Source organism: Lithobates pipiens, unplaced genomic scaffold (genome assembly GCF_037356315.1).
Source record: "Lithobates pipiens isolate NorthernLeopardFrog02 unplaced genomic scaffold, aLitPip1_a1.2 Scaffold_18, whole genome shotgun sequence".
Taxonomy (NCBI): domain Eukaryota; kingdom Metazoa; phylum Chordata; class Amphibia; order Anura; family Ranidae; genus Lithobates; species Lithobates pipiens.
The window spans coordinates 291,479,378-291,551,466 of NW_027507758.1; the positions used below are offsets into that span (position 1 = coordinate 291,479,378).

The 72,089-nt window shown below is 43.8% G+C and overlaps 1 protein-coding gene across 1 annotated transcript; it reads right to left on the reverse strand.

Moving 5' to 3' along the window:
* Positions 1-13,300: 13,300 nt before the first annotated feature.
* Positions 13,301-52,273, reverse strand: RPF2 (ribosome production factor 2 homolog). Its single transcript, XM_077487110.1, has 10 exons — positions 52,141-52,273; positions 45,889-46,021; positions 44,191-44,228; positions 35,672-35,711; positions 34,630-34,711; positions 29,193-29,269; positions 26,079-26,178; positions 25,768-25,870; positions 21,496-21,640; positions 13,301-15,512 (listed from the first exon to the last, which is right to left on the reverse strand). The coding sequence occupies exons 1-10, from the start codon at positions 52,161-52,163 to the stop codon at positions 15,330-15,332; spliced, it is 924 nt and encodes a 307-aa protein (XP_077343236.1). The 5' UTR covers positions 52,164-52,273; the 3' UTR covers positions 13,301-15,329.
* Between the last annotated feature and the right edge of the window lie 19,816 nt (positions 52,274-72,089).

A 72,089-nucleotide genomic window follows, 5' to 3' on the forward strand; every position in this document is an offset into this window, starting at 1 on the left:
TACTGTTAGCCCATTTTAGCGTCTTACCAACATCAATAACCAAATAGTTGATTTGTATGTGATGATAGTATTAATTGAAACTTTCAACACAATGGGTGATCCTAGAGATTGGTCAGTGTGTGCAACATCCACCAAACAAAATCTTCACCGTGTGAGGAACACTTCCCCTAAGCATTCAACTCACCAGAGCCTAGATAAACACAAGCCTTTAAAAGAAATCCTTATATTGCTTGGGAACATGGTCATCTGTATTAGAGGCGGTTTTGGGAACTATAGTTTCAGTTTTCGAAGCTGGTATACACAAGTGGCCACTGTCATTGGGACTGAAAGGGAGGGAAAATCTTCCAATGGTAACACTTGTTACCTATTTCCAGTTGTCAGCAGACCAATACATTTCCAGTGTGACAAGAATGGTGGAATGATGTTCGTAAGGTACTTTGATTGGGGAGGAAGGTGTAGGTGGGTAGAAGAAAGGTGGAGGTTGGTTGGAGTTGCTGTAGCCTGGGAGGGTTAGGTGGGTGACAGGGAGGCACAGGGATTAGAAGGGAGTAGAGAAAGGTGCTATGACTAGAGAAGGTGAGGTGGTGGTGGGAAGACACTTTTACAGGTGCATCCACCAGCAGGATCTCTGAGTCCTTCAGTGCCATTGTTCAGCCTAGAAAGTCTTTGCACTCAGAGCTTCTCCAGTGTCCCATCTTCCTTCCCACAGTGATATCATTATCTGCACAGTGTCTGTTGCTGAAGTAGGAGTGGAGTATTTAGTGTTTGAATCTGTGTAGCTAGTTGCTGGTGCCAAACACACTATGCCAGTATCTGCTAGCTATATGAACAGAAATATGCAGACACAATTACACAGCTGTCAGCACACGTCTGTGCATGGAGCCTGTAAGCAGTGGCCCAGTGTTACTGGCTTCAGCAATTAAACAGTGTTGGGAACAAGGAGATCCTATACAGCATATCAATAGCACAGAAGAAGCACACTGCAAAGCAGGGCACAATTTCAGTGCATAGACACTCCAGGCGGACTAGTGCAAAAAGTGAGGAAGATACAGGCAGAGGTAAAATGCACAATGGCTGTCAGAGCTGCTGCCAGCTGGGACTACAGAAGAAGTGTCGGGTAAATGCGCCCACCTCACTAGGTGAAATGCACAATGGCTGTCAGGGCTGTTGCCAGCCAGGACTACAGAAGAAATGCCGGGTAAATGCGCCCACCTGCCTACTCCACAGCCAGCACCTTGGCAGTCCAGATGAAAATCGTTGGAGGCACTGGAATGTAGTTCCGCCAGAAAAAAAACACACATTGGAAAACCCAGTGTGGCTTTTATTATATACAGCAGTATACTATTAGGATGTTGCAGCAAATTTTGGAGATCTGTAGAGACTGATGGTACATAGTTATGATCTGAACAATGTTAAAGTGCAGGGATTGAAATCTGAATGACCATAAAATACCTCTATGCTTTGTGTCCAACATTCTCTGAAGTTCACTCTGATGGACACAAAGGAACTCATGCCTGCAGGTTTCATTAGAGGAAGACGAGAAGGTGCTTAAAACTGCTGAGATTGATAGTGCAGTATGGAATGTGTTACTTTTGGGACACTTGGCCTTGTAGTTCCTTATTATTTTTGCTGCTTTCCAGACACTGGAATTCTTCTTTTCCCCACTTTGTAGGTCCTTTTTTTTTTTGCAGGAACCATGTGCTGACAAAACCTGTGGGGGACCAAGACTGTGGTGTGCCGAGAAGCCTCCAAGATTGCCTTGCCTGTCTCCTCTGCTGTGTGCCCAGGACAGTTTGACTCCCACAGTATGAGTCTAGAAGCCTTCTGTCCCTTATTTCTCCTTGCTGTGCTATATTTCTACCATGTGTACTATCACCCCATTGCTATGCCCTGCTGCCATTCCCTGGGCTGTTAAAGTGCTTGTAAAAGATCATTTAAAAAATATATATATTTATACTTACCGTACTTGCTCTGTGCAATGGTTTTGCACATAGCATTCTCGTCTCGGTCTCCCATAAATGGAAGGCGCTTCCTACGGAGGCACACCTACTAGCTTGATCCCAGGCCACTCTGCCTGTATCCATAGACACAGACAGCAACAGCTCGGCCCTGTCCCCTACTCCCTCATCACAGCATTTGATTGACAGCAGTAGGAGCCAATGGCTTATGCTACTATTAATCTGCCCTGTGAGGATGGAGAGAGGAGAGAACTGATGTTCTCGGACATTACTGCTCACAGAAGGTTTTTTATTTTAGTGTAATGAATGCATTAACCACTTAAGCCCCGGACCAATTGTCAGCCTAAGGAGTAGAGGTCTTTTTACAATTTCGCACTGCACTGCTTTAACTGGTAATTGCGTGGTATTGTAATGTTGTACACAAATAAAATGTGCGTCATTTTCTTCCCACAAATAGAGCTTTCTTTTGATGGTATTTGATTGCCTCTGCGATTTTTATTTTTTACAATATCAATGGAAAAAGACCGAAATTTTTTGAAAAAAAAGATATTTTCTACTTTTTGTTATAAGAAAAATCGAATAAACTCAATTTTAGTCATACATTTAGGCTAAAATATATTCAGCCACGTCTTTAGTAAAAAAAATGTCAATAAGCGTATATTTATTGGTTTGCGCAAAAAGTTATAGCGTCTACAAACTAGAGTACTATTTCTGGAATCTACACAGCTTTTAATTTATGACTGCCTATCTAATTTCTTGAGGTGCTAAAATGGCAGGGCAGTACAAACCCCCCAAATTACCCCATTTTGGAAAGTAGACACCCCAAGGAAATTGCTGAGAGGCATGTTGAGCCCATTGAATATTTATTTTTTGTCCCAAGTGATTGAATGACAAAAAAAAAAAAAGTTTACAAAAAGTTGTCACTAAATGATATATTGCTCACACATGCCATAATTATATGTGGAATTGCACCCCAAAATATATTCTGCTGCTTCTCCTGAGTACGGGGATACCACATGTGTGGGACTTTTTGGGAGCCTAGCCGCGTACGACACCCTGAAAACCAATCACTTTTTTATTTCACTCCTCACTACCTATCACAGTTTCAAAGGCCATAAAATGCCAAAACAGCACAAAAGCGGTTTGCTGAGAGGCATGTTGAGTCCATGGAATATTTTATATTTTGCCACAAGTTGCAGGAATATTACAAACTTTTTTTGCACAAAGTTGTCACTAAATTATATAAATGATATATTGCTCACACATGTTATAGGCATATGTGAAATTATACCCCAAAATACATTCTGCTGCTTCTCCTGAGTACGGGGATCCCACATGAGGGAGACTTTTTGGGAGCCTAGCTGCGTATGGGCCCCCGGAAAACCAAGCACCGCCTTCAGGATTTCTAAGGGCATTAATTTTTTATTTCACTGAGCCTGAATCTGACAGATGAGTGACTTCCTCTTCACTCTCTGTTATGCTCAGAAACGTGTAGGTCTCTTCACTAGTGTACCTTCGCTTTGCCATTTTGGGCTCTAAATTTAGTGGTACACTAGTGAGATTCACAGGTAAAAAAAAAAGCACCTGGGCTGTCAGCGACTGTATAAAACGCTACCAAAAAAACCTGATAGCGATCGCAGTGATCAGGCCTGACTCTGTGAACGCTGCAGTTATGTGTTTTGTAAGTGACAGTGATCGATCGATACTGCACTTGGGTGGGCTGGGCAGAGGGGCAAAACGCAGGTGCTAGCAGTTATCTGGGCTGATCCCGCTTACAATGCATTTTTTGGAACCCTAAACTGCTGGGAATGCTAGTATAGATCTGATCAGATCAGATATTGATCTGTTCAGATACTATACCACTACGGGAGGTGTATGCTTTGCGCATGGGTGTTAGAGGTACTGGCACTAATCTAGCGCTGCCTGGGGTGACGCAGACCCTAAAACCTAATTGATATCACCCGCTGGGTGATCAGGGGGTTAAACCTTTATTGGGTAATAAATGGCGGATGCCCTGATGCTATAAAAAGCAAACTAACCAGCGTCACCCGTAACACTTATACAGTGAAAGGGTTAACTAGGGGCAGTCAGGGGGTTAAAACCTTTATTAGGTAGTATATGGGGGGTCCCTGATGCTATATAAAAACCTTCTGGGGAACCTAAATAACTAACTGGCTAACCAGAATCACCAGTGACACTTATACGGTGATCACTGGTGAAAGGGTTAACTCTAGGGGCAATCAGGGGGTTAAAACCTTTCTTAGGATGTATATGGGGGTACCTAACGCTATAAAAACCTGGCGGTGAACCTAAAAAATAACTAGCTACCTAGCGGCACCAGTTACACTAGTGCAGCGATCAGAAAAACAATCGCTTAGTGACACTGGCAAAAGGGGGTGAAAGGGTTACCTGGGGGGCAATCAAGGGGTTAAACCTTTATTAGGGGGGGTAGGGGGCTACCCTGGACCTAACACTAACTGCCCTGACACTTGTTACAGTCACAACTGACACTAAATGCAATGATCAGTAAATAAATGATCACTGCAATCAGTGACACTGTGACTGGGGCGGTGATCAGGGGTGAAAGTGTGCCTGTGTGTCAGTGTAGTGTTGGTGCACTTACTATGATGTCTTCTCTCTTCGCCGTCCGGTCAAAAAGACCGCCACGAGGAGAGTGACATCCCTTCCTCCTGCCTGTGTTTACACTACACAGGCAGGGGAAGCTTCTCATTCGCCAGGAGCCATCGCGAGGGGATGGCCAGAAACTAACGGCCGTCCACTCATCCTGCTCCTGAACCGAAATGGACCGCTGCACCCAGTGGGAGGGGGTCCGATCGGAACCCCCACTTGCTGCAAGGCAGGCACGTAGGGGTACGTGCTTGTGCCTGTCCATGCCATTGTGCCAATGTATTATTACATGCGGCAGTCCTTAACTGGTTAAGTGTAAACCCTTACAAACCACTTTGACCTACAGGTAAGCCTAGATTAAGGCTTACCTGTAGGTCCAAGAAATATCTCCTAAACCTACACGGTTTAGGAGATATTTGCCGAAAGACAGGCATCGCTGTCTACCACGCATGCACCGTAGATAGCGGCGCGCAGGCGCACTGAGCGCGCTGCTGTCAACGGCGATATGGCACGAGTGGCGGCTCCCATGCGCATGCGTGGGAGCGACGTCATTGCGGCTTCGTCGAATGACAGTGGTGGAGCAGCGAGACCCACCGAGAAGATGGATGCTCCGGACTACAGGGGACAGAGGTGACTTCGCTGGCTCCTGTGTCAGGTAAGTGACACAAAATGGACTACTATGCGATGCATAGTAGTCCATTATGGTTTACCTTTGCAGGGAATCGAAGAGGAAGTAAACTCATCAGGGTTTACTTCCTCTTTAAGGTAAAAAAAACCCTTCTGCCTTTACTATATATTTTTTTGAGTACTAGTGCTTTACTTGATGCGGAGTCTATATATTTAGTATCGTCATGTATTCTGATGGAGTGCTATTGTTTTTAGTATAGCTGGTCTGTGTTTCATTTTTTTGTGTATGGGTGTATTTTTTTTTTTTAGCTTTTTTCTTATCATCACTTGCCTTTTTTCCATAGTGTGGAAGGATAAATATTATTATTAGGGATGCAGGCTCCTTTGTGTGCATAGGATAGGCCAAATGGTATTGCGACAATTTGGAAGTGCTTTTTTCCTACTGTGAAGCACAAAAACTCTGATGGGATAAGAAAATGCAATTATGGAGGTAGGCATCTTGAATGCAAAAATATTAAAATGTAACTCTCCCCGCTGCTCCTTTGGCTCAAATCAATATAGCAGTAAGCAAACTTATATCAACATATACAATATCATAATATGGCTTAACGACATAATATAAAGTGCTCAGTGCAAATATAAAGTGCAAAAAATATATAAACTGCAATCATATAAAGTCCATCCAATATGGTTTGCTGAATTGTAAACAGTTGTCGTGATGGTTCTCAGGTGGCTATTCGTGCTCCCCTCCTGGGTCCCCACTCGCCAAAAAAGGCTGTAAATGCGCCTGTTATTTCCAGATCAGCATCTCCTGTCAATGTTAACTGGATTGTATAAACACTGCATAGGGATAACTTCTATCTTCCCCCAGAATAGTTAACAGATATGGACATCCTGGATTCCTCCCCATCTTAGGCTGGATTCACACCTATGCAGTTTTAGTGCTTTTTGCAGATTTGCTCTACAGAACGTGTTCCATAGGAAACAATGTTAAATGGACTGTAGTGCAAATCTGCAAAATGCACTAAAACTGCATAGGTGTGAATCCAGCCTTACTCGGTGATCAGGCACCCAAAAGAGTGTGTGGCAAAGAAAAAAAAAAAAAAAAAAGAGTGTATATAGTGTCATACTGCAGGGTTTATTCATAAAATCCAAAAGCTGTTACACTTACATCGAAAACTTTAAAAACGTGCAAAGAAACACCACCTTGGCGTACAAACAATGGTCACTATGGCTCCTCAGCTTTACGCGTTTCGCCTCTCCCACTGGGTGTCATCAGAAGCTTCTGGAGCCTGTGACTGGCTGTCTTATATATATTAAGTCACACCCACTACACCCAATTACACCTCCTACTCCCATTGATGGAGCAGTAATAATTATAACCACTTCTGCTTTCCACCGGAACCGGAAGTGACGTTTTACCCGAACTTGCGGTTTAACTGGAACTGGAAGTGACGTTTCTGCCAAAATGGGAAGTTACATGATCACCATCGTCCCGTTAGATCAGTATAGAATCACTTCCTGTGTACACAGGAAGCATTCAAAACAACCTGTTAGTATTTAAAATGGGACATTATACATATACACCCATATCGAGCTTGGTTCAACACACTATTACAATATATTTTCCATATTAAAATTATGTGATAACCGGGCAATCTAGTCCACTTAACATTATAGTATCCTATTATGAAATAAATATCTCCATTGGCAACCATTCCAAAACCATTGTAAAAACATACCGTAAAGCATAATAAATTACAAAAGCTAACAAATATACATATAAAATTATATACTGAATAAAATATTGAATTTTTTTTTATTAAAATCAAATTATAAAAATTATTAAGAAAACATTTAATGTCTAAGTGCATGTTTAACCCTTTAGGCACCAAAGACTGCATTTGATATATACATTGAGTTTCATTTTGAGAAATGGCCTGTTTTAAATTGGTAACCCCCCAATGTCTCTCTGCTCAATACCACAAAAAATTTATTTGGATGGATTCCTATCATGAATTCTTCTAAAGTGGTATGACAAGCTGTGTTTTGGAAGACTTTTTGATATTATTAATGTGTTGACATAGTCTCACTTTAAATTCTCTTGTGGTCCGACCCACGTATTGGAGACCACATTCACATTCTATTAGGTATGACATGTGTAGTGCCATAAGTGATACATTTGGATATTTCATATATCTGTCCTGTAGTTTTGATTTAAAGTGTGTTATTTTTCTTTTACCTCCTTTGCATGTTCTACACGTTAGACATTTGCCACACTTAAAAAAAAAAACAATTTGATCAAGTAAAGTCACCATCTTTTTTAAGAGGGTCCGGAATGCTTTTAACAATTTTATCCTTCAATATGGGTGGGCGTCTCTAAATAAACTTGGGGCGTGTTGGTATTATGTTAGCCAATAGCGGATCGCTGAGCAAAATGGGCCAATGAGTTTTTATAATTTATTTATGTGGCCTATTGAATTCAGTACAGAAGGTGAGATCATATTTTTCATTCTTTTTTGGTTTTGGGGTGAGTAATAGTTCCCTATCCATCAATTCTACTTCTCTTTGTGTACTAATAAGCTGTGGCCATTTATTCCCCTTTTGTTTAAACCTGTCCAGCAATATATTAGATTGTATTTTATGGTCCTCTGAAAGGTCACAATTTTGTTTTACCCTCAAGAACTGGCCTTTAGGTATACCTGAAATCAATTTAGGATGATGGCTGCTACAGGTGGGAATGTAGCTATTCCGATCTGTATTTTTTTTAAAATGTGCGGGTATATATGCTATTGCATTGTTTGAATATTTCTAAATCCAAATAATTAACCTTCTCTATACTGTAACTTGCTGTAAAAGAAATATTGCATTTATTAATGTGTTGTAAGAATTATTTTAAAGTATTCTCATTGCCCTCCCAGATAAGAAAAATTTCATCAATATACCTTCTATATGTTATTAATCCTCCCACTTGCTCATAAAGGTATGAGCCACCGTGGGAGCATATTTAGCTTCCATGGTGACACCCCTGATTTGTTTATAGCATTGTTTATCATGATAGAAATAGTTGTTTTCCAAATTGTTTTGCAATTGCAATATATCCAACATAAAATCTATTTGTGAATTTTGGAAGATGTTTTTTTTTGTTTCCAGAGTCCATTTTATTGCTGAAGTGGCATCTTTTTTGCTTGATATTAATATATAGTGAGTCAACAGCTATACTTACCTGAAATGTCTGATTGTTTACCGTTTTAATTCTAATATGATTAATGAGATCCCTGCTTTTTTAATAGTCTTTTTTTGTCTAATACCACTATATCCCCCCCCCCCCCTCTTTTATCCGCTGGTCTTATGACAATGTCTTTCTTCTTTTCTAATTCCTTAAGGCCCTGTTGAATGTGCTTATTTCCTCTGATGGTATGTATTTGTATCTCTTCTATATCCTGTTCAACCATCATCTTGAAAACATCAAGACATCGGTTGCTCCTATGCCTAGGGTTAAACGTGGATCTATTTCTCAACCCACTTTGTTCATATAGTGACTCTATACTAGTGCTATCCTTGGTTTGCATAGCAAAATGCTTCTTAATATTTAATTTTCTAATAAACTTATGTAAGTTAATAAAAGTTCTGAATAAGACAGCCAATCACAGGCCCCAGAAGCTTCCGATGACGGCCAGTGGGAGGGGTGAGACCTAGTGACCATTGTTTGTACGCCAATGTCGCATTTCTCTTCACGTTTTTAATGCAAGTTTACTTGATGTGATTGTAGCCGTGGAGTACTGCTTGGACCTTGAAGAAGGGGACATACCCCAAAAGTTTGTCCTAAAAAATTGTATGTTAGTGCAAATAAAAAAAGTATCACGGACAGTACTCAATTTTATCTGATGCAAGTGTAAGTGCCCGTTCACACAGGGGCAACGCGACTTGCAGCGCGACTCACAGACGCGACCTGCACACGACTTCAGCGGCGACTTGCAAAATGACTTCTGTATAGAAGTCAATGCAAGTCGCCTGAAGTCGCCCCAAAAATAGTACAGGAACCTTTTTCTAAGTCGGAGCGACTTGAGTCGCTCCTATTAGAACGGTTCCATAGTACAGAATGGAACGCGACTTGTCAGGCGGCTAAGTCGCCGGACAAGTCGCGGTAGTGTGAACGGGCACTAAGATCTTTTGGATAATATGAATAAACCTTGCAGTATTACACTATATACACTCTTTCTTTCTTCATTGCCACACACCCTTATGGGTGCCTGATCACTGAGTAAGACATGAAGGAACCAGGATGTCCATATCTTAACTACACCAGGGGAAGATAGAAGTTATCCCTATGCAGTGTTTATACAATCCAGTTACCACTGAGGGGAGATGCTGATCTGGAAATATTAACAGGCACATTTACAGCCTTTTTTGGCGAGTGGGGACCCAGGAGAGTAGCATGAATAGTCACCTGAGAACCATCACTACAACCGTTTACATTTCAGCACACCATATTGGATGGACTTTATCTTATTGCACTTTATATTTGCACTGAGCACTTTATGTCGTTAAGCCACATTATGATATTGTATATGTTGATATAAGTTTGCTTAATACTATATTGATTTGATCCACAGGAGCAGCGCTGAGTTTAATTTCAATTTTTTGCATTTATTGGGGTCTTTCAACTTTCACTTTAGCAGTAGATCTTTTATACTATTACATATTTGTTATTTTCATAGCACAGGTTCTGTCTTTATTTTAGGCATCTTGAATATCCACTGATGTGGAGTATACCCCTGGTCTCTGAGAGGGAACTTACAGATTTTAGAGAAAACGCATGAATTCAAAATGACTTTAGGTTCAGAATTGAATGAATACCCCCCTTGGGTTTCAGTACAGTGAACAGAATCTCCTGAACTCATCCTCCAGTGGGACAAAAACAAACACTTGCTGCAAAAAAAAGATCCAGGGCAGTCTGTAAGTCTGATTTTGGTTGAGAAAAGAAAAGGATAAGGGGGTAGAGTTTGAAACTATTTTGTACCCTCTTGAATCCTCAAATTGAAACCATAGGTCTGAGACCCACAGAAATGAAATCTGTAACAGTCGCCCCCCACTCTCTTAGGAGTAAGGGTGCCACTTTATTGTGGAGAAGGATTTTGGCAGTCCTAGTGGGCTTTGTGTTCCAATTTGTGCACCGAAAGGCAGGGCTGGCATCCATCAGCCAAGTACACTGGTATGTTATGTAGAATTAAATATTATGTTTATGCAGTACACTGGGCCCCATGTCAGTGCATAGTGTAATTCCTATGCAAAATGACGACAATCTTGTGGCCTCCTATTCTTTGTACACCGTCATTACACATGGTAATGTGTTTTGAATTGGAATGTGCAGATGATTTCACTAAACGTACTTAATGACATTGTGAAAATCTGGGTATATCAGTAATTATTGTTTTGTTTAGATGATCAAATATGTGGAAAATACAGGCCTATATTAAAGCCTATGAGATGTCCAAAATATTGAGTAATTATTCTATGGCAACAGTAAATTGGATACTGGTGACCAGTTCAAACTTGTCTTGGTGCTGTCATTTCCAAAATAGAGTAAATGTTGCTCTGACTATTTGGATAACTATTTTTTTGTAGCTAAATGAGATGGGAACACATGAAAAGTCAAAATTCTATCATGCAACCAACTAAAACAGTTATCCCACGGTAACATTCTACAGAATGTAAAATCTAAATAGTAAATGCATAGCTATGCGTTACTGTTCTTGTTACTTGAAAGTACAAAGCCCGTTTTATGTAAAACTTCCTTGTGAAATATAAAAACATTCTATTTAATTATGTATAATGAACCATGTGGCAATCGTATGCTAGGAATTGGTTACCAGGACCCTTTCATTGTGTGGGGTCATCTGTAAACCACTCCCCCCTACCAAAGAACTACTATGTCAAATATCTGTTTACTTATTTCTTATACAAAATCTCTTTGGAGGTAAAAATCAATATAGTTCTGTAATGTAAAAGTTTTGTCTGCAGGCTACACACATTCTGCAGAGACAAACGAGGGAAGGATACAATAAAGGCAGCCAAAGACTATTCTGGAATAGAGGAAATGCTAATTATACTGTAGAGACTCCAAATTGAATTTACTATATTATCTATCTTGTTTTGTACCTAATCTCATCATCCATGTTCAGAAATTCGATTGCAAGCTACCCCATGACCTGAGCTAGAAAATAATCCACTTAAGTGATGATTTGATATTAACATAGAAAACTGAGGAACACACTTGCACAAACTATTTTCTCAAGAGAAGGTTGCTCAATCATCTAGCATGTTTATGAAAGATTACATCATAAAGAGGCATACAGATAGGGACCCATGTATCACAACAGGAAACATTCATATTTCATCACTATTATAGTTATTTATTGATGAGTACGCGGATAACCCTGGTAAGGGCCAAACATGGCCACCTTGACATTCTGCAATCTTACGAGTCTTCACAAGTTACAAGCAGCCATTGAATAAATCATCCATTCAGCACTTAACCATAACAACTGATTAAAGAAAAATTATTTGCTTTATTAATGAGTAAATTACACTACTAAGTGCTTTTCTGGTTATAAGCTTGTTATACAAGTTTACTTGCTAGAATGACTCAACTGAAAGCAGTTATTGGAACAAGCGGTTTCCCCCTCTCCTTGGAATGTCTTTTTCAGTGTAAAGACAAGTCTTCATAGTCTACAGGGAGGGAGCTTTGGGAAGAGGGGGGGGGGGGTCAATTGCCCCCACTCAGGTATCAGATTACACTCAGCTCTGTGGGATGGAGTGTTTGATGGCGGATCCCAGTCCTCAGCCTACTATACATATTGGCTGTGTGGTGTTTGGAAGATTCTGGAGGAGAGAGGTCTGCAGATAAAGAGGTGCAGCTTTTGTGGAAGGATTTTCTTTATGATGGTTTACCACCAGAGGCAAGCAACTTCAATAAATGTATGCAAGTGTTTATTACCATATTAACCACTTACATACCCGCCCATATTCATGACATTTGCAGGTTGGATCTCCCATCCTTGGCGGGTGTCATTTGACATCCTTGGCTTTCCGGCGGTATAGGGGGTGCGCGTGCATGCCCGCCACGTCACTTGGTAATCTTTCCCCTATTTTGTAGGCGTTATAACTTTTGCGCAAACCAATCAATATACGCTTATTGCGATTTTTTTTACCAATAATATGTAGAGTACAGATAGGCCTAAACTGAGGAAAAAATTTGTTTAAGAAAAAAAAAAGTATATTTATTATAGCAAAAGGTTAAAAAAAAAAATTGTGTTTTTTTTCAGACTTATTGCTGTTTTGTTTATAGTGCAAAAATTAAAAACTGCAGAGGTGATCAAATACCACAAAAATTGTGTGTGTGTGGGGGGGAGGATAAAAATGTCATATGGGTACAGTGTAGGATGACCGTTCAATTGTCATTCAAAATTTTACACAGCTGAAAGCTGAAAATTGGCCTGGGCAGGAAGGGGGTGCAAATGCCCTGTATTGAAATGCTTAAGTGAACGAGTTGCTATATAAAAGGTTTATACCTAGAAGGAACTGTCTAGGATTGAAGCATAACTGCTTCATGTCTGGGGCAATTTAATACTTATTTAAAAAACAGCATTTTTGCTAGAAAATTACCACCAAACAAGTATATTTTTTATGAAAACAGAGGTCGTGCAAATTTGTACAGTGCATGATATTTGCACAGGTGTATAACAAACTTATGATTTCAGGAAAAGAATATGTGCACACATAGTATAATGCTTTTTTTCTTCTTTTTTTTTTTTAACTAAAATGTGGGATTGCTTCAAGTAAAAAGATCAAAAACATGTCCTGACTCAAAATTGCATGCGCCTGTGAAATGGCAAAAAATGCTGGTACCTACAATTTAATTTTTTTATATAGATGATGCTTTTAGAGGTTATCACTCTAGGATTAACCATGAATTATGGCCCTTCTCACTAGCATAAAAGAAATGAAAAAAAGACTACCAAGCCCATGACCGAAGTTGTAGCCTTGAGCAGTGGTGGCTGGTGCCCCATTTTTTGGGGGGGGGGGGGGGGGGTTTGGGCTTCTGACAGCCAAATTGAAACATCCAACCCCCGCCCACGCGCTGTCAGTAGGTAGGTCTGTCGCAGCCTCACCCCCCTTTCGCTCAGTCGTCAGCTCATCCAGCCCCGCACTTATCCCATCTAGGTGGCGGGCAGTGCTTCCTTCTTGTTGGCATCTCTCAGCATCTCCTCCTCTGCCTGAGGGGCATCCCCTGCATCTTCTCATCCACACAGCCCAATAGGATCGCTTCTCCTCTCAGCCAATCCCCACTTCCTGATTGGCCAGGAGGAGAACCAGGAAGACAATAGGGAATATTAATTCGCTATTGTCACACAACTGGGTGGGTGCAGTGCTTTTTTTTTTAAGTCAATTAGAGCTTCTGGCTATAATCACATGCTCAAAAAAACTCCCAAAAAACCCAATTGGAATCCATGCGTCAGGCACCCTGCATGTAGATTAGGGGGGCCACATCCTTGTGCCCCATATGGAACCACTATAAGTTCTGGGCATTTTATTATGGCCTAAGGAAGGCAAGTGGTTAAAAGCCTCCTGTTTTTTACAAATGTTCGGCCCTGCCTGGTAATTGCTCAGCTTTTTAATCTCTACTTGTACTTTATCTAAATAAACTTTCAAAACGTTTTACTATGGACAGAGGTTGTTGCTCTCCTGATCACCAGAGTACTAATCTCTGTAGGGACTAATACTTTAAAGTTGAAGTACCATCAAATATACCCCCATCAATGGGAGTCTATGCCCGGAAGTGGGTTTATCTGCTCCCCCCTTACCCCCCCTCAAAGGTGCCAAATGTAACACCGGGGGTCCAAAAAGCAGAGGTTCAATTTTTGAGAACCCCCGCTTTAAGTGCACGCATAATAAGCAATGCAGGTTTACTTCTCCAAAGATCACAGTACTCCAACTTGGCAATATTGGCAATACCTTTATCTACTTTTCTCTCCAGAAATATGAAGCCATCTTTGTTTAGGCTTCATCCAGGGTCAGCATTTACTTCATGGATTAAGATGCTGGCTCAAAGATAACAATCATTTAAATCATTGTGCCTGTGTACAGCTTATCAGCGTGACCGTTGTAGAGAAATCCAAATTCCTGCCTACAGCAGATAAGTCATCTTAGCCTAGACAAAGTCACCGACTTGGAACTCATAGGTATAGTTTAAAAAAAATTCTATGTAATTGTGACATGTCAGGAATTTATTTATGCACACTAATACAGTTACTGAAAAGTCAACTTTAAATAAGCACCAGTGTTCTTGTAACTAACTGCTGATGAAATACATTTTGAGATGCATACAGTAGAGAAGGGTCTTTCTAAAAATTCAATAGTACACTGCCCTCTAGTGACTATATTTGTTAATGCATTTTGTGCCATAAATCCATCAAACAGAAATGGAATAATCAGTTTATATTGGAGAAGAAATTGTACACCAACCAGCTTCAACAGAACTGAAGCCAGCACATGCAAATAATATGGTTTACCATTACAATATGGAGCCATTAGTAACAAGTACAGGCTGACAAACACAGTAACTGCAATACAAAAAAACAATCCCTTTATGCACAAGAATCTCTTGTGAATCTGCTAGTGCTGTTTCCAGAGCACATGACAATTACCTATTCAATGGAAACGGACCACAAATATTTTACATATAAGAGTTATCTTAATATAAAACAAAATAATTTTTAATAAATCCTGTATTAGGCAATTAACTAGAAGCCCAAACTAATTCTGATAGATTTTGGTTTCTTCAAGGTAGTTCTCTATCATACAATGCTCTAGGTATTCCTTTCACACTTTTGGTGCTTTCAAATACACAATTTAATAACAGGTTCACCCACTTTTCTCAGAGGGTGAAACTTATGGTTGGCGTAAGGTTTCCGTTAGAAAAGATAACCTGTTTTCTCATTGTACAATTAAGACAAAACTGGGCATGAAAAGCTTTAGCCCATTATTTAAGTCCTGAAAAAAAGGCATGCTTAAAAAGGATAAATTGTCCTCTAGAACTAACTAAACACCTATTCAGTTGCTTTTCCTCCTTTTTGGGGTTCCATCTTCACTTGTTTTTGCAATCTTCTCTGCTGGCCTCTTTTTCAGAGCCTTAACTTTACGGGTCTGCAATTTACCCAGATCCTGTTTTTGCATGTGAATTCGGCCATATTTAGTACCAAAAGTATCATGAGAAATGTTTTTCTTCTTCTTGGCCTAAACAAAGACATGCAATGCATCAGAATAATCACATACATGACAACTCCCTTTTGACAAATCTACAATGTAAAAACATTTGGTTTGTGCACTTAGGTTATTTGTATAAACAAAGTAACCCAGAGCTATAAATTAAGTTGTGTGTGTGCTATCTTATTATATTAAAAATATAGGAGCTTTTAACCATCACAAGTTAGCTGAATCGAATTGAAAAAAAAAAAAAAATGGAAAAATATTCTACCTACCTACGTATTTATGTATGTATCTAAGGGGTGGACAATTTTCGTTCACTAGAACCTCTGTCACGTTCTCATTCATCTTCTGAATGACACACAACATTGGGTCACAGGGCAGTCTTGGGGTTTAGAGCAAAGTTTGCTGGACTTATAGTCCCGATGGTTCCTTTACATTCCTAGCTATGCTCTGAATGCTGAGAAAATGTGATTTTTGTACTCACAGTAAAATCCTTTTCTCCGAAGTTCATTGACTGACACAGCTCCTTTAATTCTTGACCTTAGGGTTAGCACGCCACTTCAGGAGAGGACAATGCAGAACATGTAACACGTGTAAAAACAGCAAGACTGCACAGCACCACCCAGGGAGCTGTCCCTCTGGCTATAACCTCTCACCCTGCTTCCTGCAGCTTAGTTCGTCAAAAAGCAGAACAAACAAATAGGAGGGGTGGGTGCTGTGTCCGTCAATGAACTTCAGAGAAAATGATTTTACGGTGAGTACAAAAATCACATTTTCTTTTTCATTCATTGATAGACACAGCTCCTTTAATTATTGACCTTAGGGACATCCCCAAGCAGTGTCAAAAAACAAGGGGTGGAAACAGTAAAACATAACTTCGCCCACAACAAAGGGAAACCCTCAATAGAGGAGTCGCCATCTTAAAGGGCCACCATTAAAACCACCAGCCAATTTATGCATCAAAAGATGCATTTACTACAAAACTAGTAACTTTAAGAAAGTATAATTGTAACTTTACACAGCCGCCTGCAAAACCTTGCGGCCAAAGAAAGCATTCGAAGATGCGCTTACGTCACCTTTGTAGAATTTAGTGAAAGTATGAACGGACGACCAAATCGCCGCCTTACACACCTGGGAGACAGACGCTTGATGTCGGAAAGCCCAAGAGGTCCCAATTGTTCTGGTGGAATGAGCCGTGATAGGAAAAGGGGGTACCTGCCTCTTTAAGGCATAGGCCTGAACCACGATCTGTCTGATCCACTGAGAAATGGTGGACGACAAGACGGGTGTCCTATCATATATGGTCCCCCATCGCATAGTGTCCGCTGTGTACTGCGCATGCGCAGTACACACCACACACAGATTCCGAAAATAGCCGAGGATGAACGGCGCCTGCACCGTGAGCCCAGGCTCTATCCCCACCATCCAAGTGGACATAGAGTAGGTATATAAAAGAGCCGAGCGCAGCGAGGCCGAGCAAGAAGCGTGGCGAGTGAAGCTCGCCGCGAGGGGCCCTCTCATTTTCACAACCCTATGTCCACTTGGATGGTGGGGCTACCACCTCCACTCACGGCGCAGGCACCATTCAGCTTCCGAGATTTTCCGAAGCTTCTTCTGTCCCATACTACGCATGCGCAGTACGGGGCGGACACTATATGATGGCAGAACACTGGCAGACCTTTTTTTTTCAGACCAGCCACCTAGACAAACAGAGTCTGACGTCCGGAAGGGAGCCATAGCAGATACACCCATAAAGCCCGGACCACGTCCAGGGAATGTAAGACAACCTCTTTTGGGTGTGTCAGCTTAGGACATAAGGAAGGTAACACAATGTCCTCATTTAGATGGAATGCCGAAACCCCATTTGGAAGAAAAGAGGGCTAGGGACGTAGCACCGCCTTATCCTTTTGGATGACCCGGTAGGGAGACTTGCATGACCAGGCCGCCAACTCAGAAACCCTCCTGGCAGATGTAATAGCCACTAGAAAAACTACATTCTAAGAGAGTGCTAACAAGGGAATCTCCCTAATGTTCTCAAACGGCCGGTTTCTGAAGCGCTGATAGCACCAGATTCAGATCCCATGGAGGTAGCGTTGGCTGAACCGGAGGGACCACGCGTCAAAACCCTTTGCAAAAAAGGTACTCACCAATGAGTGAGCTGCCAAGGGGCGTTGGAAAAAAAGCCAAGGCTGATATCTTTCCATTGATGGCGTTTAAGGCAAGTTTCTGATCCACTCCTCGCTGCAAAAACAGCAGGATCCTGGAAACTGAATAAATGCAGGGACGCCACCTCATCCCCTCACATGGGAATGCAAGCCTTCCATGTATGATGTTAAATCTTCCAAGAAGATGACTTCTGTGCCCTCAGCATAGTGGAAATTACCGAGTCTGACAGACCTCTGTCCTTTAGCACCTGGTTTTCAAAAGCCATGCCGTTAAAACCAGCGACGGTAAAGCAGGAGAAGCATGGGTGGGGGGGAGGCATAAATCAGCCGATAACTCCCCATGGAGCCACCAACGCGTCTGATCAGTCCACCCAGGGGTCTCTTGTCCTGGACACAAACCTCTGCACCTTCTGATTGAGCCGACAGGCCAAAAGGTCCTCATCTGGTGTGCCCCACCTTAGGCAAAGGAGCCTGAATACCTCCAGATGCAACGACCATTCCCGGGTCCAGTATCTGACGACTTAGGTAGTCCGCCTGCCAATTTTCTATACCCGGGATATATATGGCCGACAGGGCCGGCACATGCTGCTCTGCCCACTGGAGAATGTGACCGACCTCCTGTGCTGCAGCTGAGCTCCTTGTTCCTCCTTGATGGTTGACCTACGCCACCACCGGCGTTATCTGACTGGATCTTGATCGAACGCCCTTGTCTGATCACCGAAAGCTCGAGCACATTGATCGGCAGTTGGGATTCTCCCCACGACCGACTGTACTCCCAGCACCCCCCCCCCCCCCCCAATGATCACCGTCCAATTACCACTCCTGAGGTAAATTTACTCAGGCACTTCACAGCGCAGTAAAAAGGGGCAGAAAAACAAAAACCGACCCTAACAGCCAGCGCAGCCATGCCAAAGCTCAGAGCACCACCCAGAGGACCTCCGGCCTAGGTACATATACCGCACCTCATACCCAGTCACACAGCAGCCCCAGCAGGGGGAGGAGGGAACGAGGGATAGGGAGAGACCCCCCTAGTTGACCTCCCAGGGAATGCCCAGCTGCTCTATTCTGCTGAGGCAGGGAGAGCCGTACTTACCTTTCCTGTGGCGTGATAACACTCAAGAATTAAAGGAGATGTGTCCGTCAATGAACAAAAGAGAAATGTAGTTTCTCACGCTGTATCTGCAGAATGTTGTGAGGCCAGGCAGTAGTAGTCAGCCAATGCTTACAGTGTTTGTGTCTTATTAGAGGGCTTATACTGCAGCCTGCAGTACACTGCGTCCAAAAGGCGATATCCTTGTGACCTTTTATATCTACTTGATAGAATCTGGTAAATGTATGGAATGAAGACCAAGCTGTTGCCTTGCAGATCTGAAACATGGAGGCTAGGTGATGCACTGCCCAAGAAGCACCAACAGCCCCGGTGGAGTGCGCTTTAATATGAAAAGGTGGAATTTTCCTTTTTAAACCGTAAGTTTGAACACTTGCTTGATGAATCCATTTAGGAATAGCTTGACGCTGCCTGGCAACACAAACAAAACATCAGTTTTTTTACGAATCTGAGTGGTCACCTTCAAGTAGACCTTGACTGCTCTCGCCACATCAAGAGAATGAAGTGACCTCTCTTCTAGAGAACGAGGTTCTGTGAAAAATTAAGGCAGAACAATATCCTGGTTTAAATGAAAACTTGACACTACCTTCAGTAGGAAATTCGGATGAGGCAGCAATACAACCTTATCCTTATGAATAATCAAATATGGCTCTTTACAAGAAAGAGCAGCCAACTCCGATACTCTATCAGAAAATATGGCAACCAAGAAAATGATTTTCCTCATCAAGAGGACCAAGGGAATATCTACTATTAGCTCAAAAGGCTGTTTCTGTAATTCCGACAGGACTAAATTCAAGTCCCATGGGTTCAGGGGTGACCTAACTGGTTTAATCCACATTACACCCTAAATAAAGTTACAAACCAGAGAGTGTGAAGTAGTCGTTGAAAAAACACTGATAAGGCCTTTGATAGTACTCAAGGCCAGTTTAAATTGCCAAACCCATATGCAGAAATTCAAGGATCCTACCTATGACATATTTCCTGGGGTGCTAACCCCTGGATTCACACCAGGAGACATATACCTTCCAGACTCGTATATGACTCTGGAGGCCAGCTTCCTAGCAATAACCAAAGTAGAAACTACTGAACCTGATAGCCCACGGTCTTTCAGAATGTGGTTCTCAATAGCCAGACCGTTAAATCTAGCGTTTGTAAGGTAGGATGGGATACCGGACCTTGCGAGAGAAGGCCTGGCCATAGTGGTAGAGTCCATGGGTCCCCTACCGCCATTTTTACGATTTCTGCAAAACAAGATCTTCTGGGCCACAAGAATCACCTCCTTCCCTTCCTGCTTGATCCTGCGTGGAAGCAGCAGAACAGGAGGGAATGCATAAATCTGTGAAAACTGATCCCACGGAAACACCAAGGCATCTGTTCTGCATGTCATCGGATCACTTGTCCTCGCCACAAGGTTGTAGTTCTTGTTGAACCTGGACGCAAACAGATCCGCGTCCGGAATTCCCAATCTTTGACCTATTGACAGAAAGATATTGGGGTGAAGAGACCATTCCCCCAGGAACAACTGTTGGTGACTCAAGTATTCCGCCTGCCAATTCTCTATCCCTGGAATGAAAATTGCTGAGACAGACAAGGAATGTTGTCTTCGGCCCAAGATAGGATATGATTCACCTCTCTTTGGGCTGCACAACTTCTCGTAACCTCTTGGTGATTGATATAGGCCACTGCTGTGACATTGTCGGATTGGATTCTGACAGGACAATTCCGTAGTCTGACCCTGGGGTTTACATCTAGAACCTGACAGTGGAGGCCGTCGTGACTGCCTGGAGGCAAAACCTTGTTTCTTCGGAAACTAGGCCCGGGTACCATTCAATTTAGCCTAAAAGACACTTTGAATGTATCCGTCTGCATGGCTAGCCCCAGCAAGGATTGCTCCAGTGGAGTTAAGCTCAGCACATCTTTACTCGTGACCAACACCTTAGGCACTGGCGAAAAACGGAGGTACTCCCAGTAGAGGGAGGGGTTATATAGGGAGTGCACTTTTTGTCTTAGGGCGTGCCAGTGTCCATCACCTGAAGGTGGCCTATAACCCACATAGTAACTACTATGGCTCTGTGTCCCGTGATGTAGGATAAGAAAGGTAGGCAGCCACCACAGAACATCAAAACATGTCAAATGTGCGATAACAGAAACATACAGCTCAGCACGACCGGTTTCATCGACAAAATGACGGAAGAAGTCCTTTTGTTGATGAAACAGGTTGGGCTAAGCTGTATTGTAAGTGCAATACTTTATATTAAATGCAACCCTTAAGAGCTTTTACACTATCCAACGTTTTAGGTTTTATTTGGATCTTGCTACATGATTGTCGTTTTGGTGGAGTCCCCTGGATGCGCTGCAGCTGTTCCTGACGTGGTTCCTTTGCATATATAACCCCTGCGGATGACCCCTACCAGGACATATTCATCAAGTCTGTTTGACCCTTCATAATAAAGGGTCAAGGCCCAACCTATTGTGGTGGTGGTGTGTTCACTTGGTGAAGGGATTGGATAACTTTATCCACAGTTGAATAATGGAGTTTGCCATTTGACCATTATGGTACATTTGGGAGACAGATTTTTCTGGACTATTTATCATTTTTTTTCAGTATTTTTAATATCATTGTAGCACAATACACCTTTTTTTTTGTGGTTATAGCACACATTTGTGGTGCTGCTTTTTTTCACACTGAATTATTTGTTAACATGCACAGTATTTTTGTATTCATCAAATATATTACCTGCAAGGCTTTAGGACGTTTCATAGATAGCTTGTATAGGTCATCAGAAGCCAGGTGTGTCCTTCTCATCACAAAATCAAATGAAGGTCCCATTTCTTCCAGTTCTATGCGTGGGGTTCTGCACCCAGACTTCTTCATTAACACTCTAGTAAAACAAATACATGAAAATTCATAATGTTATAGGAAAAAGATCCAATTACCTTCAATGCATGAAGGTAAAAAAAAACAGTCCCCCTAATATTTACTTGAGCCCCCACTTGATCTAGCGATGTCCGGGATAGCCTTGGCCCTCCAGGGACTCGCACTCCTGATTGGCTTTTGGCAGCAATGTGTGAATGGACACACAGAGCTGCAGATCGGGAGTGGGCCTTCTTGGGTGAAACCGGCAGGAGGGATGGGTTAGAAGTGCCAGCATCGGCCCCCAAGAGGAGGAGGATCCAGGCTGCTCTGTGCAAAACCACTGCACAGAGCATGTAAGTATAACATGTTTGTTATTTTACAAAAAAAACAAGGTTTTCGTATTGCTTTAAAATAGTTAAACGCACTTTTTTCCATTTAACACACTGCTACTATGACAAAAACACTTAATCCTGCAATGCTGGCTCCAATGGGCAGAAGGTAAATATCAAGTGCCAATATGCATCAAATGGGCTTGCTTACTTCATTGGTACGAACAGCAGTATCCACTGCAACCAATCAATATCCATCTTGTACAGGTCTGCCTTCACCAAAGTAAATTCTAGCTGGTTGCTTTGGTACTATATATACTATATTTATCGGCGTATAACACACACTTTTTTCCCCTTAAAATCAGGGGAAAATCGTGGGTGCGTGTTATACGCCGATCCCCCGCCTCTCGGCGGCTTTCGCCCTCCTTCGGCCGTTCTCATCGGCCGAAAGCTGCCGAGAACGGCCGAAAGCCGCAGAGAAGGGCGCCATTTTTAAAAGGCAAAGCTGAGAATTAAACTGACAAGGCTGCAAATGATGGACAAAGCTGCATATGACACTGACAAGGGTGCAATGATGGACAAGGCTGCAAATGACACCGATAAGGCTGCATTGATGGGCATTTAAATGTAAGTTTTTTTCCCTTAAACTTCCCTCCTAAAAAAAAATTCTTCAAATTACCTCCTAAACTTGGGGTGCGTTTTATACACCGATAAATATGGAAGGCTGTTAACCACTTCAATACAGAGCACTTTCGCCCTCTTCCTTCCCAGCCCAATTTTCAGCTTTCATCGCTCTAGCGCTTTAAGTGACAATTGCGCGGTCATGCTACACTGTACCCAAATGAAATTTTTATCATCTTGTTCGCACAAATAGAGCTTTATTTTGGTGGTATTTATTCACGACTCCAATTTTTATTTTTTGCGATATAAGCGCCAAAAATTTAAAAAAAAAAAACAATATTTTCTTTTTTCTATTTCAAAATAAAACCAATAAAATCAAATTTTGTCATAAATTTAAGCCAAAATGTATTCTGCTACATGTTTTTGGTAAAAAAAATTCCGTTAAGTGTATAATAATTGGTTTGTGTGATCACGGACATATGTACGCAAATGATCATGTACATGTGTGTGCAGGTGATCACGTACATATGTGTGCAGATAATCATTGGGACATGTGATTTTAGAGGGACATATGTGGGGGACATGTTTTTATTATTAGGGACATGTGTATTTATTATTTGGGGACATGTATGTTTTCGGGACATTGTGTTTATACTGTGTGGTGTGTTTACACTAGACTGGTGATCAGTGAGTAAAAAGCTGTAAAAAACAGCTCATGCTCACTGATCATCAGCCGGCTGCAGCGATCTGCTCTCCTCTCCTCAGCGATGACTTCTGTGTGATGAGAGGAGGAGCCGATTGCCTAGCAACCGGCTGTTTACATCACATGACGGCCGTGATTGGGTGACACGGGCGCATCGGGATTGCGCCGCTGCGCGGGCACGCGCGCGATCCCGCTCCTTCTGATGGACGTTTCTGAACGTCCTATCAGAAGTAGACGGCTCCCACCCGGCCGTATATGTGCATTGGCCGGGTGGGAAGTGGTTAAAAAAAAAATAAAAAAAAAATAAAACTCCTCTATGGCAACCAATTTCTCCATTTGCCCCCTTCTTTATTTCTGAAAAATACTAGAGAGAAAATGTTATTAGTTGCGATGGGAAAAAACTGTTTATTAAAAAGGGATTGTAAAGTAATTTTATATATTTTTTTTAAAATAACAAACATGTTATACTTACCTCCACTGTGCAGCTCGTTTAGCACAGAGTGACCCCAAACCTGCTCTTCTGGGGTCCCTCGGCGGCTGTCTCGGCTTCCTCCCGCAGGTACTTCTCACGTTCATGTGAGCTCCCTCGCATGGTGAGAAGCACCTGTGGGTGTGCTTTCGTGATACAGCCGGCAGCTGTAGCCGCTTGCTGTATCACACGCCCCCCCCGGCGCTTCGCAAGCCAATGGCTGCGCTGCTTTCCATCCATCCTCTCCAGCCAATCAGCGGCCAGGCTGAGTGGTGAAGAGGACGTCGGGGGCGAGCGCGGGATTTTCAAGGGGTCAGGTAAGTAAAATGGGGGACTGGGGGCGCAGGCAGTGTCAGATGTTTTTTCACCTTAATGCATAGAATGCATTAAGGTGAAAAAACATTTACCTTTACAACCCCTTTAAGATTATTTCATAAACGTCCCACAATATTCTTTTTGTTTTGTCCAAAACAATAATTTTCTCTTTAACCACTTGCCTACAGGGCACTAACACCCCCTTCCTGCCCAAGCCATTTTTCAGTACTGTCGCAATTTGAATGACAACTTAGCTACACTGTACCCAAACAAAATATTTATAATTTTCTTCACACAAATAGAGCTTTCTTTTGGTGGTATTTGATCACTGCTGGGTTTTTTAAAACTAAAAATTGTGGAAAAAAAAAAAAATTATTTATTTAAAAGTATTTTTTCACCTTCACTGATGTGTGCTGGTGAGTTGGCATTGATACGCTGAACTGATGGGTACTGATGAGGTGGTACTGTGCCACACTTATAGGCACTGATATGTGGGACTGATAAGCACCGATAGGCGGCACTGGTGGGCACTGCTAGGCGGCAGTGGCGGGCACAGATAGGTGGCATGGATAGGTGGTACAGATGGGCACTGATGGGTAGCACAGATGGACAACACCTATGGGTATTGATGGACAGCACTGATTGCCAGCACTGACTGGCATGGCTAATGGGCATTGAATTGTGGCACTTGTGGGCAGTGGTGATCACTGATTGCTGCCACTGGTGGGCACTGTATGGTGGCACTTTCTTTATTGTAATCAGGGCACTGATGATCAGTGCCCTGATTACATCCCTACATGTCCCCCCTCACAAGGAGATGCCACTGATCGGCTCTTCTCACCTCACACACTGTCAGTGTGAGGCGAGGAGAGCCGATTACCGGCACTTCCTTGTTTACATGTGACCGGCTGTGATTGGACACAGCCGATCACATGTTTAAAGAGTCGCGGACGCTGTGTCCTAGCAACACTGCACGGCTGCTCCCAGAACAAGAGCTGCACCGCCCCGCCGTCATTTAACAGTGGGCGGACGGCAACAGGTTAATTTTCAACCTTGGAACTTCATGTGAAATGCAAGCAATTTTTCTTTTGGACACTTCTATATACAAATCTAAAAAAGTGCTGAAACTTAGATCAAAGCACTGATTCATCCATCACTATGCATTTTTGTATCTGCTGCCTGTCATTTTCCTAACAAGAGCTACAGTTAAGGAGTTTTACATGAATGGAGCAAATCACAACCCAGAAATATGCCTTAATGCTGGATGCCAGTGCAGTTAGAATATTGCAAATCTCTATGCCAAATAATAAAGCAGTATGAAACAATGGTAAAACCAGCAGGACATATATTTATCTAAGTGTAATATTCCCTCATCCTCCTAATAAAATCCTGAAATCATATACCTCAACAGTGCTCATAGATTTTAGCTATTCCATTTGTTTCTATTAGCAACCCATCTAATCTGTATTCGACAACATTCTTACAGAAGGTGGTGAAACAGAATATTAGACATTTTAAGTGGGCTCGCCAATGTTATTAAAGATGCTAGGTGAAATTTCACACCATATTGTTACATGCTGAGAAATCACCTCTAACGTCAAAGACTTTAATAAGGCTAGAGATAACATAATTAGGTCAAGTCACTATGCCGGTAATATGTTCCTGGCAAGTTACCCAAGAGCAATTCTTAAGTTAATTGTAAATTAAGCACTTACTTGTAGCTGCGCATATAAATCTTCCCATCCACTGCTGTGAAATGCAATATATGCTCCAAGCCTGCCAGTCGTATACCAGACACAGTGGGTCCTCTAAAGAAGTCTATAAGATGAAACAGCATTACTTCAGCCAGTACAACCTGATTTCAACATTATAAACACTTATTCAAAAATTATGTAGCACTACCTAGTCTGGATAGTATCCAAGAATATCAGTGTTTTCAAAAGCATCATTTATAAAGACATCCATGTAGGGTCACATTTTTCTTCCCCTTTTGAAAGCTCATTAGGTAACTGAATTAAAAAATTACCTATCAGGAGGTTTTTCAGGCGCTTGTAATCCTCATTCATTTCAAATGCATCTCCAGCAAATATCAGCAGAGGCTTGGTGGCTTCAGGACATTTGCAGTTCTGTAACACGAAAATATGGAAAATACTTTGTATCTGGCCTCATACTTGTCCAAAGAACAGGTTATTATTTTTAAACATATGCAACTAGAGTCAGGCTTTTTTTTTTCACCATGTTGGACAAAAGCCCATACACTTTCAGCATATCCTACATCCTTACTGTTACGTCTAAATATCAGTGTCATTTTGCTTTAATTAAGGTTTCATTTTTACAAATATTACATCAATAAAAAGCCTCTCAAATCCAACATCTTTCCTGTATGTTGTCATTTTGTACTTGTAGATAATGGGTATCAAAATCTTACTATGAGAATAAAAAGCAAAAATATCAGAGAAATGTTGGAAGCAGTTATCCAAACTATTATGCAGAATTATGTTGCACCAGAGTGATATGTTGAGCGTAAGGGCTCAAACACATGGATGGATTTGGGTGTACACCAGAATTTTGTATTTTCAAGCCTGGGAGTCCACGGGTCTTGGCATTCAAACTGATTGGGTCCAAGACCCCTATTCTAAAACTGTATGAGTGTAAACACGCTCTGTCAGCTTGTCATTGATTTGTACAGGCTGTTAGCCACAGCCATATGCCAGCACCTGTGATTCCTGGGTGCAAAAATATACTGAATTCTGACTGTGCAAGCACAATCGCATCCACATGCTTGAGCCCTACTTGTGGCTTTAACCCATGGATGCTAGATTTAGTCTAAAAGTTGTGGCTTACGGAAGAGTTCATAGGTTATCAGAATGGAAGAATAATCACTGTTCTCCTGTCTCTCAAGCTTCTACGAAACCACAAACATTTTGGGGGCTGTGCAGGCCCGCTTATGCTCGACAGCAACTTCCCCCTACAAGACAGTTGTTTTTAACCAAGGTCCACCCTATAGCAGTTTTACTGCTACAGGGTGGCACCTGTGTGCCGGATCACATACATACACACACGTTTGTGTGCGTGTGTGTGTGTGTTCCGATTCTTCCGGCTAGGGGGGCGCTCATGTACGCCACCGGCAGCTAGCTTCTGCTGTGATTACACACAGCGGAAGACAATTGGTGGGTGCACGGTACCCGATGTCCTCCGACATCTGCCGATCGTTAGACAGAACTAAGATCTGCCTATGTAAACAAGGTAGATCGCCATTCTGACAGGAGGCAAGGAATGGAATTGAAACATTCCATCTCTTTCCCTAGTAAAAACACCTTGCATAGTATAGTAAAACACTGACTAGGCACACAGTTAACCCTTTGATGGTCCGAGATGTTAAACCCTTCCCAGCCAGTGTCATCAGTAAAGTGACAGTGCATATTTGTTTATACCGATCAGTATATTAGCGTCACTGGTCCCCAAAAAGTGTCAAAATCAAACTGCTACTAAGGGGAGGTTGTGGAAGACAGTTTCATGTCACAGGTCATACACCATGGCAAGAATGAGCACAAGATAGTTATACTGCATCAAGGTCTCACCAGGGCAAAGATTTCAAAGCAGCCTGGGGTTTCAAGATGTGCTGTTCAAGCTCTTTTGAAGCAGCACAAAGAAATGGGCAATGTTGAGGACCATAGATGCGGTGGTTGGCCAGGTAAGAAAGTCCCAAGTGTTTATAAGGTTCTCAGGGCTGTTCACTGCTTGCACTGCACACCTTATTTACACTTGGGAACTTCTTATCTGGCCGGACCACCTGCATTAATAATGATGACATGCTTTTTAACTCTTCAGCTCCTGTAAGTTCTTTTTAATCCTTTTGGGGATAATAATTGATTTTAATTCTGCACTTAGGAGGTGCCTTCTTTCTTTTTGTTTGTACTAGAGACTGCTCCTCTTGAAGTGCTGCCTTTAGTGTAGATGACCCACCATCAATACCATTATCATCACTCCTGTTTATAAAGACTCTGTCTGCCTAGTCTTGATGGTCTGTGTGCCCTTATATACTGTACAAGGAAACTTAATGCAGCAGATGAAAGACACATGATGCGTACGTCCCTTCAACATCGAAAGATGTCCAGCAGTGCTGTCAGCACAGAACTGGCAGAAACTGTTGAGGAATCCAATGTACATAATGATAATCAGAAAATGTCTATTTGCTTATGTGTATACATGTTCCCATGCTCCTTACTTATTATGTAGCATACAGATTGACCCTGTTCTGCGGGAAGATGGCGTCTACACCCTACATCCCACGCGTGCAGAAGAATGCATTCGAGATAACAGAACCAGCTTCAACCAAACTTCAAGCATCACGTTTCTTCATTTCTCTTGTATTGTAACCAATAAGATGTACCAATTAGACTGACATAGTAATGACGTATCTTTCTGTATAAAATATTAACACCGCCCACGAATAAATCAGTATTTAGAAGTAGCCTGAGCTGAACATATCTCAGAGAGTGTTTACTTCTAATGTGCATGCACATTTATACTTTTAATTAGGAATAGCAGCAGATAACCAAGAACTAATTTATAGTTCTAATCCATCACAAAACCAGCGGGACCCAGGTACACTCATCTACTGTCTGGAGAAGTCTGACCAGAAGTGGTCTTCAAGGAAGAATTGTGGCCAAATGTAGTTGGAGATTTGGTCAGGATCAATGCTGTGAAATACAGGCAGATACTTATCCATATCATGGAGTCTGTCTGGAATTACATGAAGAGACAGAAGGATTTGAGGCAGCCTACACAGGAGACCTGAGATTACTTCTCCAGGGTATTTGGAACAACCTATCTGCAAAGTTCCTTAAAAAACGGTGTGCAATTGATGCGGTTTTGAAGGCAAAGAGTGCCAAGGGGCTCCAGAAGACGCAGATCGGAGCCACCCTGTGCAAAACTAACTTCACAGTGGAGGCAAGTATGACAGGTTTGTGATTTAATTTTTTATAAACAAATCTATACAACCCCTTTAATTGATAAAAATAAGCTATTAAATACTTCTATTTCTGAAAGCATTTTTAAGTTACAGCATTTTTTTACACCTGCCTAAAACTTTTGCACAGATTTTATTTATTTTTACATACATCGTAAATCAATATACCTTAAACTCTTTTAAGGACACATATTTTTCCATTCCTAGCTCAATCATATCCAGCACATGGAAATCATACATGCGACCTAGTAAGCAAAGAAAAGGTGAGACACAGAAAAATTATAAACAAATTCTATACAAACAGACACAGAGCTTTCCAATATACATAGTTAGCAAGGTTGAATAAAGACATCAGTCCATCCAGTTTAACCTGAGTGAGGGTGCATGCCTACAATTGTCACTATCCCTGTACATTGTGTCTCATTAAGATGCTTATCTATTTTTTTTTTCATTTAAAGGTACCCATATAGCCATCAATTTACGCAGCGCTCCACACATACATCGCACACTTACATCGGTCCCTACCCTCAAGGAGCCCGCAATCAAAAGGTTCCCAACTCACATTCATATACTACTAGGGCCAATTAACCTACCAGCATGTCTTTGGAGCATGGGAGGAAACCGGAGTACCCAGAGGAAACCCACGCAGGCACAGGTTGAACATGCAAACTGCAGGCAGGTAGTGTCGTGGATGGGATTCAAACCAGCAACCTTTTTTACTGTTAGGTGGGAGTGCTAACCACTACACCACTGTGCCACCTTTAAAAAGTGTTTACACTGTAAAAAAGTTACACTTAACACGCCACCACATGGTAAAACAAAAAAATGGAATTTCACTTTCTCAAACAACATTGATATTTGGATCTGGGGGCTCCATGGTTAAAGGGGGCTTCCAGATCCTGATAAGCTACCTCCCACACCCCCATAATCACTGGACCAAGGGTCTGGTATATAATTTGAGGGGTACCCAACACATTTTTTGTGGCATGGGTCCCTTTTCAAAATCCATACCAGACCCAAAGGGCCTGGTATGGATTAACTGCTAGTTCACACCAGATGCAGTTCTGTGCGCTTTTTTTTCTGCACTAAAAATGCATGCACAGTGTTTTCCATGTATTCCAATGGCTCTAGTTCACACCATGCAGTCAGTTTCCGTTCAGTTTCTGCACCGGAAACTGACTGCATGGTGTGAACTAGAGCCATTGCAATACATGGAAAACACTGTGCATGCATTTTGTGCTGAAAAAAAAAGCACACGGAACTGCGTCTGGTGTGAACTGGCCCTAAGGGGGAGAACCCGCATGCCACTTTTTTTTTTTCTTTATTATGTTGGTGGGAATTCCCTGCTGACAACAGTAATGACTCATCATTGTTAGGATGCTTACGGGTGCCGGCTCCTTAACAACCGATGACTCTTCCTTGCTGCTGACAGCAGAGAGGAGTCAAATTTTTATTTTCAATAAAGTGAAACTAAACCCACCAACACACATTCAAGGCACACCATGAATTAAAATGGCTGCAGTTACTAGTGTGCTTGTGTCAGCCTTCACCTGAACTGTCAAGCCATCAAATGGCTGGTGTCATAGTGATCACATGTGCAGCACCATAGCAACTGCAGATCAAACAAAGGCTAAGACGGCAGCTTCCTTGACTGTAAAAGATAGGAGAGTTTAGTTCTGCTTTAAAATGCAGACAGGGACAGAGTAGACCAACAATGATAGCAGCTTTTAGTAAATAGCCTGCCATCCATAAAATAAGAAAGATTTATGAACATTACAAGGATTGCAGATACAAAACTTTTTCTGTTCTAAAACTATAACATGGTGTGCATGGGAAAAGAGGGAGGTGGCACCTTGGTAAAGATTTGGGGGGCTGATAACAAACCAAAAGGGAGAGCCACAAACTGGTAGTGGGCTTCGCCAGACTGCAAACCGCAGAAACTTTTGATGATGGAGGCATATGGGTATGTGCAGGTACAGATCCTGGATGTCTAAGGATGCCAGGGTGTCTCCTTGATGGAGTGCAGCGACTACTGAGCGAACTGATTCCATTCTGAACCTCTGCACTTTCACAAAGTGATTGAGGGCTTTTAGATCCAAGATTGGCCTTACCCCTTCCTTCTTGGGAATTAAAAACAGGTTTGAGTAGAACCCCCTGGAAACGTTTCGAGTCTGGAACAGGTACAATCACCCCGCGATTCAGTAGGTCCCTTACTGCCCCCAAGAGCGCCTCCTGGTGAGCCAGGAGAACGGGTATGCTGGAGGGGAAGAATCTGTTTTGTGGCCAAGAGAGGAACTCGATCTTGTAGCCGTAGGAATTCAGATCGCAGACCCATTGGTCGGATTGAGAGGACCACCGGGCTGCAAACTCCCGAAGGCGACCCCCCACCCGAGACATGGGTGGGGGCAAACCTTCATGCGGTAGCACTTTTGTCCGCAGGCTTATTAGGCTTGCGGTTCCAGGGACGTTTCTGTCCTTCCGTGGTCGTCCTGTCGGGCTGGGGACATTTTGTCGAAGCTCCGGGCGGATGAAAAAAGCAGTTTGTGAGCGGAAAAAAAGAGGGCCCTTACCTAACGCATGGTTTCTTAGCCTTCCTGGCCTGTGGGAGTAGTGAACTCTTACCACCTGTGGCATTTTTAATAATGTCATCTAAAGAGGCTCCGAAGAGCCGGTCGCCAAGGAAGGGAAGATCCGTCAGGATCACTGTTGACACTGAAGCCCTGGATAGCAGGGGCAGAGTATCCAGGGCCGCGTCACAAACATACTTAAGGCCTTGCACTAATTGGTCTGCTAGTTCCACACAGACAGGAGAAGCCTGTTGTTCCCCCAGTTTGCGGTGCAACAGTTTTGCCCACTCAGTGTCTGCGACACAAGTGCGGATGCCAGTACTGGTCGCATGGCTGACCCCACAACCCGTAAACAAGGAACAAGCCACTGCCTCAGCCTTCCTGTCCATGGGGACCTTAAATGCAGGAGTCCCCTCTACCAGGGTCATGGTTACTTTGTTTAACCTGGATACTGGGAGGGTCCACGACTGGAGTGGCCAACCACTTTTTGAGAAGGCTTACTTCAAAGGGGTAACGCACCACCATGTATTTGGGGACTGAAAACATCCATTGCGGGCAATCCCATCCCTTGTAAATGAACTTGTCAAAGTAAGTCAGATACGGGAACACCTTAGGTGAACGGGTTGGCTTACGGGATCCAAAAGGGACCGCTACATCAGCAGAGGGATCTGCTAGCTCCTGAATCTTCAGGGTATCACACACAGCTGTGATAAGTGCTCCAACAAGCGCTCTGTCGCGCACGGACCCGGACGGGGACTCATCCTCAGTGTCCGAACGGTCATAGTCAGCGCCAGCAGAAAAGACAGAACAGGGGTCGCCAGCCTCAGCAGGGCCCGAGTCTGCGTCAGAGCACTCCCCAGAGGACGGGGGGGGGGACGGGGGTTGGGGACGTGGGATCAGGGGCCGCTTTTCAGCACCTTTGCGCCCACGCACCGCCTCCATCTTGGCAACGTACGAATTGAGGACTGCCGACAAGGTGTCCAAAGGCACTGCGCATTCCGCAGGCGAACCGGATGCAATTGCCTGGATTTCGGTGGAAGAAACACCAGTTTCTGAAGCCATGCTGACCCTACCCAGTCAGCCACCTGAAGGGGACTTAGAACAGTGATGGTCCCACCCTCCTTACTGCTGCTGGCTGAAGGGCTCTTTCCCGCAGGACTCAACACCCTGAAAGGTTCTGCGCTATCCAGCAAGTAGTGCTTGTGGTCTCTGTTGGCTCCCAGGTGCAGAGGAATCTGCTCTGTGTCAGTTGAAGCTGCTGCTAATGGCGCTGAAACTGGTCAGCAATGTGCTCAGGCTCAAAGGAAATGGCGCTGAAACTGGTCAGCAATGTGCTCAGGCTCAAAGGAAATGGCCGCCCAGCATCCAGCATAAGGATATAAAGCACTGCGAAAATGGCCGCCGGAGTACAGGGACACATGCTGCCGCTAGAGCAAGCTGAAAAAACACGTTCAGGCTTCTAGAAAATGGCCGCCGGCGTCCAGTATGAGAACAAATCACAAGGAAAATGGCCGCCGAAGCACAGGAGAGCATGCTTTCCCTTGCCCATACCCAAGATGGCTGCTGACACTGAAACCATGAGGGACAGAGCTAAAAAATGGCGGTGATCAGCGCTGCAAAGATCACAGGCACCCCCAGGGACGTGACAAACAGGACTCAGGGCACAGCCAGCCAGCCAGCCAGCGCAGCCCCCCCCAGAGGTGAGCGCCCCTGCACATGACACACACCGCTAGTCAGCCAGACGCAGCCTCCACCACGGGGGGGGGGGGGGGGGGATGATGGGGACAGTGAGAGAAGAGAGGGATGTGAGGGACCCCCGAAGTGACCTCCCAGGGAATGCCCAGCTGCTCAACCCCACCGAGGCAGGGAGAGCTGTACTTACCAGTCCTGAAGAGCTGGGAGACATTCCCATTACCCACTCTCTGATCAGTACAGGGTGGCTGCTGGCCTTGGCACACTGTGACGCAGACATAAGTAGCCCGATCATATGTGCACCCTGGAGTATTAAAGCTCACCGACCACCTCTGGAGCTGAGGTTTGTTGTGGCCGACCCAGCGTGGCGCTCTGGTCTGCAAAAGGCTCGATTGGTCAGGCTTGGGAGACTACAAGGATAAGGATATCCAGCCTGTCACCCAGCCAGCTGTTGATAGCAGATCACAGGATCTATCATCTTGCGCAAAAAGCAAAGCTTCTGCAGAAAAAGACAGACCGATGGGCACGTCAGGGTTCCTAGGTCCTTCTCCTTCACTAGGCAAAATAAAACTGATGACTGCATGGCAGGCTGGGGGGTTGTTATCTAAGGGACCGCCCCTTGGGCGGAACTGAAAAGTTCTGTGTGTTTACATAACACGTAATGCCTAGTATTCTCCTAAAGGTGGCGCAACAACCCAATGGCTAAGAGAGGAGCTGTGTCAGTCGGTGAATATAAGAGAAAAATAAATACATCTAATTTGTATTTGTGTTTCATGCAATTGCCAGTTAGTAGTAGCAGTACTGAATTAGTAGCAGTGCTGAATTGCAAAAAAAATACCCTGGTCATGAAGGGGGAAAAAACCTTCTGGAGGTCAAGTGCTTAAACAACTACAGCGGTTTCACATTGAAATGCGAAGATAATTTTTAGGAGAAATAAATTACAAAATTGTTTCTGAGGCAATTTTATACGCTATATTATTTTTTTAACGAAGATCTCTCTTCAGTTACTGTCACAGCGCCAACACTTACTGGAAAATAAGATGGAAAATCAGAAACTGTTTTTAGGAATTGATTGATTTACATAGCAACAGGCTTTTCATTTTCCCTTTGCTTTTATTTTTTATTTGTTCATACATCTTTTTACTGACTCCATACACCCTTGTATCTTACTTATGTAAACAGTTTACACATTTATGGATAGATGTTCTACAGCTGTAACCCTGCATTATTGCTGTATTGCTTGAACATAATGTCTTTTGATACTTTTACATAAATATACCACACAACGAAATGATCAAATCACTTTCAAATAAAAAAACAAATATTAGAACAATATAGAACCTCACCAAAGATCAGGTTGTTAGGGCGTTTCTTGTTATGGGAACCAAAGACAAACAGTGAGCAGTCCGATTTCTTCGAGAAAAATTCCTAATGCATACACAATAGCAGAAGAACACAATTACTTCATTATCAGAGAGGAAAATATTTTTATTTGATAGTCTTTCTTGGTCACCTAAGCTAGTTGCTGCATTTAACTGCCATTAAAATGATATGAAGGGCAATTAACAGCAATGATTCCAAAACACAAAGCCAAGAAGACGCTCTAGTGGTTTCAAAAAAAGAAATAAAGCTGCTAGAATAGCCCAGCCAATCACCTGACTTGAAACCAATAGAAAATCTATGGAAAGAACTAAAGATCAGAGTTCATAGAAGCCACGGAACCTTCATTATTTGAAGACTGTTTGTATGGAAGAATGGGCCAAAATCACACCTGAGAAATGCATGTGACTAGGTTCTCCATACAGGAGGCATCTTAAAGCAGTCATGATCTACAAAGGATTTTGTAAGAAGTATTAAATACATTTCAGTTAGCGTGTTCAATACTTTTCCCGGTTTCATTCCATTTTATTACACATAACTTAATTTCTGGACTTATTTGTTTTGGTTTCTTTGTATGTGTGGATTGCATGGTTTGTTGCCGACGTGGTGAAAATTTAACGTCAATAGCACCTTTAGAAATATATTTACCCAGAAAAATGGTGACGTGTTCAATACTTATTTTACCTGCTGTATGTGTGCTGGGTGGCTAATGTTTATGTGCTGACAGAGTGCTCACTGTACGCCCCCAGCACAAAGACTGAGCTGTCATAGGGCTGGCTTAAGATCATGGGACCACTGACTGTTTCACATGGTCACTGATCCTTTCCCACCCTCGGGTGTTCATAACTGTTTAAAGGGACATCAGGGAGGGCAGAAAAGGGTTAAATTGAATCACTCAAACTTTGATACATGCTTTTTTTCCTCTTGGATTCCGATAAGCTTGAATGACAAAAGTGCATTTAAAAAAAGCTCACATCCCATACATTTACATATTTTCCTAAAACTTACCACCGATGTCTGATCTTCAAACGGTCTTGTCATATTTTTCCTAAATAAAACATGGTAAGAGATTAGATAATTGAAACAGAGCTTGTCTATATTATAATCAAACATAGAAAAGGCAAGGCTTCAATCTTCAGTCTTGTTGACCAGCAAGGCACCATGAGGAGCTAAGGACAATATGCAATATTATCAAATACTTATCGTGATCTTCCTTTCCTGGCCTATCCTCACGTCAGCACACAATGTCCTGTGCTGACGTGATAGGCCAGAAAAGTATTATCCGTACACAGCAAAGAACGCAAGCTCAAATGGGACACAGTGGGGAAGATTTACTAAAACTGGTGCACGCAAAACCTGGTGCTGTTGTGCAGAGTAATCAATCATCTTCTAGGTTTTATTGTCAAAGCTTAATTGAAAAGGCTGAAGTTAGAAGTTGGTTGGTTAACATTCACAGCTGCAGTAGATTCTGTGTGCCAGTTTTAGTAAATCTCCCCCAGTGTGAGCTTTATAGACAGGATAGGTGGTGCCTGTTCTTAGGTACTACTGTTATAGTGGAGAAACTGTCAATTTCAACTAAAATTTGAAATGATGAAAAAATAAAATTACCCACTTACCCCTAGGCTTAATACTTTCAATACATTGGAACAAGTCTGCAGAAAGTGAAGTGGGCATTCCTAAATTGCATGCATGTTTCAGTGATTCAAAGCTTACTGAAGCCATTGAATCAGCATGACAGACACTATATTTTTTAATAGGGCAGGTCAGTAGAGCAGCTACGCACATTTCCTTCAGTACAGTGTCCACTATAGCAGAGAGTGGAAAGATTTGACACTGAAGATTCTGGTGGCCATTTCAGAGATCAAGCAATGTTTTGATAAAGTGCTGGGTCTACCAGAAAGCTGGTATGCATGGGAAAATATAGATGCCCATACCAGAAGCCAAGAGAAAAGAGATGCTGTGCAGATCATAAACAATATCCTTTAGCCTCCAAAAATAATCTATGTACATCCCACTACTTAACCACTTACCGCCCAGTGACGCATCTGTATGTCGCAAACAGAACGGGGGCCTTCTCTTCCCCAGCCAGAAGTCTGCCGACAAAGGATACCAACTGATGTAAGGGTAGGGGGAAGACCTTCCCACTTTCTCTCTTAGTGGGAAAGGATTACTCAGAGTCCCCACATCCTTCTGATTGTAAGAGAGGGTTACAGATTTGAGTTTCTCTCCTCAACTTCCTCAAGTTTCCTTCTAACCCACCTACCCAGAGACCCTCAGAAAGCAGTGGGTCTCTTACACAGTGTCGAACAGCTTGCGGAGCAGGGGGTCATAGTGCCAGTCCCAGCAGAACAGTGCGGGAAGGAATTTTATCCCCACATCTTCATAGTCCCAAAGCCCTCATGAAAGTACCACCTCATAATAAATCTAAGAAGGTCAAACAGGTTCCTGCTGTACAAAATGTTCCACATGGAAAGCGTCTATACTCTCAGAAAGCACTTTCTGAAGGATGTATTTATGGTAACGATAGACTTGAAGGATGCCTATCTTCACGTCCCTATTTTTCCAGAGCACCAGGCCTTTCTAAGGTTTGTGATCCCCTCAGAGCAGGGAGTGCAGCACTGGCAGTTCTCTTCCCTACCCTTTGGACTGGCAGCCCATTCAAGAGTTTTTACAAAGATCCTGGCAGAGGTGGTTGCATTCCTCCATCTCCAAGGGGTAACGCTGATCCCCCATCTTGACGACATATCGGTTTACAACCAGAGTAGAGATCTCCTTTTCTCCGACCTGGCCAAGGTAGTGAGTACCTTGGAGTCCCTGGGGTGGATTATCAGCCAGGAGAAATCTTTGCTGGTTCCTGACCAGACCATCTAGGATTCCTGGGGGATTCAACAGCACAGAAGCTTGTTTTTCCTCAGGGGAAGGTAGAGAACCTCATTGCAGCAGTAGCTTCACCTTTAGATTTAGAAGAGGTCTCTTACAGAAGGGTCATGAGCATTTGCAGGCTGAAGACATCCTGCACGGTCCCATGGGCTCAGCTCCATTCCAGGACCTTCAGCAATTCCTCCTATCCTCCTGGGATGGGAAGGCAGGAACGCTGGACAACAGGGTTCCCATTCCAGAAAGGGTGAAGAAGTCTCTGCAGTGGTGGCTCAATCCTCAGAGGTTGCAGGAGGGCCACCTTTGGGCCCAACTCCAACCCCTCAGGGTAACAACAGATGCAAGCGGTTGGGGGGCTCACAACTTCCAGGAGCTCTTGGCGGTCAGAGGCCTTAAGGACCTTCGAGGAAATGATCAAGGGCAGGAACGTGCAGATCCTTTCTGGCAACGCAACCGCGGTGGCCTTCCTGAATCATCAGTGAGGCACCAGATCTTGCGCTCTTCTGACCCTGGCTCTGGAACTCCTGGAGTGGGCAGAGCAGAGAGTCCCCACTATCTCAGCAGTACATATAAAGGAGGCATACAATGTCAAAGCAGAATCTCTCAGTCAACAACCGATTCACCAGGGGGAGTGGGAATTGAACCCCAAAGGCTTCTTCCTCATATGACGACACTTCAGCAACCTAGACATCAATCTCTTTTTTCCGCAGAGGGAACAGAAGAGTGAAGAGATTCTTCTCTCTCTCTTCTCTCCCTCTCTCGAGAGAGAGGTTCAGGGAGGGGGTAGACGCGCTGGCCCAAGTCTGGTACTTCCACTTGGCATATGCCTTTCCCCGTTCTGATCCCGAGGATACTGCAGAAGCTGAGTCTCTCAGAGGGCAGACTGATTCTGATCGCCCTTTGGTGGCCCAAGAGGACCTGGTTCCCTGCCCTAGGAAATTGGCCTGTAGCGCGCCCTCCGGTGCAGCAGGACCTTCTCCTTCAGGGCCCAGTCTGCCATCCAGATGCCCGCTTCTTCAGGCTGACGGCTTGGCTCTTGAAAGGGGGAGCCTGCAAAAAAGGAGATGTTCTGAGTAATCAACAACCTTCTCTTCAGCCGGAAGGCGATTACCAGGCGTATTTACGCCAAAGTCTGGGGAGTCTTCTTGCACTGGTGACAGGTGAACAAATTCCCAACAAAAGATCCCAGCCATCATGGCCTTTCTCCAGGATGGCGTGGATCAGGGGTTGGCGACCAAGACACTTAAGGTTCAGGTCGCAACCTTGTCCAGTTTTTTCGACAGGAGGTTGGCTCTGGACCCCTTTATTAAAAGATTCTTGTCAGCCAGAGATAGACTGTACTCAGTGCAGATGAGCAAGTTTCCGCCTTGGGACCTTACGCTAGTCTTGGAAGCTCTAACCAGGGCATCATATGAGCCGTTACTTCCTATACCTCTTAAGTTGCTGACCCTAAAGACAGCCTTCCTGCTGGCGGTGACTAGGGCCAGGAGGATAGGCAACATCCAGACTGTCAATGAAAGAGCCCTTTTTTCTATAATTTGACGACAGGGTTTTACTCAGGCAGGACCCCCTGTACCTTCCGAAGGTAGCCTCAAGGTTCTACAGAACTCAAGAGATTGTCCTCCCTTCATTTTGTACCAATCCTCAGAAAGAGTGAAAGTTCCTTTCATTGTTTAGATGTCAGACATTGTCTGTTGGCTTATTTAGAAAGAGTAAGAGTTTAGAACAGTGATGGTGAACCTTGGCACCCCAGATGTTTTGGAACTACATTTCCCATGATGCTCATGCACTCTGCAGTGTAGATGAGCATCATGGGAAACGTAGTTCCAAAACATCTGGGGTGCCAAGGTTCGCCATCAATGGTTTAGAAGGTCCAGCCACTTATTAGTTAGTTTTTCTGTCCAGAAGAAAGGTCAGCAAGCATCTAAAGCATCCATAGCAAGATGGATCAAGCAAACTATTATTTTAGCCTATGATCAGGCTGGTAGTGCAGCCCCAAATAACCTTAAAGCACATTCCACATGGTCTCTGGCGACCTCTTGGGCAGAAAGGGCCAGAGCATCGGTGGAGCAAATAAGCAGACCAGCTACATGGACAAGCCAGAGCACCTTCCTGAGACACTACAGGGTGGAGTTGCTGTAATCTCTCGATCTGGCATTTGGTAGGAAGGTCTTACAAGCTGTTGTCCCACCCTAAGTTAGGCCTGAGCTACTTGCTCTTCTCTCAGAGTGCCATCCTGGAAGACAACTTGAGAAAATGACCAGTTACACTCACCGGTAATGGATTTCATGGGAAGTCTTACAGGATGGCAGGCCTACTTCCCACCTGCTCTTTTGGAATGTTGGTTTTGTATGGGGTTTTGAGGCGTTTCACTCTAGTGCACTGGTGTGGGTCAATACTTTTTCACAACTGAGGAGCACAGGGAGGGGTGGGGGTTTTAAAGAGGAAGTAAACCCTGATGAGTTTACTTCCTCTTTGATTCCCTGCAAAGGTAAAAGATAATGGACTACTATGCATTGCATAGTAGTCCATTATGTGTCACTTACCTGACACAGGAGCCAGCGAAGTCACCGGTGTCCCCTGTAGTCCGGAGCATCGATCTTCTCGGTGGGTCTCGCTGCTCCGCCGCTGTCATTCGGCGAAGCTGCAATGACGTCACTCCCGTGCATGTGCACGGGAGCCGCCACTCGCGGCGCGCTCAGTGTGCCTGCGCCCTGCTGTCTAAGGCGCATGCGCCGTAGACATCTGTGCCTGTCTTTCAGCAAATATCTCCTAAACCGTGTAGGTTTAGGAGATATTTCTTGGACCTACAGGTAAGCCTTAATCTAGGCTTACCTGTAGGTCAAAGTTGGTTATAAGGGTTTACAACCACTTTAACCTCTTTGGTGATTGCGTTTCGTGTCAGGTGGGACCAGTGATCTCCCAGGGTGCCATCCTGGAAGACTTCCCAGAAACACCATTAAGTGTAACTGGTAATTTTTTTCCAAAAAAATTCCATTTGAAAAAATGCTGTGCAAATACCATGTGACATAAAAAAATTACAAAACCCACCAATTTATTCTCTAAGGCATCTGCTTTGAAAAAATATATAATGTTTAGGGGTTCTAAGTAAATTTCTAGCAATAAAAAATAAAATAAAGATGCAGCGCTAGTGTAATGAAGTGAAAAATATGTTGATCCAAAAAAGTAATGATGAAAAAAACTCACAAATCGGTAAAGACTAAAGCAAATATCACACTAAAAATTACTAAAAAGGTGATAACCCAGCTGATTCTAATAGATTAGTAAACCAAAAGACATTTGTTTAAAAAACAACTAAATAATGAGAGTAATGGTGAAAAAAAAACTCACATAAAAAAACTAAAGCAGATACCACAAAAAATTTGTAAATAATAAATACAAAAAGCACATAAATTAAGTGATAAATATAAAACATGAAAAAAAAGAGAGGATTGCTTGACAAATCACTAAAGAAAAAAAATGTAAGCAAAAGTCCCAGTTCCAAATAGTGTGGTGAGAAATTAAACCAGCAAATTAGTGTGGTGAAAAATTAAAAAAGCAAAAAAAGTCCATATACAGTGTAGAGGTGATGCTCCAAAGGAAAGTATGGTAAAAACACGTCTTGCATCCAAAATAAATTCACACCCAAGTGAGTATTGAGGCTCCTTACTGACTACAGATTACTACCATAAAGGAAGTCTCACCAGGCACAGGGAAATTCAAGTCTCCTAAAAACCTATACTGACATCTGTAATTGAGGCTATGATCGTGGTACTCAAAAAACAAAAACAGAGAATGCTCCCATAGTGTAATAGTTCATAAAAGATGATTTAATAAGCCAAATAAAATGCACTTACAAGATATTTCATCCTTTGAAAGCTTAGCAACAATTGTATATCAAAGATGGAGTTTACGGCGTCTCCACAGGCTTCTTCCGGCTTGCTTTTTGTGTCCCATCAATCTCCTTTTTTCAGCCATGAAGATGTAATGGGCCACAAAATTGATGGGACACAAACAGCAAGCCGGAAGAAGCCTGTGGAGAGGGCGCGATCTCCATCTTTTATATACAATTGTTGCTACGCTTTCAAAGGATGAAATATCTTGTAAGTGCATTTTATTTGGCTTATTAAATCATCTTTTATGAACTATTACACTATGGGAGCATTCTCTGTTTTTGCTTTTTGGAGTACCACAATCATAGCCTCAATTACAGATGTCGGTATAGGTTTTTGGGAGACTTGACTTTGGAACTGGGACTATTGCTTGCATTTTTTTTTCTTTTATTAGTGATTTGTCAAGCAATCTCTCTTTTTTCATGTTTTATATTTATCACTTAATTTATGTGCTTTTTGTATTTATTATTTACAATTTTTTTGTGGTATCCGTTTTAGTTTTTTATGTGAGTTTTTTCACCAATACTCTCATTATTAGTCTTTTATTTTTTTAAACAAATGTCTTTTGGTTTACTAATCTATTAGAATCAGCTGGGGTATCACCTTTAGTAAATTTTAGCATGATATTTGCTTTAGTCTTTATCAATTGTGAGTTTTTTCATCATTACTTTTTTGGATCAACATATTTTTCACTTCATTACACTAGCACTGCATCTTTATTTTTACTGTATTTGAGTTTAGTATTGGACTTTATGGTGCTGGCAGCTTCACATTTATTTTTTTAATAGATTTTTCTAGCAAAGCGTTAACTTTTTGTTTTGTTTTTTGTTTCTAGCAATACTGATTGTTACATATAAACAAAATATGCCAGAAAAGGCCCGGATTGGAAGTAGTTAATGGCCCTGTAATCCATTTAAAAAAAATATTTTACTGTGGTTTTTCTGCCTCCTTGTAACATCTTCCGTGAGTTCCCAAACCACTCCTCTCCCCCCTCACTTCTGTTGGTTTGGAATAAGCATGCGTTTCTTGTGGTCACATGTATTGCTCTATACACACACACGAGCAAGCAAAAGAACATACATACCATGGAGAATGAACTTAGCTCTCTAACAGAAAGTAGGATCACAGCAAGAAAAAGGAATTTGGAAATTTGAAGGAGGTTGAGAGCAAAAGAAGGTATTTTTGTGAATACATACAACAATAAAAATGTTTCTTTTTAAACCCAGTTTAGCATTACTTTAAAGGATACAGCTGAAAGACAGAGCAGCCAACATGTATATTAACTCACAATGAAAGTGTAAAGTTGGTGCTTAGTAGCATACTGCTTGAAATCGCCAGAGCTTTGCCTGCCAGAGTGGCTGTGACAGGAGGGTTTGGAAGGTATGTACAGGTACTACAAAAGCAAATGTTTGCTTTTGGATTTATTACAGCTTTAAACATTTCAACACCTGGCCCTATTCTGACACTTCTCACATATATGTAAAATAATTACTTTTTAGTAAAATATAAAAGATGATGTTTCACCGAGTACATACATCCTAAACATGTCACACTTTGTGCACGATCGTGGAATAGCGCAGACTTCAGTACCTAAAAAAGCTCCATAGGCGATGCTTTAAAAACCCTTATAGGTTACCTTTTTCAGAGTTACACAGGTCTTGTTGCTAGAATTATTGCTCTCACTAGAACGTTCACAGTGATACCTCGTGTGTGGTGCAAACACCGTTTACATATGCTTGAGCGACCTACTTATGCATTCGCCTTTGCACGCGAGCATTAGAATTTTTTCTTATTTATTTTATAAAAAAAATTATTTTTACACTGCCTCTAAAATTTTATCAGCTTTACTATCTCAAGGGGAATAGCATGGACTGTGATTGGTATTCATTACTGAGATGAGATATATGGGGTTTATTAGACCTCAGATGTCTGCTCTGCCCTTAAAGGCATCTGATCAAACTAAGATCCTTGGTCGTCTCTATGGTAAGCTGACGGAACCATTGGCTTTGGTCACGGGCTCCCTGGAGGCACGGGAGAGCCTGTGAAGGCAGAGCAGGGGAGGTTAAGGATCCACTTCTGCTGGCAGTAAGAGCAATCCAGTGACTTTTTAGCCGCTCAAATTGCTTTTACATTTTTCAGCAAGACCAGTTAAAACAAACTATACTGGGGTCATGACTGCAGCTATGGCTTCGGTATATGGGTAGGTTCTTCCAGGGGAAGGGGTTAAGACACCCAAAACTTTATAGATTTTCTGAAAACAGTAAATAAAGTGAATAAAATAATGGTAGTCATACTTTATGTCACATGAGTATCACAATGGTTTATCAAGCACAAAGTTTTCATAAAAAGGGCAAATTACAGCAGAACCCAGAAGAGATGTTATACACATCACTTCTGAGTTCTTACTAGGTTAACCACTTACTTACTGGGTACTTATACCACCTTCTTGAACAGGCCAATTTTCATTTTTTTCACAGTTATTAAGCGGTTAAGGGAGGTCAAATTGGATGTTTCCTGGGATCCAGGAATGGGGTCACCGAGCCCAGCAAATATAGTTCAGGGGTGTGTCTGTAGCCACAAATTGCTTTCACCTGACAGCCATCAACCGACTTGTCAGATTTGAACACAAAGTGTATGGCATGTGTCAGTGGCAGCAAAAAAGGTCAAAGCCAGAAGTTGAGATTTAGAAATTTTTTCAGAACAGAAACAATTTAAAAAAAGTCAGGTTTAACTAAAAAAATAAAAATATATACTTACTTTTTATATAAGACACATGATGGCTTTTTTAAAGCATGCTAAAAGGAAAAAAAAAAGGCAACAAAGTTATTACATTTTGCAGAAAACATTCTGCTAGTATTAGCTTGGGATATACTGGGTGGATTTACGCCAATGGAAAGAATGATAATAATCCATGGAAACACATGCCCTTCCATGTGCTCCCTGCTGTGAAGGCCTGTTATAGGTTGGGGCAGGGGCCCATTTGTTCGTTACTGGTGTAAATATGGTCCGGGGACACACTGTGCACCTTTGCTGGCACTGTGGTATGTGGTGGGTGTCCAGTGTGCTCCTGTTCCTTTAAGGGGGATTGGTCTGCCTCCAGGCCCACCTGCCCCTCATCTATCCATTTAATGCATGTGCTCCCACTGTGGAGACACTCATAAATTTAGCAGCGTTTAGGACTGCAAGCATACACAGGGTACCGTGACGAGTCCTTGCTGCTTATGCATGTGTTTGCAAATGCATGCTAACTAAACCCCTGTTTTTAACGCAGACTGTTGGGAGGGAGGTGTCTGATGGTCATGATGCCTAGTAACTTCAACAAAGTACAAACAATGAAAATGGCAACACATGGAAGTGTATACATTTAAAATGTATCTTCACTTTGGAGACTAAAGATTATTACCCAACTGTAATGTATTGTTCTTTAATTGCAATGTACTTTTGTCTTGGTCAGATTTGCGCATCATACCAGTTACATCTGGAGGCTTGTGAAAGTGTCGTTGCCTAACATTTCCAAGGAACAGTTGAGTGATATTTTCCCCCAGAAGCCAAGATTCCTCGAAACTGTGTAAACAACACAGAGAACTTCTGATACATTTTTGACAAGGTTACATTTGCATCTCAAAAGTGCAGTATCACGGTGTTCTGACAAAATGTCGAACATGGCAGAATGAGCAACCTGCGTCACTTCCGTTTTCTTTAAACCATCATGTATTGCAGATTTTGATGAATTGCCGTTTACTTTCACAAATTGCTTTTTGGACACAACACCGGCAACTGAATACAGTCCGGTGCACAATATTATGAGCGGAGATTGTCACTCTGCTTTGAAAACAGCAAAATCTTCCTGTACCGACTCTATTCGATAGCTGGGGGTTGTGTCCAAACACCAATTCGTCCAAATCAGCAATTACTGATAGTTTAAAGAAAGCGGAAGCGACGTGGTTTGATTTTCTGCGAAGTTGCTTATTTTGTCAGGACAACGGTAGTGGTAAAAAAAGTCATACCCCCTATATTTTGGATTCAAAATAGGGGATCATGACAAGAGTTGGTCCCTCATTATTGTTTACAGTTACATGAGCAGCAGTGGCTAAACAAGAAAAAAATCCATTCCTTTCATAGTCCCAATGGTGTGGAGGGAGCAGGAAACTTAGGCTCCCTAGGCTCCTTAATCTAGGCTTACCTGTAGGTCAAAGTTGGTTGTAAGGGTTTACAACCACTTTAATAAGGTTTGCATATTCAATTATCCCTTAGTGACAGTACTGAAGTTCTAGAACTCAAAATTCAATGTTGTTACAGTATTGACATTACCTTTAATTATTTAACAGCTATAGAGCTATATAAACGAAATGAAACCTAATTGTCAAGGTAATTTTGAAGGGAAAAAAAACAGTAACAATGTAAGATTTTAAGATCATTACTTTGACAACCTACAATTAAATTTAGCATACTTACCAGATCCTTTAAAGCTTGTGTTACAGTATTGCTAGCATTTCCCCCTTTAATAAGCATAGCACTTTTGTCATTTTCATTAAGTTTTGGTCCCCTCTGTTCCAAGAACCTCTTGGCCCTCCTCGTCTTGGGCTTTCTGAAACAGAAAGAGGAGTATCAGAAAAAGATACCTTAACCTTAAACCTGTTCAAACACTCCTTTAACCTTTTTCGATGCAAAAACAATGTTTTTCATTTTTCGCATAGACGTTCAAAACATATTTTCGGCCCTCAAGATTACCTAAAAACCCCAAAACATTATTACAGTTTTTGGAAGGCAGATAGAGTAAAAACATGGTAGTTTTGATTTGAACTTACCTGTATATGTTGTATTGCACTACTGCTTATGAAACCTATATTTATTTTTTATATACACTATAATTAATTTTAGTATACACAAAATATTTTTGTAAAATATAAAAGATGAGCTTGTGTTAGGTAAATGGATACCAAACATGTCAAGTAAAAAAATTATGTAAATCTAGAAAATTGAGACAAAAATATACCCAATGTTGTCACTAGGTGATGGTTTAACCACTTGCCTACTGGGAACTTAAACCCCCTCCTGCTCAGACCAATTTTCAGCTTTCAGTGCTCGCACACTTTGAATGACAATTACCCAGTCATGTAATACTGTACACAAATTAATTTTTTGTCCTTTTTTTTCCCCCACAAATAGAGCTTTCTTTTGGTGGTATTTGATCACCTCTGTTTTTTTTTTTTTTTTATTTGTTTGCGCTATAAATGAAAAAAGACCGAAAATTTTGAAAAAAAAAACGTTTTCTTTGTTTCTGTGATAACATTTTGCTAATTAGTAATTTTTCTTCATAAATTTTGGCCATAATTTATACTGCTATATATCTTTAGTAAAAATAACTCAAATTAGTGGCTATTATTTGGTCTTTGTGAAAGTTATAGTCTCTACAAGTTGTGGTGCAAATCATACAAAATTGATCACACCTGATGTACTGATAGCCTATCTCATTTCTTGAGACCCAAACAAGCCAGGAAAGTACAAATACCCCCCAAAGACCCCTTTTTGGAAAGTAGACATTCCAAGGTATTTAGCAAGAGGAATGATGAGCTTTTTGATGTTGTCATTTTTTCCCCACAATTCTTTGCAAAATTAAGTTTTTTGTTTTTTCCATAAAATTGTCATTATAATAGGTTATTTCTCTCACTTGGCATGTATATACCACAAATAATGCCCCAAGATAAATTCTGCTACTCCTACTGAGTATTATGAAACCACATGTGTGGGACTTTTCCACAGCCTGGCCCCTTAGAGGGGCCCAACATGCAGGAAGCACCGTCAGGTGTTCTAGGAGCATAAATTACACATCTAACTTGTTGACTGCCTATTACACTTTTGAAGGCCCTGGAGCACCAGGACAATGACACGTGACACTGATGACAGATGGCAATGACACGTGGCACTGATACTTGGCATTGATGACACGTGACACTGATATGGCACGTGGCACTATGTGGCACTGGTGACAGGTGGGCACTTTATTTTAGTTTTTTTTTTTTTTTTTTTTCTTCTTTCTTCCCACTAACCACTGCATCTCTCAGTGGTTCATCTCTCCCTCCTCACATTCTGTCTCTGTGTGAGTAGGGAGAGCCAGCGATGAGAGATGATCTCATATGTTTACTTATGAGATCATCTCTCATTGGACATGTCGATCGCGCTGTAAACAGCCGCTGTGATTGGGCATTTACAGCGATCTGTGACTGGCTGTGTCCAAGGGACACGGCCAGCACAGAACTTCCCTGATGCGCGCTCGCGAGAGCACGCATTGTGGAAGTAAACAGGAGGACATCCAGGGACACCCTTCCGGCAGTTAGCGTCCGCGCTGTAGCTGTCTTTTGGCTATAGCGCGGTCGCGAAGTGGTTAAGGAGCAAGCCCCTTTTTTAGATGTGATGTTTACGAGTTAAAAACTTTTTTTTGCTAGAAAATTACTTAGAACTCCCAAACATTATACTTTTTTTTTTCTAACACCCTAGAGAATAAAATGTCAGTCGTGGCAATACTTTCTGTCACACCGAATTTGTGCAGCGGTCTTACAAGCGCACTTTTTTTTTGTAAAAAATACACTTTTTTGAATTAAAAAAGACAACAGTAAAGTTAGCCCAAGTTTTCTATATTGTGAAAGATAATGTTATGCAGAGTAAATCGATACCCAACATGTCATGTTTCAAAATTGCGTCCTCTCGTGGAAATGGCGACAAACTTTTACCCTTAAAAATCTCCATAGGTGACATTTAAAAAATTCTACAGGTTGCATGTTTTGAGGAAGGTCTACAGAGGAGGTCTAGGGCTAGAATTATTGCTCTTGCCCTACCGATCATGGCGATACCTCACGTGTGGTTTGAACACCGTTTTTCTATGCGGACCAAACTTACGTATGCGTTCAATTCTGCATGCAAGCTCGTCGGAGCGGGGCGCATTTAAAAAAAAAATGTTTTTTTTCCTCATTTATTTTACCTTTTATTTTTACACAGTTTTTAAAAAAAAACTATTTTTGGCACTTATTCATGTTACAAGGAATGTAGACATCCCTTGTAATAGAAAAAAAGCATGACAGGACCTCTTAAATATGAGATCTGGGGTCAAAAAGACCTCAGAGCTCATATTTAGACTAAAATGCAAAAAAAAAAAAAAAAATAAACACTCCACAAAGACAACCCCCCCCCCCCTACACTTCATAAATAACCCCTCAGCCTCCGTGTGATGGCCCACTTACCTCTCCTCCTGGCAGTAAGCTGGTGGCCTGATCTCATGCCTCCTGAGTCCTCTCCCCCTGTCGGGTCCTGGCCCAACACAGGGCACCCCGGGAACTCCACAATCTCCCGCCCTGAGGTGACTTCAGGACCCTGGAAACGGGGCTCTGGTCTATCATCAGTGCATAGGTGGGCTGGGAAATGGGCAGATCCTCTCTGCGCTCTCCTGTGCGGTGTCTGTATCCAGCCAGGCTGCAGCAGCATATGGCAAAAAGGACACAGGAAACGGAGAGATAAAGCACTTAAGCGAGGCACGGTGCCCCCTACTGTCCTGGGGCTGGTACTTTGAGAACCCTGACTTAAAGACTAAACCTTTTCTGACACTCATTGCTTACAAGTAAAAATCTGTATTTTTTTTGCTAGAAAATCACTTGGAACACACACATACATACATATATATATTAGCAGAGATCCTAGGGAATAAAATGGCGGTTGTTGCAATATTTTATGTCGCACTGTATTTGTATCTTTCAAACACAATTTTTTTTTTAAACATACACAAAACAAACAAAAAACTAAACAGTGAAGTTAGCCCAATTTTTTTGTATAATGTGAAATATGATGTTACGCCACGAGAATCGTGATCTTTATTATAAGCAAAAAAATTGTGATTCTCATTTTAGCCAGAATCGTGCAGTTCTAACTGCTACATCTCTTTGGTAAAAAGAACCCAAATCAGGGTATATTATTTGGTCTTTGTGAAAGTTACAGAATCTACAAGCTATGGTGCCACTCACTGAAGAGTGATCACACCTGATGTACTGACGGCCTATCTCATTTCTTGAGACACTAACAAGCCAGGCCAGTACAAATTCCCCCCAAATGACCGCTTTTTGGAAAGCAGACATTCCAAATTATTTAGTAAGAGGCATAGTGAGTTCTTTTAAGTTGTATTAAAGCGGGATTCCGCTCTTTTTTTTTTTTTTCTTACCTGTGTTACAAGTGGGCGACTGCTACCTTCGCTTAGCATCCACGTCCGGCGTTTTTTTGACTCCCGGCGCGACGATTCTTTTCCTCGGGATGACTTTTAAAAAAGTGCTCTGGCATTTTCCATTTTAAGTGTGGGCGTCTGAAGCCCACAGGCATTTACTTCCTGTATATTGATGACGCTCGGCTCCCAGCATGCTCCGCTCCATCTCGCACATGCTTAGTGTGCAATGGTGGTAATGGCAGATACAGCTGCCTGCCCACTTTAAAAATGGCAAATTCGGACACGCCCTCGTCACGTGACCGGCATCCTAACGAAATCTCACGAGATTTCGCAATTTCATTGTCCCCCCATGGATTCTTGGGAAATTTCCCAGGGACCATTGCGGGGACGATAACCACGCCTACTCCCACGGGAGGACAACCAGGAAGTCAGCAGAAACATCTGAAATAAAAGGTAAGTAAAGAATATTTTTTTTTTTCAGGGTTCATTTAGGTAAGTATTCTATCTTGTGATTTTAATAATATGAAGTTTAATTTTTAGGTACCAAACCGCTTTAAATAATGGATGAGTGTTGTGGACACTCCAGAGAGCCCACAAGCACTGCTGCACCCGCTCCCTCCTCTCCTCATACAGAGTACTGATCAGTGCGAGGAGAGGGGAGGAACGGAACCTGCTTCAGTATGTTAAGTAATCACTGCATCATTGAACGGATCGATCATGTAGTAAAGGGCCGCTGTCATTGGCCCCTTACCCCGATCTGTGACGCATCTGGTCAGGAAAACCCAAAGGTCATGGACATTCCCAGGTGCGTGCTCCAGGGGGAGCTCTGGAAGTGCGATTCTGGGAGGACGTCATTGTACGTCCTCCCAGAATTAGCCGACCACGCTGTAGCAGTCATTCGGCCCGGTCCTCAAATGGTTAAGAATGTGGGTATACATTTGTTTATATTCCACTTTGGGTTTTGTTTTAGAGACACTAACAAGCCAGGACAGTACAAAATCCCCCCCCCCCCCCAATCCCTCCACTGGCTTCCACTCACCCAAATAAAATTCAAAGTACTAACAATAATTTACAAAGCCATCCATAACTCTGCCCCCAGCTACATCACTAACCTAATCCCAAAATACAAACCAAACCCTCTCTTTGGTCCTCCCAAGACCTTCTGCTCTCTAGCTCCCTTGTCACCTCCAGGATTTATCCAGAGATTCTCCTATCCTTTGGCACTCACTACCCCGATCTGTCAAACTGCCCCCCTAATCTATCCATCTTTAGACAATTCCTGAAAACCCTTCTCTTTAAAGAAGCCTAACCTGCTTCTAACTTACACGGTTTTACTTCCTCCATCGGCTCATCCCCCACAGCTATTACTTTTTGTATCAACTGACCCTCCCTTTTTAGATTGTAAGCTCTAATGAGCAGGGCCCTCCGATTCCTCTTGTACCAAATTGTAATGTCTGCCTTTATTTTGTTAAGCACTGTACAAACTGCTGGCACTATATAAAACCTGTATAATAATAATGTGGCACGGATGAGCAGTGATGTGGCATGGATGAGGTATGGATATGGCACAGACGAGCGCTGATGTGGCGCATGGATGTGGCACAGACGAGCGCTGATGTGGCGCATGGATGTGGCACGGATGAGCGCTGATGTGGCGCATGGATGTGGCACGGATGAGCGCTGATGTGGCGCATGGATGTGCTACGGATGAGCGCTGATGTGGTACGGATGAGCGCTGATGTGGCGCATGGATGAGCACCGATGCGGCGCATGGATGCGCACTGATGTGGCACGGATTTTTGTGTAGCAGAAGGTAAAGAATATTGTTTTTTTTTTTTTTTTTAACTGCCAGTCTTTTTTTGGGTTATAGCCCAAAAAAAATAAAAACGCAGCTGTGATCAAATACCACCAGAAGAAGGCTCTATTTGTGGGGGGGGGGGGGGGGGGGACTAATTTTATTTGGGTAAAGTGTCACGTAACTGTCAAAGTAATGCAATGTCCTTTCTCAAAAAATAGACTGGTCATTAAAGGGGGAGGCTTCAAGTGGTTAAAACGAAAACCACATGACAAAGAATAATAAATCTAGAGCTTGAGCTCCATGTAGTTTCAGTTGCCCATGTGTGAAGAAAAAGCGAGACCCAACTGCGGGGCTTCACATTGCTCCAATACAGATGCCGGAATGGAGACTACTACAGGGATACTCCATGCTGGGTATACTAAGAGAACTCTATGAAGCACTTAGAAAGTTCTTCTCTTTCCCTTTCTCGCGTTATATTTGTGAGCCACTTGGTAACATTGCGATACCATCTATCAAGGTCAGTATGCTAAGTGAATGCTGTTCAGTATTATGATATCCAACTGATTCACTTCAGTACGGTTCTTCTGATGCTGGAAAAGCACACTGAAGAATGAATCAGGTCACGCTAATGTGTATTCGAGCTGTAAACTGTGAAAAGAATGAACCCGGGAGACATTTCCAGGCAGAGAACTCCACTACTTACACTACTCTGTCCAGGGCAGACATCTCGTATTTTCCTCCTCGCACACGTGTACACAGCACTTCCGGCTCGTCCAAAATGACGTAACCCAGGAAGCCTTCCCATGCAGCAACAAAGCGGAACCATAGAGTTTTACAGTTTAAAGAGCGTCTACCATGGAAACTAACGAGAAGAGAGTCTAAGCGAGAACGAAAGTCATGGTATCGCGAGGCGACAGTGGCAATGAGGGCGTCTTTAGGCAATGGTTGGAAATCAGGAGTAAGGAAATAATGTGCCAAAAAAAAGGTCTTGATTAAAGAATTGCTTTTTCTAAATGATTATGTTATTATTATACAGGATTTACATAGCGCCAACAGTTTGTACAGTGCTTTACAACGCGAGGATGATCCATGTAATTGGGGAATTGGCATGAATTTTGTTGACTGTCATACCTCCCAACTTTTTAAGATGGGAATGAGGGACACCTATCAGCAAAAGTATGCAGGCATAGGATACACCCCTTGCCACGCCCACTTAAAGGAGAATTGTACAAAAAAACAAGATTGATTAAACCGAGTGCTTTTTTTTTTTACCACTACTATTCCTTTTTATATTGGCTTTTGGAATTTACAAATGCAGAAATTTAGAAATCAGATGAAAGGTTTAGCACTGGAAAACACCTTTTGATAGATAGAAAGTGCATTTTATATACATCTATATAGATCAGACCAAAATGAGGGACAGAGGGACATTGCTCCAAATCAGGGACAGTCCCTTGAAATCAGGGACAGTTGGAAGCTATGGACTGCCTGTCATAAAAGTTGGGAGGTGTGCTTCTGTAAGGGCTCATTCACATGTGTGGCTGGGGGGCCAGTAAATTCACATGGTTAAAGGGGTTGTAAACCCTCTTTTTTTTAAAATAAAAATAACAGACGTGCTTATACTTACTTGCAATGCCTCATGGGACTTGTAGTTACGCAACAGCTGGAGCGCCGTCAGTTTGAGACAGGTGCCTTAGAAGTGACTGTAAATTATTGTTTAACCACTTGCCGACCAGCGCACGATGATGTACGTCGACAGAATGGCACGGGCAGGCAAATGGGCGTACATGTCCCTTTAAATTTGCCGCCCTGCCATCGGGAGCGCGCCGCCGGCGGCGCGCTCCCGCGCTGGTCGGGACCTCCGTGAGTCCGGTCGCGGGACCTGCGGACTCGATCGCCGCGGGCATCCCCGCGATCGTCTCACGGAGCGGCCGAATTAAGAAATGCCGTTGTAAACAACATTTCTCCATTCTGCCTAGCAACTAGTGACGCTAATCTCTGCTCCATGTGATTGGAGCAGAGATCAGTGTTCACTAAATGAAAGCCCAACCCCCCCAACAGTTAGTAACACACCCCTAGGAACACTTAACCCCTACACTGCCACCCACTGGTTAACCCCTTCACTGCCAGTGTCATTTACACAGGAATCACTGCATTTATATAGCAGTGATTATTGTATAAATGACAATGGTCCCAAAAATGTGTCAAAAATGTCCGATGGGTCCCCCACAATGTCGCAGTCACAATAAAAATCGCTGATCGCCGCCATTACTAGTAAAAAAAAATAATAAAAAATTATTAATAAAAACGCTATAAAGCTATCCCTATTTTGTAAACGCTATAACTTTTGCGCAAACCAATCAATAATCGCTTATTGCGATTTTTTTTACCAAAAATATGTAGAAGAATACGTATCCGCCTAAACTGAGAGAAAAAAATGTTTTTTTATATATTTTTGGGGGATATTTATTATAACAAAAAGTAAAAAATAATGCGTTTTTTTCAAAATTGTCGCTCTATTTTTGTTTATAGCGTAAAAAATAAAAACCGCAGGGGTGATCAAATACCACCAAAAGAAAGCTCTACTTGCGGGAAAAAAAGGACGTCAATTTTGTTTGGGAGCCACGTCACACGACCGCGCAATTGTCAGTTAAAACGACGCAGTGCCGAATCGCAAAAAGTGGTCTGGTCTTTGACCAGCAAATTGGTCCGGTCTGAAAGTGGTTAAAAAAATAACAAGCATGTCATACTTACCTGCTCTGTTGCGATGGATTTGCACAGAGTAGTCCTGATCCTCCTCTTCACAGGTCCCTCTTCGGTGCTCCTGGCCCCTCCCTTCTGTCAAGTGCCCCCCCTCCCCCCCACAGCAAGCAGTTTGCTATGGAGCATCCAAGTCGAGTCCCAGTTCCATGTGTCCATTCAGACCAGCCCCCTCTCTCTCCTGATTGGCTACCTGATTTTGAAACCCAGGGGAGCCAATGGCTAATAGACAGCAGCGGCGCCAATCAGGAGGGAGAGTCTCGGACAGCTGAGTGATTTGTGGACATCGCTGGAGAGAGATGGGGCTCAGGTAAGTATTAGGGGGTGCTGAGGTGGCTGCTACACACAGAAGGCTTTTTATCTTAACGCATAGAAGATGTGCATATGCATTAAGATAAAAAAAAAAAAACCTGCCTTTACAACTCCTTTAACCATGTTTATTGGAGTTCACCTTGTTCTTTCCTATGTTACAATGCTGAGGACAGCATCTTTCAAAGGGGGCAGTATTCCGCCCATCGAGACCAACACTGTCAGCACACTTGAGACCTGCTGTTACTGCTCATCGTTTTAATCCCGCGTGTGCGCCCAGTCGGGTTGTCTTACCACCGGGTTTGTTGTGCAATGCCGGACTTATGCCGCATACACACGAACGGAATGTCCGACAGAAAAAGTCTGACGGAAGCTCTTCATCGTATATTCTGATCATGTGTATGCCTCATCTGATTTTTTTAGTGAAAATTCAGACGGACCTAGAAATAGAACATGTTTTAAATATTTCAGACTGAACCAATTCCTATCGGGAAAACCACTCGTCTGTATGCTGTTCCAACGGACCAAAAACGACACATGCTCTGAAGCAAGTAGGAGACAGAAGCTATTGGCTACTGGCTATTGAACTTCCTTTTTCTAGTCCCATCGTACATGCTGTAAGTCATTCTTAACGATCGGACTTTGGCGTGATCATGTGTACGCATTTCAGCGGAACTCCGTTGGAAAAACATTCCGACAGGAAAACCGGTCGTGTGTACGCGGCATTAGATTTCAATACAGTTCTGTTTTCTGCAACTTTACTTTGAGTGTTTATTGCCGCCACACCATGCTACACCTTCCAACAGACTGACAGTTTGCAATGTAGTTACAGTTCCCTGTCTTCGTCCTAAAAGTAGTACAGCACCATTTTCCATGTTGTCCCGGTAGCTTTTTGTGTTGCTTCGGTATTGAGAAGAAGAGAAAAAATGAATCCCCAGCGTGTTGTACAGAACCTTTAGGTCTGAGGCTACATTCAGATGGCTGAATATTTGTGGCTAGTTTGTTGCATTCAGAGGCAGCTAGACACCACCTCTGGAAGCAGCAACATTCTGTTCTTTGGTCAGTTTATGTATGGCCAAAACTAATCAAAAACCTCAACTCTGGTTGCACACTGTCTATGTCCATGGTCAATTGGAGGCTCTATTTGCAGGAAACCATTTGGATGAGTGGTTACGTGTGAACAGCTGGGACACCTGTTAGTGATTTGTACAGAGTACTATTCTGACACCTGCTGCTGGTTGCACACAGTGTATGCGGGCAGCATTTACAACCACCAGCAAGAATATACTGATTCTGCCACAAATATTCAGTCATCTGAATGTAGCCATTGAGAAAGTGCTTTGTTTTTTTTATATACAGTTGACAACAATAAACTATGTATTAACATGTCTTTTTGTTGCTTCAGTAAAAAGCCTGAAGGACATAACGCTTACATTCACTTCTATCTGTAAGTGTACTAGCACCTTTGAGAAGTTTGGACATTATGAAAAACATAAAAGGGGCCAGCTCCTCCTAGTGGCTTTATTCCTTCAATAGATCTCAGTGTAGCTGTTCTGAAAGGGTATGATGTCTCTTCCAGATTTGTTGGATTTTAGAATAGTCTTCATGAGATTACCTTATCAAGAAGCGGTTGGCAGGTTCATGCTAGATTGCCAGGTCCTGGATAGTTACTCAAGCAGAAAAGTGTCTTCCTAGATGAACCTAATGTAGCGGGGTCTCTTTAAGGACTATAAAACTACTGTTCCCAGAACCCCGCTGGTTCCCAGGATGTTTGGAGTTATGCCTCAGAGACTCATGGGGGAGGATATATAAGGAGGGGGAGAGGCCTAGTGCTTCCTCTTTGGACACCCCCCCCCTCTCCTAGCAAGAGGAGATCTGTGCTGAACTGCTGGAGGCACAAGGCCTGAAGCCTGGGCCTTGTGCTCTTTTCCAAAGAGCCCTCTGCCAGCCTAGCTGCACCTGAGAGACATCTTCTCATCCTTGCTGCAGTACACCAGAAGGATTGAAGACTCGGAGGTCGGTGGATTCCTGTTCCTAGACGAAACAGCGGAGGAAACAGACTTGGACTTTTCCGGGTGGTGAGAGCTGTTTAAAGACAGATACTTTATCTTTTATTATTCGTTTGGATTACAAAGTTGTTCTTCAAGTGCACCACCGAAAGATTGCTAGTGAATATTGTCTCACTGGACTTCCATCTAGATCAGTCAGGCCTGACTGCATAGGTAGATAGTGCTGGGTGTTAGTTTACCCATGCGGGGAAGTAGCTGAAAAAGGGCAGCGTTAGAGTTGCATAGCAATACTTTCTTATGCTGATTACTCTGTTTATCTTTATTACTGGTTACTGCAGGGACCTGCTTATGTGTTGCAATCCAAATGTTTGATTCATGTTATTCCTTTTATAAAAACAACAAGTAAAGTCAGTTATATACTTTCAAAGATTGTCTATGAGCTTGAGTTATCCACCCACGCACACACACATATTTAGAGTATAAGTGATTTAATGTGTATTGCTAGATACTAACTGTGCCAGAGTGGGTAGTGCAGATTGCCGGGGGGTTGGCGGAGCTGTGCTCAGGACCCAAACCAAACTTGCGGCCCTCTTAAGTGAGGGTATCGCTATACGTGGGGGCTCATAAATCTGGGATTTCTGGGACAGCGGTGAACACGCCAGAGGTACCGGCATGGACCCACAGGGAGTCAGAGCATGGTGTGAAGCGGCTAAGGCCGACCCAAGTCAGTCAGTGGTCATTAGCCTCCCAGGGGAGAAATGGTCGACTGAGACTGTAGAGGAGTTAATGAAGTCAGTGTCCCCAGACCATGAACCATGGGTGATGGAGATAAAATCAGACCCAGACATCTCATATCAGTACGCGCTAGTGGAATACTGGGATGGGATGCCGGAGGCTTGCAAGCGCAACCGTGTACGGACACAAGACAACAGATCCTTTAGGTTGGCGCACGCAATAAAGGAGGAGCCATCGCCAACGGGATCACCGCAGGCTGCGGCCCGTACCTCACCCGAGAGTCTCAGATCAGCACCGGCCACCCTTAGCGCAGAACTGTGTGCTGTCCTGGGGGAGATTGTGGCCCAGTGCAAGAAGGATCCCACAGATTACCCGATGTCGGGGTACAGAAAACTCCGGATGTTTTCAGGGAGGAAACCTGTACCTTCGGAAGAAGAGGGATTTGAAGAGTGGTTAGATAGCGCAATACAGGCACTAGAGGAATGGGAAGTTCCAGAGCGCAGAAAGAAGCAGATGATTGTGGAAAGTCTAAAGGTGCCTGCTCTAGAGGCCGTACGCAACCTGAAGATGAGCAGGACAGACTGTAATGCGCAGGAGTACCTAGATGTATTACAGAATGTGTTTGGTGGGACAGAGAAAATCTCTGAGCTTGCTTATCAGTTAGAGCATTGCTACCAGAAGAAAGGTGAAAAACTATCAGACTACATGGGACGTTTAGATAAAATCCTGCTTAGGATGATCCTAAAGAAGGGGATCAGCCCAGGAAAAGTAGATGAGGCCCGTGCTCAACAGGTACTGAGGGGAGCTCAACCCATGGATCCTATTGCATGGACACTGCGTGCCCGACTGGATGGGAAGAATCTGGAGTACACTGACCTCATCCGAATGATCAGAGAGGAAGAGGCCCTACTGGAAGAAAAAAGGGAAGAACATCTCACCGAGCCCGTCAAACAACCGGTAGCAATAGTTACACCGGCCATGACTCCCGCTAGAGATAAGGAGGTGGACACTTTGAAGTTACAGATGTCCCAGGTGATGGAGATGTTGACTGCTATGATGGCGAAAGGTCAAGGGGGAGCCGAGAAATCAAGTCCTAGGAGGGAGTTGTTTCCAGATACACCAACACCAAGCCCCACTCGAGACCGAGAAGAGATGCTATGCTACAACTGCGGGGGCAGTGGCCACTTCGCCAGTATATGTTCCAGTCCCAAGAAGAAGAAGATAGATAACCGCCAGCCGGCGGGAAACTTCAGAGGGCCCCGGTGAGGGAGTCAACCGGGTGCCCATGCCTTTCAGTGAACTCCAAACTGAATAGAAGGAAGAGAGAGAGAGAGAAAACCAGACCCCTCAGAAGGAATGTCTACAAATAAGAGACAATAACATCCCTCAGCGGGTTTGTACTCCCATTACTGTGGGGAGGGTCAATGCATACCAGGCTCGAAAAAGAATAAAGTCTAAAACCAACTGGATGAAGACGGGTCCCCAGAAGAGGGTGGCCTCAACCCGGCCCTACCCAGAAGAATTGGTCGGCCCGTCCCCCACTGTCTCCATCCAGGTGGAAGGAGTCTTCACGAAGGCCCTCCTGGACACTGGAGCTCAAGTGACTTTGTTGTACAGAGACTTCTATGATAGGCACTTGAGCCATTTGCCTATACAGAAGATAGAAGAGCTGGAGATATGGGGCCTGGGAGCTCAGAGTTTCCCCTACGATGGTTACCTGCCCATAAAGCTGACCTTCGATCCCTCTGTGGCGGGGAAAACAGAGGTGTTTGACACCCTGGCAGTTGTGTGTCCTAGACCGCCCGGGGCCAGCAAGATGTCCCTCATCATAGGGACCAATATGGATCTGGTGCGAAGACTTCTGACCCCTCTAGTGGAGACGAGAAACCATCAAGATCCCAATATCCATCCCATGCTGAAGACAGCCTACCAACGGTTGGTCCTAGAGCAAAAGACCCCAGGAGAGGGGATAGGGAAGGTGTGGAGACTTGGGAGAGAGGGAGTGGTGCTGCAGCCCGGAGAGGTAGCCTGCCTCAGGGCCACGGTGCAGCTTACCTGGGAGCAGCCTGGCCCCTTTGTCATGCTGGAATCCGATCCAAGGGAGGACCACTCAGGCCTGGAAGTGATACCGGAAGTGATTTCAATCAAGGCCCTGAAGAAGGCTCGAGGAAGAGTCCCAGTGAGTGTGAGAAACCCTACGGAGAGACCCATAGAGATCCCTGCCAGGATGCTGTTGGGGCAGGTGAGTCCTGCGGCCCCAGTCAGCTGGTCAGAAGTAAAAGGAACGGGTGAAGGAGGAGATGTTTGGGAGAAACTTTCCATGGAGAACCCGGACCTACCTGGAGCCTGGAAGGAGAGAGCCAGGGCCCAGCTGACTAGATGGGAGAGGATTTTCTCAGAGGATGAGTTTGATGTGGGATGTGCCAGGAGTGCCACCCACCGAATCCGCCTCCAAGAAGACAAACCCTTCAGGGAAAGGGTTAGGCGGGTCCCTCTAGCTGACCTGGAGGATCTGAGGGAGCAGCTTGCGGAGTTGAAGAAGACTAGTGTGATTCGGGAGTCTAGAAGTCCCTATGCCTCCCCCATAGTGGTGGTCAGGAAAAAGAATGGGTCGTTGAGGCTTTGTATTGACTACAGGACTCTCAACAGGAGGACCATCCCTGACCAGTATACCACACCGAGAATAGAGGATGCCCTACAGAGTTTGGCTGGTGCCAAGTGGTTCAGTGTAATGGACCTCAAGAGTGGGTACTACCAAATCCCCATGGACCAGGAAGACCGAGAGAAGACAGCTTTCATAACCCCAGTGGGATTCTTCGAATTCAACAGAATGCTTCAGGGCCTGTCTGGAGCCCCTGCTACCTTTCAACGCCTCATGGAGAAGATCGTTGGAGACATGAACCTCATAGAAGTCCTTGTGTACTTGGACGATGTCATTGTCTTCGGGAAGACTTTGGAAGAACATGAGGCCAGGTTGGAGAAGGTGTTGAGAAGACTCAGCGAAGAGGGACTCAAGCTTTCTCCCGAGAAGTGCCGGTTTTACCAATCCTCTGTGAACTATCTGGGACACATAGTGTCTGAAAAGGGAGTGGCTACAGACCCTGAGAAGTTGGAGGCAGTTACCTCTTGGCCAAGACCGACAACAGTCACAGAGCTCAGATCTTTCTTGGGGTTCTGCTCCTATTATAGAAGATTTGTGGATGGGTTTGCCCGGATTGCCAAGCCACTAAACGAATTGCTCAAGACTGAAGGAGAAGAGGATGGCTTGGGACCTAGGAGGGCCGGTGAGTCGGTTCAAGATCAGTGGAACCCAAGGTGTGAAGAGGCTTTCCGAACCTTGAAGAGGAGCCTTACCACGGCCCCAGTCCTGGCCTATGCTGACCCCACCAGACCATATGAGCTACATGTCGATGCCAGTCATGAGGGCCTAGGCGGAGTGCTCTATCAAGAGTCTGAAGAGCAGCTACGACCAGTGGCCTATGTGAGCCGGAGCCTGACTCCCTCGGAGAAGAACTACCCCACTCATAAATTGGAGTTCTTGGCCCTCAAATGGGCAGTAGTAGACAAACTGAAGGACTATCTCTATGGGGCGGAGTTTACCGTAAAGACAGATAACAATCCCCTGACCTACCTCTTCACTACTGCAAAGTTAGATGCAACCGGACACAGATGGTTGGCTGCATTATCCGGATTCAACTTCAGTCTAAAGTACAGACCAGGGGCTGGAAATAGGGATGCAGATGCCCTGTCCCAAAGATCTCATGTCATGGTCAATGACTGGGAAGACTGGACCCAGGTAGCACCGGAAGGAGTGCGAGCACTCTGTCAGGGTGCTGAGTTTCAAGCAAGAGGGGGCCCCAGAGCAGAGGAGATAGGAGTCACCGCAGTGGGAGTCCCTCAACCCTACTGTGGGGTAACTCAACTAGCAGAGGAATTCCTGCCAAAGCTGTCCAGAAAGGATCTGAGCTATGACCAATTGGAAGACCCCATGGGGAGATTGGTCCTTGAAGCTTTGGAGAACGAGAATCCAGAGGGACTTCGACATCACCCTTCCAAGGAGGCTCGCCTGCTGAGGAAAGAGTTGGATAAGCTACAAGTACATCAGGGAGTGGTCTACCGAAGGGGCCCCTCTGATAACTCAGAAGATAAGTGGCAGTTGTTTCTCCCAGAGAAGCACCGAGAGACGGTACTAATTGCCTTACATGACCAGCATGGCCATCTAGGGGCGGAGAGGGCAGAAGTGGAGGAATATTGCCGTTCTTGTGCACGATGCATCCAGAGGAAGACTCTACCCCATCAAGCTGCCCCAATGGGCCACCTACAGAGTCAGGGTCCAATGGATCTGGTGTGCATTGACTTTCTCTGCCTCGAACCCGATTTGAGTGGATTGGGAAATGTTCTGGTGGTAACCGATCATTTCACCCGTTATGCCCAGGCTTTCCCCACCAAAGACCAAAAGGCCTCCACTGTGGCCAAGGTGCTCATGGAAAAATACTTTGTCCACTATGGATTACCACAGAGAATCCACTCAGACCAAGGAAGGGACTTTGAGAGTCGTCTGATCCGGAACCTACTGGACTCATTGGGAGTAGAGAAGACCAGGACTACACCTTATCATCCACAAGGAGATGCCCAACCTGAGAGGTTTAATCGGACCTTACTAAACATGCTTGGAACTCTAGAGACAGAGAAGAAGCAACACTGGAGCCAACACATATCAGCTTTGGTGCACGCTTACAACTGCACCACAAGTGATGTGACGGGTTACTCCCCCTACCGGCTCATGTTTGGGAGAGAAGCAAGATTGCCGGTGGATCTGGCCTTTGGCATTTCCCTAGACCATGCCTCTGCTACCTCCCACAAGGGATATGTGGACCGACTTAGACACAATTTGAAAGTGGCCCATGAACGAGCTCAGGCGGCCTCAGACCAAAGGGGAGCCCGCAACCAGAGGAAGTTCGATCTGAAGGTTCGAGTGCAAGACCTGCAGCCTGGGGACCGTGTACTGCTACGCAATCTGGGGATCCCTGGGAAGCACAAGCTTGCTGATAGATGGAGATCGGAGCCCTATGTCATTTGCAGAAAGCTACCTGGATTGCCTGTGTATAAGCTAAAACCAGAGGGGAAAGTGGGGCCCTTGAAGACTTGGCACAGAAATCATTTGCTCCTGCTTACTGAAGCAGTCAGAATACCTCCAGTGAGAAATCCACCTGAATCTGTTTCCATTCTGGATACCCCGGGACCCAGCACTCAGTCTCAGACCTCCCGGGTTAGAGATGGACAAGATTCCCAACGAGGTTAAGGTGGAAGAGGAGAGCTTGAGTGGCTATGGCCTTCATCAACTCCGGGAAATTCTGCCATAGATCTCCCACCTACTGAGGATACACAAGATGGGACACTGAACCCAGAAGCTACAGAGTTCATTCCATCTAGTGGTGTGCCTGAAGGCTGGGAAGATATCCCTAGCATTTACTCAGAAGAGGAAAGGACCGATGTTCCAGAACCAGTGATGCTGTCAGAATGTGTTCCTAAAGTAGAGCCTGTGGCACCAGAGCCTGAAGTCCCAAGAGAACAGAGAGCTCGCCAGGTTGTGAGACCCCCCAAGAAGCTAACCTACTCTCAAATGGGGGAGAGCTCTGAGGACTCTGTTGTGACTGCTAGAAGAAGTGCTGAACGCTCTAATCCTTCCACTAACCATTTGGTGGAGGGCAACCCCAGCTCACTCTCTGGCACAGTTAGGCAGGCCACTCATGTCAGTGTGACCTGTGAGACAGGGAATCCCACCTCTGAGTTCTGGTGGAAATTCCCTGTACCAACATCATACCCAGCACTTTCAAAATTGGTACAGGATATGTGTTAAAAGTTTATCTTTGGGGACCAAAGAGTTTAAGTGGGGGGAGTGTGTAGCGGGGTCTCTTTAAGGACTATAAAACTACTGTTCCCAGAACCCAGCTGGTTCCCAGGATGTTTGGAGTTATGCCTCAGAGACTCATGGGGGAGGATATATAAGGAGGGGGGAGAGGCCTAGTGCTTCCTCTTTGGACACCCCCCCCCCCCCTCTCCTAGCAAGAGGAGATCTGTGCTGAACTGCTGGAGGCACAAGGCCTGAAGCCTGGGCCTTGTGCTCTTTTCCAAAGAGCCCTCTGCCAGCCTAGCTGCACCTGAGAGACATCTTCTCATCCTTGCTGCAGTACACCAGAAGGATTGAAGACTCGGAGGTCGGTGGATTCCTGTTCCTAGACGAAACAGCGGAGGAAACAGACTTGGACTTGTCCGGGTGGTGAGAGCTGTTTAAAGACAGATACTTTTATCTTTATTATTCGTTTGGATTACAAAGTTGTTCTTCAAGTGCACCACCGAAAGATTGCTAGCGAATATTGTCTCACTGGACTTCCATCTAGATCAGTCAGGCCTGACTGCATAGGTAGATAGTGCTGGGTGTTAGTTTACCCATGCGAGGAAGTAGCTGAAAAAGGGCAGCATTAGAGTTGCATAGCAATACTTTCTTATGCTGATTACTCTGTTTATCTTTATTACTGGTTACTGCAGGGACCTGCTTATGTGTTGCAATCCAAATGTTTGATTCATGTTATTCCTTTTATAAAAACAACAAGTAAAGTCAGTTATATACTTTCAAAGATTTTCTATGAGCTTGAGTTATCCACCCACGCACACACACATATTTAGAGTATATGTGATTTAATGTGTATTGCTATATACTAACTGTGCCAGAGTGGGTAGTGCAGATTGCCGGGGGGTTGGCGGAGCTGTGCTCAGGACCCAAACCAAACTTGCGGCCCTCTTAAGTGAGGGTATCGCTATACTAAATTTAGTAATTCACTGCGTCAACCCTGCATCTTGACTTTGTCAGCAGCTGCCACTCTAGGGACAGTGTTTTGCAGTGTGAGACTGTTTGTATGTGCAGTGCCTTACCTGACCACCAGATCTCAAAATTTCACTACAGTAGTTTAGCCCCTGGTTCCAGACCATACAGAGATCACAGCGTAACTTTGAAGACTTGTCTGTTGGTAAGTATAGCCTGTTCACTGGCCCCGAGGAGTGGTTATGGAGGAAAACTCCTTTTTATTATGTCTATGGCCCTTACTGTCAGGGCTGGCTTAGCCCTTCCTTCTCTGGGCTGGCCGCTCAGCTGTCAGCTAATTGCCAACTCTTTAATCTCTCTACACAGTTACCAACTGTTCCTGATGATGCTCGTCTGACCTGCCTACTTAAAGCCTTCCAGCTCACTTCACCTCTGCCTTTCGCCTTGGTCACATCACTAGAAACCATCTCCTGCGGTTTGTTTAAAGACTGGCTTGCTGGCATCCCTTTTGGCTCCTTATACTGCTTGCTGTTGCTCTACTTGGATCCCTGACTTCTGGCCTGGCTGACTACCCGATCTGGTTACTGGACTCTGGCTATGTTTGACTGCGCTTTTTCTATATAAATACATTTCTAAATATGTAGAATACGTATTGGCCTAAACTGAGGAAATGTTTTTTATATATATATTTTTGGGGGATATTTATTATAGCAAAAAGTAAAAAATATGCAATTTTTTCAAAATTGTCACTCTTTTTTTGTTTATAGCGCAAAAAATAAAAACCGCAGGGGTGATCAAATACCACCAAAAGAAAGCTCTATTTGTGGGGAAAAAAAGGACGTCAATTTTGTTTGAGAGCCACGTCGCACGACTACGCAAATGTCAGTTAAAGCGGAGGTCCACCCTAAAGTGGACCTTCTGCTCATTGGAACCCTCCCCCCCTCCGGCGCCACAATCAGGGGGGAGGGGGGTGCAGGTACCTGTACAGTACAGGTATCTGCACCCACTTCCGGCGTAAATTCTGCAGAAGGTACGCCCCTTTCTGCAGAATCTACACCCCTTTCCGAAGGTCCCCCGCTGCCTGCTGGGAAACACACGGATCCCAGAGACAGCGGGGACCATCCTTATTGCGCAGCGCGACTCGCGCATGCGCAGTAGGGAACCGGGAAATGAAGCCGAAAGGCTCCACTTCCTGATTTCCATACCCAAGATGGCGGCGGCAGCACCCGAGAGACGATCGAGAGATCGGCTTCGGGTGCGACATCGCAGGCGCGCTGGGCGGGTAAGTGTCATTATTTTAAAAGTCAGCAGCTGCAGTATTTGTAGCTGCTGGCTTTTAAAAAAAAAAACGGCGGACTCCCGCTTTATAGCGACGCAGTGCCGAATCGCAAAAAGTCGCCTGGTTTTAAACCAGAAAAATGGTCCGGTCTGAAAGTGGTTAAAAAGAGCACTTGCATAGTCCAGCATAAAATCACAATCTGCTCTGGAGGAAGCAGAAACCGGTCTGATGCCAGTATAAAACACGCAAAGTGAGTGGTGCATCTCAGCTGTGCAAGCAATAGTATAGGGCTCCTATGGTTGTAAGTGTCAGGTCTCACCTCTATGCATTTCATGCTAGAGCTCGTGTCATCAGGAAGTGGGTCTGACTCTATTTTCTGAGAGCCTAAATAGCAGCAAAAATGGCAGCGATTGGTCAGGATCATTAAAAATGCTTTCTATAGACAAAAAAACGATAAATAGTTTTTGGACTCAGCAAAAAAACTGTTAAAAGACAGATTCTGATTACCCTTAGGGCGTATACAATTACTTAAAAGAAGTGCATCAAAAATGTTTGTAAAACATAATTAAAAAAATAATGACAAAACAATTCCAAGATGAATACAGCCTAAGGAGATATTCTCTACTGATAGTTATGCAGACAACCTCATAAAATATGAACATAAGAGAAAAAGAGGTGCCAATACTACTGTACATACATACAACATTTTTAAATGTTTAGATTTAGACTATGCTATTGCATGCACAGCTGAGATGCACCACGCACATTGCGAGTTTTATACCAGCGTCGGAACTGTTTCTGCTTCCTCCTGAGCGTATTGTTTGTGATTTCATGCTAGACTATGTAAGTGCTCTTTTTAAGCAATAAAACATAAAGAAGTATTACACTATAACCTGCCTTCTGTAGATCTTTGTTGGGGAGCTATTTCACAAACCTACTTGATGCAAGTTGATATATGCAGTGGAGAGATGTTATAAGGTGAAGACATCTACATTTGTATACCTGCAAAGTGTATTGGGATCCAGCTTCCTACATATATGATATCTTGATTGGAATGGGATGCACAAAGGAATTACAGCACTGAATGAAGGAGTCCTTCCCATTAGTCATGCTTTAGGTTCTCTGTGTGGCCAAGGCAATCTGGTGACCACATTTTGTTATCACTTCGGGTGAAGCACTTTAACCACTTGCTTACTGGGCACTTAAACCCCCCTTCAGTCCAGACCAATTTTCAGCTTTCAGCGCTGATGCAATTTGAATGACAATTGCGCGGTCATACAACACTGTACCCAAATTAAATTTTTATAATTTTTTTCCCCACAAATAGAGCTTTCTTTTGGTGGTATTTGATTACCTCTGCGGTTTTTATTTTATTCCCTATATATATATATATATATATATATATAATTGCGCTACCAAATAGAAACAATGTATAAAGCAGCCAGCATCAACAATGATACAATTGCATAGAAAACAAAAAAAAAATGCAGCGCTAAAAGTGAAAAAATCACCTACTTGTGAAAAAGGTGAAAAAGATTTTGCACAGTGGCATAGCATAAGCAAAGCATAAAAAATAACACAAAATGCAATATGTATAAATAAACAATACAGAGATCCACGTGAACAATGTGTAAAGATCCCCACAATATATGTGGATAAATGATAAAGAGATCCACGTGAACCGTACCACGTAGATCAAACAAATAATGTGAAAAACAAAAAACAAATTTTTTTCCTATAACACGTAAGAAAATAATCATCCCCTTAAGCAAGAAATAGTTCCTCTTCAGTGAGGAGTGATCCAAATTGACAGAGGTGCCCAACTTCCAGTAAATGTAAAATGGAACACTGAAGGTACCATCATAGCGACACCCTTCCAAAGCTCCTCATGTAGGTAATACAGCGTACTGGATAAACAGAGATAAGTAATGGGTACTCTTACCCAAAGGTGTGGACCCACACACCTTAGTGGTGAGTCAGTCAGGCATCGAGCTGTAATGAACAGCAATCCTCTCAAAGGGATGGTGTGAACCTCCACTCCACCAAGCCGTCTTCCGTACTCTGTATAAACAGGGTGTCCAGTGTAGGATATCTTCAGCTTAAACTCCAACGTAGGAAGTATTCACATTCACTATGATAGCAATAAGTAGTGACAGGTATTCTTTTTTGAAAAAATTGGGGTCTATTAGACCCTAGATCTCTCCTCTGCCCTCAAAGCATCTGACCACACCAAGATTGGTGTGATAAAATGCTTTCCCAATGGCGCTGTTTACATCCAGTGAAATCTAAGTCATGAAATGTTTGTAGCTTTTGGTTTCTTAGGCCATAGAGATGATTGGAGCCGTTCTGGTCTCTGATCAGCTCTATGGTCAGCTAGTGGGCTGAGATGAAGGTACGGAGAAAACGTTCTACATTTTTATTGAAATGTTCCGTTTGCCCATTGGACTGGGGATGAAAGGCAGATGAAAAATCCAATTTAATCCCAAAGGAGCTGGCCAAGGCTCTCCAAAACCGAGCAGTAAATTGAACTCCTCTGTCAGAGGTGATATGTGAAGGCATCCCATGAAGATGAAAGATCTCCTTAATGAATGTTGTGGCAAGACTGGGAGCAGAAGGTAGGTCTGGGAGAGGAATCAAGTGACATTTTGGAGAACCGATCCACCACTACCCAGATGACTGTAGAACCTGTTTAGGGAGGCAGATCTGAGATAAAATCCATGGAAATACAACGCCAAGGTATATCAGGCACTGGTAAGGGCAAAAGCAACCCTGCAGGGGCAGACGTGGAAGATTTGGATAGTACACAAACCGTACAAGCTTGAACGTATTCTTTGACATCGTTATGAAGAGAAGGCCACCAATAATGACGCTGAAGAAGATCACAAGTACGAGGTATGCCAGGATGTCCAGAGAACTTGGAGTCATGTGCCCAAGCAAGGAGTTTGGGACAAACTGCGGGAACTACAGAAGTTTTACCTGGAGGAGGCTGCATAGACTGGAGCTGAGTAGTGGCTAGAATACGATGCGGAGGGATGATGGGACCAGGATCTAGGTGATTCTCAGAATCAATGACATCAAATGACCTGGACAAGGCATCGGCTGAAAGGTTTTTGGCACCTGGACGAAAAGTCATGTTAAAATTGAAGCGGCGAAAAAGAGGGCCCAGTGAACTTGACGTGGGTTCAAGCATTTTGCAGATTGTAAATACTGCAGATTTTTATTATCAGTATAGATGGTAATACAATGGGGAGAACCCTCTAGAAGATGTCACCATTCTTGAAGAGCTAGTTTAATAGCAAGTAGCTCATCACGGTCCCCAATGGTATAGTTCTTCTCTGCATCAGGAAACTTCTTGGAAAAGAATCCGCAAGGCTAAGACATGCCCTGCTGAGCTTGGAGTAGCACAGCGCCGACTCCTACTGAAGAGGCATCTACCTCCAAAAAAAGGGTTTAGTAATGTCCGGACGTAGAAGAACTGGGGCGGAGAGGAAGGCTGCCTTGAGTTTGAGGAAAACAACTGAATTGCCTTTGCGGGTGAGAGATGTAATAGGGGCCACCAAGGAGGAGTAGTTACAAATGAATTGGCGATAGTAATTGGTAAAGTCCAAAAAGCGTTGGGTGGCTTTAAGACCAGAGGGCTGGGGCCACTTGGAGATGGCCCGAAGTTTGTCTGGGTCCATTAGGAGGCCTTGTGACGAGATTATGTAGCCCAGAAATGAAACTTGTGTTTGTTCAAATAGAAGTTTCTCTCAATTTTGCATATAGACAATTGTCCCGTAGACACTGTAGCACAGTTTTCACATGAAGACGATGGGTAAGTAAGTCTGGTGAGAAAATAAGAATGTCATCTAGATATACAATAACACAGTTTAGTAAAAACATGAGAACCTGGAAGTCTGTCAAAGAGTTCTGAAATTAAAGGAATGTCAGGGCTGGCTTAGCCCTTCCTCCTCTGGGCTGGCCGCTCAGCTGTCGGATAATTGCCAGCTCTCTTCTCTCTCCACAGTTACCAGCTGTTCCCAATAATGCTCGTCTGACCTGCCTATTTAAAGCCTTCCAGCTCACCTCTTCTCTGCCTTCACGTTGGTCACATCACAAGGAACCATCTCCTGCAGTTTGTTTCAAGACTGGCTTGCTGACATCCCACCTGGCTCCTTATCCTGCTTGCAGTTGCTCTTCTTGGATCGCTAACTTTGGACTAGTTGACTACGCGATCTGGTTAATGAACTTTGGACTGGCTGACTACTCGATCTGGTTACTGGACTCTGGCTATGCTTGACTACGCTTTTTCTATTTACCTTTTTATTTTTATTAATAAACAAGTGTGATTTGATTGTACTTCTGTCTCAGTCTGATTCATGGTTTCTGACAGTACGCGAAGGATATGAATTCAGAAGATACAGTCAATCCACTTGTTGGTAATATTTTTTCCAGATTGGATGAGCAAGATCACCGCACGGATCAGTTTGCCTTGGCGTTAAAAACGCTCCTGAATCGCACGGCTCACCTTGAATCCCCCACGGTGGCTGCACCGGTACAACCTGAGTCGCAGGCCATCCCTACTGCTGCGTCAGTCTCTGTGCAGGCACCCACCTCGAGTATTACCTCTATAAGAGGTATGTCTGGTTCTGCTCTGCTTCCCCAGCGATTTGGGGGTGATCCAGTTCAATGCAGAGGGTTTCTCAATCAGGTTGAGATATACTTCAAAATGCTGCCCCAGGCGTTTCCCGCGGACAGAAGCAAAGTAGGTTTCATAATATCTTTGCTTTCTGAGAGAGCCTTGGCCTGGGCTAACCCTCCATGGGAGACGCAAAAACCTGTTGTCTTGAGTTGCCTTCAGTTTGTGGCCTCCTTTAAAAGGGTTTTTGACGTTCCCGCACGCTCCGCTTCTGCTGCCAAGTGCCTCATGTCCATCAAACAGAGTACGAGAACTGTTGCCGACTACACCATTGAATTCCGTACTCTGGCAGCAGAGGTTGCTTGGAACAATGAGGCCCTCGTGGCTGCTTTTTCTCATGGTCTCTCGGATTCCATCAAGGATGAGATAGCAGCCCGAGATATACCCACTGAGCAGGAGAGCTTGAACTCGTTTGCCATCCTCACTGACTCCAGACTCAGAGAAAGACTTTCTCTTCAGGAGCGCTTGCGAAAGCCTCCTGTACGCTTGCCTCCGAGCTTTGTAGTCCCAGCCATGCCATCCTCAACTCCCATGCCTCCTGGTACCGAGTTGGTCAGTGAAGATGAACCCATGCACCTGGGCTTCACGCGTTTCTCTGCGGATGAGAGAGCCTTTAGGAGGAGGGAGAGATTGTGCCTTTATTGTGGCCAGGCAGGTCACTTTTTGAAGTCTTGTCCTACCCGTCCGGGGAATGCCTGAACCTTGAGGTCCTGTCATGGACAGACCTTAGGTGGCGTTGTTTCGTCCCCAGTTATCCAGAAGGATAAGCCCCTGGTTTTGGTCACCCTTTCTTGGGCTGAGTCATCCATCGAGATACAGGCTCTAATTGACTCTGGGGCTGCAGGCCTGTTCATTGATGCTGCATTTGTTTCGCAGCACTCGATTCTGCTGCAGCTGCGTGAGGCCGCGTACACACGCGGGGACTGTTCGCTCAACTTTGTCCGCTGAACAGTGTTTCGGCGGACAGTCCGCTCGTGTGTGGGCTTTCAGCGGACAGTTTCAGCGGACAGTCTGCTGAACAAAGTTTTTCGGAAATTCCGAAAAACTGTCCGCTGAAACTTTGTTTCAGCGAACAGTCCCCTCGTGTGTAGGCTTGTTCATCAAACTAAGTTCCGCGCATGCTCAGAAAGGATTTACACGCCGAAGTTTGCATTGCAGTGTATAGGACGTCGTTTTCTAGTCCCGTCGTACGTGCCGTTCACGTCATCGCGCACGGTTTCAGCGGACTGTTCGTTCGTCGTGTGTGGGCAAGTCCGTCCATGCTAATTTTGAGCGGACTGTCCGCTGAAACTGTTTGACGGACAAAGTTGGGCGAACAGTCCCCGCGTGTGTACGCGGCCTGACACTCCACTTGCCATTGAGGCTCTTGACAGGAGACCTTTACAGCCTGCCCATGTGACTCATGCGACAGTTCCGTTGTCCATGGCCGTAGGGGGGCTCTTCACCATGAGATAATCCAATTCCAAGTTATTTCCTCACCCAGGTTTCCGCTGGTTATTGGTTATCCTTGGTTACAGAGGCACAACCCCTCTTTTGATTGGCTCTGTGCTGAGGTTCTCTCCTGGTCACCACAATGCTGTGAGACATGCTTCCTGAAGGTATCCAAGGTCCTGTGCACCGCTTCACTCCCCTCCCTGCCGGAGGAGTACCGTGATTTTGGCAATGTCTTTGATAAAGGTCAAGCCGGTAGTTTGCCTCCACACCGGCCTTATGATTGCGCAATTGACCTTCAACCTGGTGCCATACCTCCTCGTGGCCGGGTTTACCCTTTGTCGGTCTTGGAGGATAAGGCCATGGAGGAGTATGTTGCTGACGCACTTTCTCGAGGTTTCATCCGCAAATCCTCGTCTCCTGCTAGTGCTGTTTTTTTCTTTGTGAAAAAGAAGAGCGGTGAACTGAGACCTTTGTATAGGTTATAGGGGTCTCAATCGTGTCACGATTAAGAATGCCTACCCGATTCCATTGATTACAGAGTTATTTGACCGCCTCAAGGGAGCATCTCAAATGTGTTTCATGTCTCCTTATTGAAACCGTTGGTCTGTAACCGATTTACCACCTC

Bases quoted from the DNA above. Each gene is read 5' to 3' on its own strand.
- RPF2 (XM_077487110.1), bottom strand. From the start codon at position 52,163: ATGTCTGCCCTGGACAGAGTAGT. The intron at 44,229-45,888 runs GTAAGTATGCTA...TTTTCCTTTTAG, and splicing joins CACAAGCTTTAAAGGATCTG to CATGCTTTAAAAAAGCCATC. The intron at 25,871-26,078 runs GTAATTTTTTAA...TTCATCTTATAG, and splicing joins CCTGAAAAACCTCCTGATAG to ACTTCTTTAGAGGACCCACT.